The 72,089-nt window shown below is 37.9% G+C and overlaps 2 protein-coding genes and 1 long non-coding RNA gene across 3 annotated transcripts; 2 read left to right on the top strand and 1 right to left on the bottom strand.

The window, feature by feature from the left end:
- The first annotated feature begins 30,186 nt into the window (after positions 1–30,186).
- On the top strand, positions 30,187–32,191 carry LOC138347207 (uncharacterized). Its single transcript, XR_011219939.1, has 3 exons — positions 30,187–30,257; positions 30,887–30,956; positions 31,949–32,191. It is a non-coding gene; the product is annotated as an uncharacterized lncRNA (long non-coding RNA).
- Positions 32,192–34,208: 2,017 nt separating this feature from the next.
- Positions 34,209–44,801, bottom strand: LOC101261303 (uncharacterized). Its single transcript, XM_010319590.4, has 4 exons — positions 41,321–44,801; positions 40,608–40,867; positions 38,168–38,761; positions 34,209–36,733 (listed from the first exon to the last, which is right to left on the bottom strand). Exons 1-4 carry the CDS (start codon positions 44,618–44,620, stop codon positions 34,363–34,365), a joined length of 6,525 nt encoding a protein of 2,174 aa, XP_010317892.1. The 5' UTR covers positions 44,621–44,801; the 3' UTR covers positions 34,209–34,362.
- Positions 44,802–51,743: 6,942 nt separating this feature from the next.
- Positions 51,744–53,132, top strand: LOC138347521 (uncharacterized). The gene is made up of 3 exons (XM_069295815.1): positions 51,744–51,892; positions 52,031–52,407; positions 52,537–53,132. Exons 1-3 carry the CDS (start codon positions 51,744–51,746, stop codon positions 53,130–53,132), a joined length of 1,122 nt encoding a protein of 373 aa, XP_069151916.1.
- Positions 53,133–72,089: the final 18,957 nt, after the last annotated feature.

Consider the following 72,089-nt stretch of genomic DNA (forward strand, 5'->3'; position numbering starts at 1 on the left):
ATACGCCTCATTTACACGATTTTCGTATGCTATTACACACCATTTTTTGGGTGATCGGGATTCTGACGTCAAAAATACCAAATTTGTTTGTGGACATCCGTCAAGACGTTGTCTATGCATACGGTTGGTCATCACGGCTTTTCCGACCCATTTGGAAGGTCAAACGAGCCCCAAAGCGAGCATACGCCTCATTTTGACAATTTTCGTGTGCTATTACACACCATTTTTGGGTTGATCGGGATTCCGACGTCAAAAATGCCAAATTTGTTCGTGGACGTCCGTCAAGACGTTGCTATGCATACGGTTGGCCATCACGGCTTTTCCGACCCATTTGGAAGGTCAAACGAGCCCCGAAGCAAGCATACGCCTCATTTACACGATTTTCGTATGCTATTACACACCATTTTTTGGGTGATCGGGATTCCGACGTCAAAATGCCAAATTTGTTCGTGGACGTCCGTCAAGACGTTGTCTATGCATACGGTTGGCCATCACGGCTTTTCCGACCCATTTGGAAGGTCAAACGAGCCCCGAAGCGAGCATACGCCTCATTTTGACGATTTTCGTGTGCTATTGCAAACCATTTTTTGGTTGATCGGGATTCCGACGTCAAAAATGCCAACTTTGTTCGTGGAAATCCGTCAAGACGTTGTCTGTGCATACGGTTGGCCATCACAGCTTTTCCGACCCATTTGGAAGGTAAAACGAGCCCCGAAGCGAGCATACGCCTCATTTACACAATTTTCGTATGCTATTACACATCATTTTTTGGGTGATCGGGATTCCGACGTCAAAAATGCCAAATTTGTTCGTGGACATCCATCAAGACGTTGTCTATGCATACGGTTGGCCATCGCAGCTTTTCCGACCCATTTGGAAGGTAAAACGAGCCCCGAAGTGAGCATACGCCTCATTTACACAATTTTCGTATGCTATTACACACCATTTTTTGGGTGATCGGGTTTCCGACGTCAAAAATGCCAAATTTGTTCGTGGACATCCATCAAGACGTTGTCTATGCATACGGTTGGCCATCACAGCTTTTCCGACCCATTTGGAAGGTAAAACGAGCCCCGAAGCGAGCATAAGCCTCATTTACACGATTTTCGTGTGCTAATACACACCATTTTTTGGGTGATCGGGATTCCGACTCAAAAATGCCAAATTTGTTCGTGGACGTCCGTCAAGACGTTATCTATGCATACGGTTGGCCATCACGGCTTTTCCGACCCATTTGGAAGGTCAAACGAGCCCCGAAGCGAGCATACGCCTCATTTAAACAATTTTCGTGTACTATGACACATCATTTTTTGGGTGATCGGGATTCCAACGTCAAAAATGCCAAATTTGTTCGTGGACGTCCGTCAAGATGTTGTCTATGCATACGGTTGGCCATCACGGCTTTTCCGACCCATTTGGAAGGTCAAACGAGCCCCGAAGCGAGCATACGCCTCATTTTGACGATTTTCGTGTGCTATTGCACACCATTTTTTGGGTGATCGGGATTCCGACGTCAAAAATGCCAAATTTGTTCGTGGACGTCCGTCAAGACGTTGTCTATGCATACGGTTGGCCATCACGGCTTTTCCGACCCATTTGGAAGGTCAAACGAGCCACGAAGCGAGCATACGCCTCATTTTGACGATTTTCGTGTGCTATTGCACACCATTTTTTGGGTGATCGAGATTCCAACGTCAAAAATGCCAAATTTGTTCGTGGACGTCCGTCAAGACGTTGTCTATGCATACGGTTGGCCATCACGGCTTTTCCGACCCATTTGGAAGGTCAAACGAGCCCCGAAGCGAGCATACGCATCATTTACATGATTTTCGTGTGCAATTACACACCATTTTTTGGGTGATCGGGATTCCGACATCAAAAATGCCAAATTTGTTCGTGGACGTCCGTCAAGACGTTGTCTATGCATACGGTTGGCCATCACAGCTTTTCCGACCCATTTGGAAGGTCAAACGAGCCCCGAAGCGAGCATACGCCTCATTTACATGATTTTCGTGTGCTATTACACACCATTTTTTGGGTGATCGGGATTCCGACGTCAAAAATGCCAAATTTGTTCGTGGACGTCCGTCAAGACGTTGCTATGCATACGGTTGGCCATCACGGCTTTTCCGACCCATTTGGAAGGTCAAACGAGCCCCGAAGCAAGCATACGCCTCATTTACACGATTTTCGATGCTATTACACACAATTTTTTGGGTGATCGGGATTCCGACGTCAAAAATGCCAAATTTGTTCGTGGACATCCGTCAAGACGTTGTCTATGCATAAGGTTGGCCATCACGGCTTTTCCGACCCATTTGGAAGGTCAAACAAGCCCCGAAGCGAGCATACGCCTCATTTAAACAATTTTCATGTGCTATTACACACCATTATTTGGGTGATCGTGATTCCGACGTAAAAATGCCAAATTAGTTCATGGACGTCCGTCAAGACATTGTCTATGCATATGGTTGGCCATCACGGCTTTTCCGACCCATTTGGAAGGTCAAACGAGCCCCGAAGCGAGCATACGCCTCATTTAAACAATTTTCGTGTGCGATTACACACCATTATTTGGGTGATCGGGATTCCGACGTCAAAATGCCAAATTTGTTCATGGACGTCCGTCAAGACGTTGTCTATGCATACGGTTAGCCATCACGGCTTTTCCGACCCATTTGGAAGGTCAAACGAGCCCCGAAGAGAGCATACGCCTCATTTTGACAATTTTCGTGTGCTATTGCAAACCATTTTTTGGGTGATCGGGATTCCGACGTCAAAAATGCCAAATTTGTTCGCGGACGTCCGTCAAGACGTTTTCTATGCATACGATTGGCCATCACGGCTTTTCCGACCCATTTGGAAGGTCAAACGAGCCCCGAAGCGAGCATACGCCTCATTTACACGATTTTCGTGTGCTATTACACACCATTTTTTGGGTGATCGGGATTCCGACGTCAAAAATGCCAATTTTGTTCGTGGACGTCCGTCAAGACGTTGTCTATGCATACGGTTGGCCATCACGGCTTTTCCGACCCATTTGGAAGGTCAAACGAGCCCCGAAGCGAGCATACGCCTCATTTAAACAATTTTCGTGTGCGATTACACACCATTTTTTGGGTGATCGGGAATCCGACGTCAAAAATGCCAAATTTGTTCGCGGACGTCTGTCAAGACGTTGTCTATGCATACGGTTGGCCATCACGGCTTTTCCGACCCATTTGGAAGGTCAAACGAGCCCCGAAGCGAGCATACGCCTCATTTACATGATTTTCGTATGCTATTACACACCATTTTTTGGGTGATCGGGATTCCGACGTTAAAAATGCCAAATTTATTCGCGGACGTCTGTCAAGACGTTGTCTATGCATACGGTTGGCCATCACGGCTTTTCCAACCCTTTTGGAAGGTCAAACGAGCCCCAAAGCAAGCATACGCCTCATTTTGACGATTTTCGTGTGCTATTGCACACCATTTTTTGGGTGATCGGGATTCTGACGTCAAAAATGCCAAATTTGTTCGCGGACGTCCGTCAAGACGTTGTCTATGCATACGGTTGGCCATCACGGCTTTTCCGACCCATTTGGAAGGTCAAACGAACCCCGAAGCGAGAATACGCCTCATTTACACAATTTTCGTATGCTATTACACACCATTTTTTGGGTGATCGGGATTCCGACGTCAAAAATGCCAAATTTGTTCGTGGACATCCGTCAAGACGTTGTCTATGCATACGGTTGGCCATCACAGCTTTTCCGACCCATTTGGAAGGTAAAACGAGCCCGAAGCGAGCATACGCCTCATTTACACAATTTTCGTATGCTATTACACACCATTTTTTGGGTGATCGGGATTCCGACGTCAAAAATGCAAAATTTGTTCGTGGACATCCATCAAGACGTTGTCTATGCATACGGTTGGCCATCACGGCTTTTCCGACCCATTTGGAAGGTCAAACAAGCTCCGAAGCGAGCATACGCCTCATTTAAACAATTTTCGTGTGCTATTACACACCATTATTTGGGTGATCGGGATTCCGACGTCAAAATGCCAAATTTGTTCATGGACGTCCGTCAAGATGTTGTCTATGCATACGGTTGGCCATCACGGCTTTTCCGACCCATTTGGAAGGTCAAACGAGCCCCGAAGCGAGCATACGCCTCATTTAAACAATTTTCGTGTGCGATTACACACCATTTTTTGGGTGACCGGGATTTCGATGTCAAAAATGCCAAATTTGTTCGTGGACATCCGTCAAGACGTTGTCTATACATACGGTTGGCCATCACGGCATTTCCGACCCATTTGGAAGGTCAAACGAGCCCCGAAGCGAGCATACGCCTCATTTACATGATTTTCTTGTGCTATTACACACCATTTTTTGGGTGATCGGGATTCCAACGTCAAAAATGCCAAATTTGTTCGCGGACGTCTGTCAAGACGTTGTTTATGCATACGGTTGGCCATCACGGCTTTTCCGACCCATTTGGAAGGTCAAACGAACCCCGAAGCGAGCATACGCCTCATTTTGATGATTTTCGTGTGCTATTGCACACCATTTTTTGGGTGATTGGGATTCCGACGTCAAAAATGCCAAATTTGTTCGTGGACATCTGTCAAGACGTTGTCTATGCATACGGTTGGCCATCACGGATTTTCCGACCCATTTGGAAGGTCAAACAAGCCCCGAAGCGAGCATACGCCTCATTTAAACAATTTTCGTGTGCTATTACACACCATTATTTGGGTGATCGGGATTCTGACGTCAAAATGCCAAATTTGTTCATGGACGTCCGTCAAGACATTGTCTATGCATACGGTTGGCCATCACGGCTTTTCCGACCCATTTGGAAGGTCAAACGAGCCCCGAAGCGAGCATACGCCTCATTTTGACGATTTTCGTGTGCTATTGCAAACCATTTTTTGGGTGATCGGGATTCCGACGTCAAAAATGCCAATTTTGTTCGTGGACGTCCGTCAAGACGTTGTCTATGCATACGGTTGGCCATCACGGCTTTTCCGACCCATTTGGAAGGTCAAACAAGCCCCGAAGCGAGCATACGCCTCATTTAAACAATTTTCGTGTGCTATTACACACCATTATTTGGGTGATCGGGATTCCGACGTCAAAATGCCAAATTTGTTCATGGACGTCCGTCAAGACATTGTCTATGCATACGGTTTGCCATCACGGCTTTTCCGACCCATTTGGAAGGTCAAACGATCCCCGTAGCGAGCATACGCCTCATTTTGACGATTTTCGTGTGCTATTGCAAACCATTTTTTGGTTGATCGGGATTCCGACGTCAAAAATGCCAATTTTGTTCGTGGACGTCCGTCAAGACGTTGTCTATGCATACGGTTGGCCATCATAGCTTTTCCGACCCATTTGGAAGGTAAAACGAGCCCCGAAGCGAGCATACGCCTCATTTAAACAATTTTCGTGTGCTATTAAACACCATTTTTTGGGTGATCGGGATTCCGACGTCAAAAATGCCAAATTTGTTCGTGGACGTCCGTCAAGACGTTGTCTATGCATACGGTTGGCCATCCCGGCTTTTCCGACCCATTTGGAAGGTCAAACGAGCCCCGAAGCGAGTATACGCCTCATTTTGACGATTTTCGTGTGCTATTGCACACCATTTTTTGGGTGATCGAGATTTCGATGTCAAAAATGCCAAATTTGTTCGCGGACGTCCGTCAAGACGTTTTCTATGCATACGGTTGGCCATCACGGCTTTTCCGACCCATTTGGAAGGTCAAACGAGCCCCGAAGCGAGCATACGCCTCATTTACACGATTTTCGTGTGCTATTACACACCATTTTTTGGGTGATTGGGATTCCGACGTCAAAAATGCTAAATTTGTTCGTGGACGTCCGTCAAGACGTTGTCTATGCATACGGTTGGCCATCACGGCTTTTCTGACCCATTTGGAAGGTCAAACGAGCCCCGAAGCGAACATACGCCTCATTTTGACGATTTTCGTGTGCTATTGCACACCATTTTTTGGGTGATCGGGATTCCGATGTCAAAAATGCCAAATTTGTTCGCGGACGTCCGTCAAGACGTTTTCTATGCATACGATTGGCCATCACGGCTTTTCCGACCCATTTGGAAGGTCAAACGAGCCCCTAAGCGAGCATACGCCTCATTTACACGATTTTCGTGTGCTATTACACACCAATTTTGTTCGTGGACGTCCGTCAAGACGTTGTCTATGCATACGGTTGGCCATCACGGCTTTTCCGACCCATTTGGAAGGTCAAACGAGCCCCGAAGCGAGCATACGCCTTATTTAAACAATTTTCGTGTGCGATTACACACCATTTTTTGGGTGATCGGGATTTCGATGTCAAAAATGCCAAATTTGTTCGTGGACGTCCGTCAAGACGTTGTCTATGCATACGGTTTGCCATCACGGCATTTCCGACCCATTTCGAAGGTCAAACGAGCCCCGTAGCGAGCATACGCCTCATTTACATGATTTTCGTGTGCTATTACACACCATTTTTTGGGTGATCGGGATCCGATGTCAAAAATGCCAAATTTGTTCGCGTACGTCTGTCAAGACATTGTCTATGCATACGGTTGGCCATCACGGCTTTTTCGACCCATTTGGAAGGTCAAACGAGCCCCGAAGCGAGCATACGCCTCATTTACATGATTTTCGTGTGCTATTACACACCATTTTTTGGGTGATCGGGATTCCGACGTCAAAAATGCAAAATTTGTTCGCGTATGTCTGTCAAGACGTTGTCTATGCATACGGTTGGCCATCACGGCTTTTCCAACCCTTTTGGAAGGTCAAACGAGCCCCAAAGCGAGCATACGCCTCATTTTGACGATTTTCGTGTGCTATTGCACACCATTTTTTGGGTGATCGGGATTCCGACGTCAAAATGCCAAATTTGTTCATGGACGTCCGTCAAGACATTGTCTATGCATACGGTTGGCCATCACGGCTTTTCCGACCCATTTGGAAGGTCAAACGAGCCCCGAAGCGAGCATACGCCTCATTTTGACGATTTTCGTGTGCTATTGCAAACCATTTTTTGGGTGATCGGGATTCCGACGTCAAAAATGCCAATTTTGTTCGTGGACGTCCGTCAAGACGTTGTCTATGCATACGGTTGGCCATCACGGCTTTTCCGACCCATTTGGAAGGTCAAACAAGCCCCGAAGCGAGCATACGCCTCATTTAAACAATTTTCGTGTGCTATTACACACCATTATTTGGGTGATCGGGATTCCGACGTCAAAATGCCAAATTTGTTCATGGACGTCCGTCAAGACATTGTCTATGCATACGGTTGGCCATCACGGCTTTTCCGACCCATTTGGAAGGTCAAACGATCCCCGTAGCGAGCATACGCCTCATTTTGACGATTTTCGTGTGCTATTGCAAACCATTTTTTGGTTGATCGGGATTCCGACGTCAAAAATGCCAATTTTGTTCGTGGACGTCCGTCAAGACGTTGTCTATGCATACGGTTGGTCATCATAGCTTTTCCGACCCATTTGGAAGGTAAAACGAGCCCCGAAGCGAGCATATGCCTCATTTAAACAATTTTCGTGTGCTATTACACACCATTTTTTGGGTGATCGGGATTCCGACGTCAAAAATGCCAAATTTGTTCGTGGACGTCCGTCAAGACGTTGTCTATGCATACGGTTGGCCATCCCGGCTTTTCCGACCCATTTGGAAGGTCAAACGAGCCCCGAAGCGAGTATACGCCTCATTTTGACGATTTTCGTGTGCTATTGCACACCATTTTTTGGGTGATCGAGATTTCGATGTCAAAAATGCCAAATTTGTTCGCGGACGTCCGTCAAGACGTTTTCTATGCATACGGTTGGCCATCACGGCTTTTCCGACCCATTTGGAAGGTCAAACGAGCCCCGAAGCGAGCATACGCCTCATTTACACGATTTTCGTGTGCTATTACACACCATTTTTTGGGTGATTGGGATTCCGACGTCAAAAATGCCAAATTTGTTCGTGGACGTCCGTCAAGACGTTGTCTATGCATACGGTTGGCCATCACGGCTTTTCTGACCCATTTGGAAGGTCAAACGAGCCCCGAAGCGAACATACGCCTCATTTTGACGATTTTCGTGTGCTATTGCACACCATTTTTTGGGTGATCGGGATTCCGATGTCAAAAATGCCAAATTTGTTCGCGGACGTCCGTCAAGACGTTTTCTATGCATACGATTGGCCATCACGGCTTTTCCGACCCATTTGGAAGGTCAAACGAGCCCCTAAGCGAGCATACGCCTCATTTACATGATTTTCGTGTGCTATTACACACCAATTTTGTTCGTGGACGTCCGTCAAGACGTTGTCTATGCATACGGTTGGCCATCACGGCTTTTCCGACCCATTTGGAAGGTCAAACGAGCCCCGAAGCGAGCATACGCCTCATTTAAACAATTTTCGTGTGCGATTACACACCATTTTTTGGGTGATCGGGATTTCGATGTCAAAAATGCCAAATTTGTTCGTGGACGTCCGTCAAGACGTTGTCTATGCATACGGTTTGCCATCACGGCATTTCCGACCCATTTGGAAGGTCAAACGAGCCCCGTAGCGAGCATACGCCTCATTTACATGATTTTCGTGTGCTATTACACACCATTTTTTGGGTGATCGGGATCCGACGTCAAAAATGCCAAATTTGTTCGCGTACGTCTGTCAAGACATTGTCTATGCATACGGTTGGCCATCACGGCTTTTCCGACCCATTTGGAAGGTCAAACGAGCCCCGAAGCGAGCATACGCCTCATTTACATGATTTTCGTGTGCTATTACACACCATTTTTTGGGTGATCGGGATTCCGACGTCAAAAATGCCAAATTTGTTCGCGTACGTCTGTCAAGACGTTGTCTATGCATACGGTTGGCCATCACGGCTTTTCCAACCCTTTTGGAAGGTCAAACGAGCCCCAAAGCGAGCATACGCCTCATTTTGACGATTTTCGTGTGCTATTGCACACCATTTTTTGGGTGATCGGGATTCCGACGTCAAAAATGCCAAATTTGTTCGCGGACATCCGTCAAGACGTTGTCTATGCATACGGTTGGCCATCACGGCTTTTCCGACCCATTTGGAAGGTCAAACGAACCCCGAAGCGAGCATACGCCTCATTTACACGATTTTCGTATGCTATTACACCATTTTTTGGGTGATCGGGATTCCGACGTCAAAAATGCCAAATTTGTTCGTGGACATCCGTCAAGACGTTGTCTATGCATACGGTTGGTCATCACGGCTTTTCCGACCCATTTGGAAGGTCAAACGAGCCCCAAAGCGAGCATACGCCTCATTTTGACGATTTTCGTGTGCTATTACACACCATTTTTTGGTTGATCGGGATTCCGACGTCAAAAATGCCAAATTTGTTCGTGGACGTCCGTCAAGACGTTTCTATGCATACGGTTGGCCATCGCGGCTTTTCCGACCCATTTGGAAGGTCAAACGAGCCCCGAAGCAAGCATACGCCTCATTTACACGATTTTCGTATGCTATTACACACCATTTTTTGGGTGATCGGGATTCTGACGTCAAAATGCCAAATTTGTTCGTGGACGTCCGTCAATACGTTGTCTATGCATACGGTTGGCCATCACGGCTTTTCCGACCCATTTGGAAGGTCAAACGAGCCCCGAAGCGAGCATACGCCTCATTTACATGATTTTCTTGTGCTATTACACACCATTTTTTGGGTGATCGGGATTCCAACGTCAAAAATGCCAAATTTGTTCGCGGACGTCTGTCAAGACATTGTTTATGCATACAGTTGGCCATCACGGCTTTTCCGACCCATTTGGAAGGTCAAACGAACCCCGAAGCGAGCATACGCCTCATTTTGATGATTTTCGTGTGCTATTGCACACCATTTTTTGGGTGATTGGGATTCCGATGTCAAAAATGCCAAATTTGTTCGTGGACATCTGTCAAGACGTTGTCTATGCATACGGTTGGCCATCACGGATTTTCCGACCCATTTGGAAGGTCAAACAAGCCCCGAAGCGAGCATACGCCTCATTTAAACAATTTTCGTGTGCTATTACACACCATTATTTGGGTGATCGGGATTCCGACGTCAAAATGCAAAATTTGTTCATGGACGTCCGTCAAGACATTGTCTATGCATACGGTTGGCCATCACGGCTTTTCCGACCCATTTGGAAGGTCAAACGAGCCCCGAAGCGAGCATACGCCTCATTTTGATGATTTTCATGTGCTATTGCAAACCATTTTTTGGGTGATCGGGATTCCGACGTCAAAAATGCCAATTTTGTTCGTGGACGTCCGTCAAGACGTTGTCTATGCATACGGTTGGCCATCACGGCTTTTCCGACCCATTTGGAAGGTCAAACAAGCCCCGAAGCGAGCATACGCCTCATTTAAACAATTTTCGTGTGCTATTACACACCATTATTTGGGTGATCGGGATTCCGACGTCAAAATGCCAAATTTGTTCATGGACGTCCGTCAAGACATTGTCTATGCATACGGTTGGCCATCACGGCTTTTCCGACCCATTTGGAAGGTCAAACGATCCCCGTAGCGAGCATACGCCTCATTTTGACGATTTTCGTGTGCTATTGCAAACCATTTTTTGGTTGATCGGGATTCCGACGTCAAAAATGCCAATTTTGTTCGTGGACGTCCGTCAAGACGTTGTCTATGCATACGGTTGGCCATCATAGCTTTTCCGACCCATTTGGAAGGTAAAACGAGCCCCGAAGCGAGCATACGCCTCATTTAAACAATTTTCGTGTGCTATTACACACCATTTTTTGGGTGATCGGGATTCCGACGTCAAAAATGCCAAATTTGTTCGTGGACGTCCGTCAAGACGTTGTCTATGCATACGGTTGGACATCCCGGCTTTTCCGACCCATTTGGAAGGTCAAACGAGCCCCGAAGCGAGTATACGCCTCATTTTGACGATTTTCGTGTGCTATTGCACACCATTTTTTGGGTGATCGAGATTTCGACGTCAAAAATGCCAAATTTGTTCGCGGACGTCCGTCAAGACGTTTTCTATGCATACGGTTGGCCATCACGGCTTTTCCGACCCATTTGGAAGGTCAAACGAGCCCCGAAGCGAGCATACGCCTCATTTACACGATTTTCGTGTGCTATTACACACCATTTTTTGGGTGATTGGGATTCCGACGTCAAAAATGCCAAATTTGTTCGTGGACGTCCGTCAAGACGTTGTCTATGCATACGGTTGGCCATCACGGCTTTTCTGACCCATTTGGAAGGTCAAACGAGCCCCGAAGCGAGCATACGCCTCATTTTGACGATTTTCGTGTGCTATTGCACACCATTTTTTGGGTGATCGGGATTCCGACGTCAAAAATGCCAAATTTGTTCGCGGACGTCCGTCAAGACGTTTTCTATGCATACGATTGGCCATCACGGCTTTTCCGACCCATTTGGAAGGTCAAACGAGCCCCTAAGCGAGCATACGCCTCATTTACATGATTTTCGTGTGCTATTACACACCAATTTTGTTCGTGGACGTCCGTCAAGACGTTGTCTATGCATACGGTTGGCCATCACGGCTTTTCCGACCCATTTGGAAGGTCAAACGAGCCCCGAAGCGAGCATACGCCTCATTTAAACAATTTTCGTGTGCGATTACACACCATTTTTTGGGTGATCGGGATTTCGATGTCAAAAATGCCAAATTTGTTCGTGGACGTCCGTCAAGACGTTGTCTATGCATACGGTTTGCCATCACGGCATTTCCGACCCATTTGGAAGGTCAAACGAGCCCCGAAGCGAGCATACGCCTCATTTACATGATTTTCGTGTGCTATTACACACCATTTTTTGGGTGATCGGGATCCGACGTCAAAAATGCCAAATTTGTTCGCGTACGTCTGTCAAGACATTGTCTATGCATACGGTTGGCCATCACGGCTTTTCCGACCCATTTGGAAGGTCAAACGAGCCCCAAAGCGAGCATACGCCTCATTTACATGATTTTCGTGTGCTATTACACACCATTTTTTGGGTGATCGGGATTCCGACGTCAAAAATGCCAATTTTGTTCGTGGACATCCGTCAAGACGTTGTCTATGCATACGGTTGGCCATCACGGCTTTTCCAACCCATTTGGAAGGTCAAACGAGCCCCGAAGCGAGCATACGCCTCATTTTGACGATTTTCGTGTGCTATTGCACACCATTTTTTGGGTGATCGGGATTCCGACGTCAAAAATGCCAAATTTGTTCGGGGACGTCCGTCAAGACGTTGTCTATGCATACGGTTGGCCATCACGGCTTTTCTGACCCATTTGGAAGGTCAAACGAGCCCCGAAGTGAGCATACGCCTCATTTTGACGATTTTCGTGTGCTATTGCACACCATTTTTTTGGGTGATCGGGATTCCGACGTCAAAAATGCCAAATTTGTTCGTGGACATCCGTCAAGACGTTGTCTATGCATACGGTTGGCTATCACGGCTTTTCCGACCCATTTGGAAGGTCAAACGAGCCCCGAAGCGAGTATACGCCTCATTTTGACGATTTTCGTGTGCTATTGCACACCATTTTTTGGGTGATCGGGATTCCGACGTCAAAAATGCCAAATTTGTTCGTGGACGTCCGTCAAGACGTTGTCTATGCATACGGTTGGCCATCACGGCTTTTCCGACCCATTTGGAAGATCAAACGAGCCCCTAAGCGAGCATACGCCTCATTTACATGATTTTCGTGTGCTATTACACACCATTTTTTGGGTGATCGGGATTCCGACATCAAAAATGCCAAATTTGTTCGTGGACATCCGTGAAGACGTTGTCTATGCATACGGTTGGCCATCACAGCTTTTCCGACCCATTTGGAAGGTCAAACGAGCCCCGAAGCGAGCATACGCCTCATTTACACGATTTTCGTGTGCTATTGCACACCATTTTTTGGGTGATTGGGATTCCGACGTCAAAAATGCCAAATTTGTTCGCGGACGTCTGTCAAGACGTTTTCTGTGCATACGGTTGGCTATCACGGCTTTTCCGACCCATTTGGAAGGTCAAACGAGCCCCGAAGCGAGCATACGCCTCATTTTGACGATTTTCGTGTGCTATTGCACACCATTTTTTGGCTGATCGGGATTCCGACGTCAAAAATGCCAAATTTGTTCGTGGACGACCGTCAAGACGTTGTCTATGCATACGGTTGGCCATCACGGCTTTTCCGACCCATTTGGAAGATCAAACGAGCCCCTAAGCGAGCATACGCCTCATTTACACGATTTTCGTGTGCTATTACACACCATTTTTTGGATGATCGGGATTACAACGTCAAAAATGCCAATTTTGTTCGTGGACGTCCGTCAAGACGTTGTCTATGCAAACGGTTGGCCATCACGTCTTTTCCGACCCATTTGGAAGGTCAAACGAGCCCCGAAGCGAGCATACGCCTCATTTAAACAATTTTCGTGTGCTATTACACACCATTTTTTGGGTGATCGGGATTCCGACGTCAAAAATGCCAAATTTGTTCGTGGACGTCCGTCAAGACGTTGTCTATGCATACGGTTGGCCATCACGGCTTTTCCGACCCATTTGGAAGGTCAAACGAGCCCCGAAGCGAGCATATGCCTCATTTTGACGATTTTCGTGTGCTATTGCACACCATTTTTTGGGTGATCTAGATTTCAACGTCAAAAATACTAAATTTGTTCGTGGACATTCGTCAAGACGTTGTCTATGCATACGGTTGGCCATCACAGCTTTTCCGACCCATTTGGAAGGTCAAACGAGCCCCGAAGCGAGCATACGCCTCATTTAAACAATTTTCGTGTGCTATTACACACCATTTTTTGGGTGATCGGGATTCCGACGTCAAAAATGCAAAATTTGTTTGTGGACGTCCGTCAAGACGTTGTCTATGCATACGGTTGGCCATCACGGCTTTTCCGACCCATTTGGAAGGTCAAACGAGCCCCGAAGCGAGCATACGCCTCATTTAAACAATTTTCGTGTGCTATTACACAACTTTTTTTGGGTGATCGGGATTCCGACGTCAAAAATACCAAATTTGTTCGTGGACGTGCGTCAAGACGTTGTCTATGCATACGGTTGGCCATCACGGCTTTTCCGACCCATTTGGAAGGTCAAACGAGCCCCGAAGCGAGCATACGCCTCATTTAAACAATTTTCGTGTGCTATTACACAACATTTTTTGGGTGATCGGGATTCCGACGTCAAAAATACCAAATTTGTTCGTGGACGTGCGTCAAGACGTTGTCTATGCATACGGTTGGCCATCACGGCTTTTCCGACCCATTTGGAAGGTCAAACGAGCCCCGAAGCGAGCATACGCCTCATTTTGACGATTTTCGTGTGCTATTGCACACCATTTTTTGGGTGATCGGGATTCCGACGTCAAAAATGCTAAATTTGTTCATGGACGTCCGTCAAGACGTTGTCTATGCATACGGTTGGCCATCACGGCTTTTCCGACCCATTTGGAAGGTCAAACGAACCCCGAAGCGAGCATACGCCTCATTTACACGATTTTCGTATGCTATTACACCATTTTTTGGGTGATCGGGATTCCGACGTCAAAAATGCCAATTTTGTTCGTGGACGTCCGTCAAGACGTTGTCTATGCATACGGTTGGCCATCACGTCTTTTCCGACCCATTTGGAAGGTCAAACGAGCCCCGAAGCGAGCATACGCCTCATTTAAACAATTTTCGTGTGCTATTACACACCATTTTTTGGGTGATCGGGATTCCGACGTCAAAAATGCCAAATTTGTTCGTGGACGTCCGTCAAGACGTTGTCTATGCATACGGTTGGCAATCACGGCTTTTCCGACCCATTTGGAAGGTCAAACGAGCCCCGAAGCGAGCATACGCCTCATTTTGACGATTTTCGTGTGCTATTGCACACCATTTTTTGGGTGATCTAGATTTCAACGTCAAAAATACTAAATTTGTTCGTGGACATTCGTCAAGACGTTGTCTATGCATACGGTTGGCCACACGGCTTTTCCGACCCATTTGGAAGGTCAAACGAGTCCCGAAGCGAGCATACGCCTCATTTAAACAATTTTCGTGTGCTATTACACACCATTTTTTGGGTGATCGGGATTCCGACGTCAAAAATGCCAAATTTGTTTGTGGACGTCCGTCAAGACGTTGTCTATGCATACGGTTGGCCATCACGGCTTTTCCGACCCATTTGGAAGGTCAAACGAGCCCCGAAGCGAGCATACGCCTCATTTAAACAATTTTCGTGTGCTATTACACAACATTTTTTGGGTGATCGGGATTCCGACGTCAAAAATACCAAATTTGTTCGTGGACGTGCGTCAAGACGTTGTCTATGCATACGGTTGGCCATCACGGCTTTTCCGACCCATTTGGAAGGTCAAACGAGCCCCGAAGCGAGCATACGCCTCATTTAAACAATTTTCGTGTGCTATTACACACCATTTTTTGGGTGATCGGGATTCCGACGTCAAAAATACCAAATTTGTTCGTGGACGTGCGTCAAGACGTTGTCTATGCATACGGTTGGCCATCACGACTTTTCCAACCCATTTGGAAGGTCAAACGAGCCCCGAAGCGAGCATACGCCTCATTTTGACGATTTTCGTGTGCTATTGCACACCATTTTTTGGGTGATCGGGATTCCGACGTCAAAAATGCCAAATTTGTTCGGGGACGTCCGTCAAGACGTTGTCTATACATACGGTTGGCCATCACGGCTTTTCCGACCCATTTGGAAGGTCAAACGAGCCCCGAAGTGAGCATACGCCTCATTTTGACGATTTTCGTGTGCTATTGCACACCATTTTTTTGGGTGATCGGGATTCCGACGTCAAAAATGTCAAATTTGTTCGTGGACGTCCGTCAAGACGTTGTCTATGCATACGGTTGGCTATCACGGCTTTTCCGACCCATTTGGAAGGTCAAACGAGCCCCGAAGCGAGCATACGCCTCATTTTGACGATTTTCGTGTGCTATTGCACACCATTTTTTGGGTGATCGGGATTCCGACGTCAAAAATGCCAAATTTGTTCGTGGACGTCCGTCAAGACGTTGTCTATGCATACGGTTGGCCATCACGGCTTTTCCGACCCATTTGGAAGATCAAACGAGCCCCTAAGCGAGCATACGCCTCATTTACACGATTTTCGTGTGCTATTACACACCATTTTTTGGGTGATCGGGATTCCGACATCAAAAATGCCAAATTTGTTCGTGGACATCCGTCAAGACGTTGTCTATGCATACGGTTGGCCATCACAGCTTTTCCGACCCATTTGGAAGGTCAAACGAGGCCCGAAGCGAGCATACGCCTCATTTACACGATTTTCGTGTGCTATTGCACACCATTTTTTGGGTGATCGGGATTTCGACGTCAAAAATGCCAATTTTGTTCATGGACGTCCGTCAAGTTGTTGTCTATGCATACGGTTGGCCATCACGGCATTTCCGACCCATTTGGAAGGTCAAACGAGCCTCGAAGCGAGCATACGCCTCATTTACATGATTTTCGTGTGCTATTACACACCATTTTTTGGGTGATCGGGATTCCGACGTCAAAAATGCCAAATTTGTTCGCGGACGTCTGTCAAGACGTTTTCTGTGCATACGGTTGGCCATCACGGCATTTCCGACCCATTTGGAAGGTCAAACGAACCCCGAAGCGAGCATACGCCTCATTTTGACGATTTTCGTGTGCTATTGCACACCATTTTTTGGGTGATCGGGATTTCGACGTCAAAAATGCCAAATTTGTTCGTGGACATCCGTCAAGACGTTGTCTATGCATACGGTTGGCCATCACGGCTTTTCCGACCCATTTGGAAGGTCAAACAAGCCCCGTAGCGAGCATACGCCTCATTTAAAAAATTTTCGTGTGCTATTACACACCATTATTTGGGTGATCGGGATTCCGGCGTCAAAATGCCAAATTTGTTCATGGACGTCCGTCAAGACGTTGTCTATGCATACGGTTGGCCATCACGGCTTTTCCAACCCATTTGGAAGGTCAAACGAGCCCCGAAGCGAGCATACGCCTCATTTTGACGATTTTCATGTGCTATTGCAAACCATTTTTTGGGTGATCGGGATTCCGACGTCAAAAATGCCAATTTTGTTCGTGGACGTCCGTCAAGACGTTGTCTATGAATACGGTTGGCCATCACGGCCTTTTCGACCCATTTGGAAGGTAAAACGAGCCCCGAAGCGAGCATACGCCTCATTTAAACAATTTTCGTGTGCTATTACACACCATTTTTTGGGTGATCGGGATTCCAACGTCAAAAATGCCAAATTTGTTCGTGGACGTCCGTCAAGACGTTGTCTATGCATACGGTTGGCCATCACGGCTTTTCCGACCCATTTGGAAGGTCAAACGAGCCCCGAAGCGAGCATACGCCTCATTTTGACGATTTTCGTGTGCTATTGCACACCATTTTTTTGGGTGATCGGGATTCCGACGTCAAAAATGCCAAATTTGTTTGTGGACGTCCGTCAAGATGTTGTCTATGCATACGGTTGGCTATCACGGCTTTTCCGACCCATTTGGAAGGTCAAACAAGCCCCGAAGCGAGCATACGCCTCATTTTGACGATTTTCGTGTGCTATTGCACACCATTTTTTGGGTGATCGGGATTCCGACGTCAAAAATGCCAAATTTGTTCGTGGACGACCGTCAAGACGTTGTCTATGCATACGGTTGGCCATCACGGCTTTTCCGACCCATTTGGAAGATCAAACGAGCCCCTAAGCGAGCATACGCCTCATTTACACGATTTTCGTGTGCTATTACACACCATTTTTGGATGATCGGGATTACAACGTCAAAAATGCCAATTTTGTTCGTGGACGTCCGTCAAGACGTTGTCTATGCATACGGTTGGCCATCACGGCTTTTCCGACCCATTTGGAAGGTCAAACGAACCCCGAAGCGAGCATATGCCTCATTTTGATAAATTTCGTGTGCTATTGCACACCATTTTTTGGGTGATCGGGATTCCGACGTCAAAAATGCCAAATTTGTTCGTGGACATCCGTCAAGACGTTGTCTATGCATACGGTTGGCCATCACGGCTTTTCCGACCCATTTGGAAGGTCAAACAAGCCCCGAAGCGAGCATACGCCTCATTTAAATAATTTTCGTATGCTATTACACACCATTATATGGGTGATCGGGATTCCGACGTCAAAATGCCAAATTTGTTCATGGACGTCCGTCAAGACGTTGTCTATGCATACGGTTGGCCATCACAGCTTTTCCGACCCATTTGGAAGGTCAAACGAGCCCCGAAGCGAGCATACGCCTCATTTAAACAATTTTCGTGTGCTATTACACACCATTTTTTGGGTGATCGGGATTCCGACGTCAAAAATGCCAAATTTGTTTGTGGACGTGTGTCAAGACGTTGTCTATGCATACGGTTGGCCATCACGGCTTTTCCGACCCATTTGGAAGGTCAAAAGAGCCCCGAAGCGAGCATACGCCTTATTTAAACAATTTTCGTGTGCTATTACACAACATTTTTTGGGTGATCGGGATTCCGACGTCAAAAATACCAAATTTGTTCGTGGACGTGCGTCAAGACGTTGTCTATGCATACGGTTGGCCATCACGGCTTTTCCGACCCATTTGGAAGGTCAAACGAGCCCCGAAGCGAGCATACGCCTCATTTAAACAATTTTCGTGTGCTATTACACACCATTTTTTGGGTGATCGGGATTCCGACGTCAAAAATACCAAATTTGTTCGTGGACGTGCGTCAAGGCGTTGTCTATGCATACGGTTGGCCATTACGGCTTTTTCGACCCATTTGGAAGGTTAAACGAGCCCCGAAGCGAGCATACGCCTCATTTTGACGATTTTTATGTGCTATTGCACACCATTTTTTGGGGGATCGGGATTCCGACGTCAAAAATGCCAAATTTGTTCATGGACGTCCGTCAAGACGTTGTCTATGCATACGGTTGGCCATCACGGCTTTTCCGACCCATTTAGAAGGTCAAACAAGCCCCGAAGCGAGCATACGCCTCATTTACACGATTTTCGTGTGCTATTACACACCATTTTTTGGGTGATCGGGACTTCGACGTCAAAAATGCCAAATTTGTTCGTGGACGTCCGTCAAGACGTTGTCTATGCATACAGTTGGCCATCACGGCTTTTTCGACCCATTTGGAAGGTCAAACGAGCCCCGAAGCGAGGATACGCCTCATTTTGACGATTTTCGTGTGCTATTGCACACCATTTTTTGGGTGATCGGGATTCCGACGTCAAAAATGCCAAATTTATTCGTGGACGTCCGTCAAGACGTTGTATATGCATACAGTTTGCCATCACGGCTTTTCCGACCCATTTGGAAGGTCAAACGAGCCCCAAAGCGAGCATACGCCTCATTTACACGATTTTCGTGTGCTATTACATACCATTTTTGGGTGATCGGGATTCCGATGTCAAAAATGCCAAATTTGTTCGTGGACGTCCGTCAAGACGTTGTCTATGCATACGGTTGGCAATCACGGCTTTTCCGACCCATTTGGAAGGTCAAACGAGCCCCCAAGCGAGCATACGCCTCATTTACACGATTTTCGTGTGCTATTACACACCATTTTTTGGGTGATCGGGATTCTGACGTCAAAAATGCCAAATTTGTTCGTGGACGTCCGTCAAGACGTTGTCTATGCATACGGTTGGCCATCACGGCTTTTCCGGCCCATTTGGAAGGTCAAACGAGCCCCGAAGCGAGCATACGCCTCATTTTGACGATTTTCGTGTGCTATTGCACACCATTTTTTGGGTGATCAGGATTCCAATGTCAAAAATGCCAAATTTGTTCACGGACGTCCGTCAAGACGTTGTCTATGCATATGGTTGGCCATCACGGCTATTCCGACCCATTTGGAAGGTCAAACGAGCTCCGAAGCGAGCATACGTCTCATTTACATGATTTTCGTGTGCTATTACAGACCATTTTTTGGGTGATCGGGATTCTGACGTCAAAAATGTCAAACTTGTTCGTGGACGTCCGTCAAGACGTTGTCTATGCATACGATTTGCCATCACAGCTTTTCCGACCCATTTGGAAGGTCAAACGAGCCCCGAAGCGAGCATACGCCTCATTTAAACAATTTTCGTGTGGTATTACACACCATTTTTTGGATGATCGGGATTCCGACGTCAAAAATGCCAAATTTCTTCATGGACATCCGTCAAGATGTTGTATATGCATACGGTTGGCCATCACGGCTTTTCCGACCCATTTGGAAGGTCAAACGAGCCCCGAAGCGAGCATACGCCTCATTTTGACGATTTTCGTGTGATATTGCACACCATTTTTTGGGTGATCGGGACTCCGACGTCAAAAATGCCAAATTTGTTCGTGGACGTCCGTCAAGACGTTGTCTATGCACACGGTTGGCCATCACGGCTTTTCCGACCCATTTGGAAGGTCAAACGAGCCCCGAAGCGAGCATACGCCTCATTTACACGATTTTTGTGTGCTATTAAACACCATTTTTTGGGTGATCAGGATTCTGACGTCAAAAATGCCAAATTTATTCGTGGACGTCCGTCAAGACGTTGTCTATGCATACGGTTGGCCATCACGGCTTTTCCGACCCATTTGAAAGGTCAAACGAGCCCCGAAGCGAGCATACGCCTCATTTTGACGATTTTCGTGTGCTATTGCACACCATTTTTTGGGTGATCGGGATTCCGACGTCAAATATGCCAAATTTGTTCGTGGACGTCCGTCAAGATGTTGTCTATGCATACGGTTGGCCATCACAGCTTTTCCGACCCATTTGGAAGGTCAAACGAGCCCCGAAACGAGCATACACCTCATTTTGACGATTTTCGTGTGCTATTACACACCATTTTTTGGGTGATCGGGATTCCGACGTCAAAAATGCCAAATTTGTTCGTGGACGTCCGTCAAGACGTTGTCTATCCATACGGTTGGCCATCACGGCTTTTCCGACCCATTTGGAAGGTCAAACGAGCCCCGAAGCGAGCATACGCCTCATTTAAACAATTTTCGTGTGCTATTACACACCATTTTTTGGGTGATCGGGATTCCAACGTCAAAAATGCCAAATTTGTTTGTGGACGTCCGTCAAGACGTTGTCTATGCATACGGTTGGCCATCACGGCTTTTCCGAACCATTTGGAAGGTCAAACGAGCCCCGAAGCGAGCATACGCCTCATTTTGATGATTTTCGTGTGCTATTGCACACCATTTTTTGGGTGATCGGGATTTCGACATCAAAAATGCCAAATTTGTTCGTGGACGTCCGTCAAGACGTTGTCTATGCATACGGTTGGCCATCACGGCTTTTCCGACCCATTTGGAAGGTTAAACGAGCTCCGAAGCGAGGATACGCCTCATTTAGACGATTTTCGTGTGCTATTGCACACCATTTTTGGGTGATCGGGATTCCGACGTCAAAAATGCCAAATTTGTTCGTGGTAGTCCGTCAAGACGTTGTCTATGCATACGGTTGGCCATCACGGCTTTTCCGACCCATTTGGAAGGTCAAACGAGCCCCGAAGCGAGCATACGCCTCATTTTGACGATTTTCGTGTGCTATTGCACACCATTTTTTGGGTGATCGGGATTCCGACATCAAAAATGCCAAATTTGTTCGTGGACGTCCGTCAAGACGTTGTCTATCCATACGGTTGGCCATCACGGCTTTTCTGACCCATTTGGAAGGTCAAACGAGCCCCGAAGCGAGCATACGCCTCATTTAAACAATTTTCGTGTGCTATTACACACCATTTTTTGGGTGATCGGGATTCCGACGTCAAAAATGCCAAATTTGTTCGTGGACGTCCGTCAAGACGTTGTCTATGCATACGGTTGGCTATCACGGCTTTTCCGACCCATTTGGAAGGTCAAACGAGCCCCGAAGCGAGCATACGCCTCATTTAAACAATTTTCGTGTGCTATTACACACCATTTTTTGGGTGATCGGGATTCCGACGTCAAAAATGCCAAATTTGTTCGTGGACGTCCGTCAAGACGTTGTCTATGCATACGGTTGGCCATCACGGCTTTTCCAACCCATTTGGAAGGTCAAACGAGCCCCAAAGCGAGCATACGCCTCATTTTGACGATTTTCGTGTGCTATTGCACATTATTTTTTGGGTGATCGGGATTCCGACGTCAAAAATGCCAAATTTAATCGTGGACATCCGTCAAGATGTTGTCTATGCATACGGTTGGCCATCACGGCTTTTCCGACCCATTTGGAAGTTCAAACGAGCCCCGTAGCGAGGATACGCCTCATTTACACGATGTTCGTGTGCTATTACACACCATTTTTTGGGTGATCGGGATTCCGACGTCAAAAATGCCAAATTTGTTCGTAGACGTCCGACAAGATGTTGTCTATGCATACGGTTGGCCATCACGGCTTTTCCAACCCATTTGGAAGGTCAAACGAGCCCCGAAGCGAGCATACGCCTCATTTTGACGATTCTCGTTTGCTATTGCACACCATTTTTTGGGTGATCGGGATTCCGACGTCAAAATGCCAAATTTGTTCGTAGACGTCCGTCAAGATGTTGTCTATGCAAACGGTTGGCCATCACGGCTTTTCCGACCCATTTGGAAGGTCAAACGAGCCCCGAAGCGAGCTTACGCCTCATTTACACGATTTTCGTGTGCTATTACACACCATTTTTTGGGTGATCGGGATTCCGATGTCAAAAATACCAAATTTGTTCGTGGACGTCCGTCAAGATGTTGTCTATGCATACGGTTGGCCATCACGGCTTTTCCGACCCATTTGGAAGGTCAAACGAGCCCCGAAGCGAGCATACGCCTCATTTTGACGATTTTCGTGTGCTATTACACACAATTTTTTATGTGATCGTGATTCCGATGTCAAAAATGCCAAATTTATTCGTGGACGTCCGTCAAGACGTTGTCTATGCATATGGTTGGCCATCACGGCTTTTCCGACCCATTTGGAAGGTCAAACGAGCTCCGAAGCGAGCATACGCCTCCTTTAAACAATTTTCGTGTGCTATTGCACACCATTTTTTGGGTGATCGGGATTCCGATGTCAAAAATGCCAAATTTTTTCGTGGACGTCCGTCAAGATGTTGTCTATGCATACGGTTGGCCATCACGGCTTTTCTGACCCATTTGGAAGGTCAAACGAGGCATGAAGCGAGCATACGCCTCATTTTGACGATTTTCGTGTGCTATTGCAAACCATTTTTTGGGTGATCGGGATTTCGACGTCAAAAATTCCAAATTTGTTCGTGGACGTCCGTCATGACGTTGTCTATGCACACGGTTGGCCATCACGGCTTTTCCGACCCATTTGGAAGGTCAAACGAGCCCCGAAGCGAGGATACGCCTCATTTACACGATTTTCGTGTGCTATTACACACCATTTTTTGGGTGATCGGGATTCCGACGTCAAAAATGCCAAATTTATTCGTGGACGTCCGTCAAGACATTGTCTATGCATACGGTTGGCCATCACGGCTTTTCCGACCCATTTGGAAGGTCAAACGAGTCCCGAAGCGAGCATACGCCTCATTTAAACAATTTTCGTGTGCTATTACACACCATTTTTTGGGTGATCGGGATTCCAACGTCAAAAATGCCAAATTTGTTCGTGGACGTCCGTCAAGACGTTGTCTATGCATACGGTTGGCTATCACGGCTTTTCCGACCCATTTGGAAGGTCAAACGAGCCCCGAAGCGAGCATACGCCTCATTTAAACAATTTTCGTGTGCTATTACACACCATTTTTTGGGTGATCGGGATTCCGACGTCAAAAATGCCAAATTTGTTCGTGGACGTCCATCAAGACGTTGTCTATGCATACGGTTGGCCATCACGGCTTTTCCAACCCATTTTGAAGGTCAAACGAGCCCCAAAGCGAGCATACGCCTCATTTTGACGATTTTCGTGTGCTATTGCACATCATTTTTTGGGTGATCGGGATTCCGACGTCAAAAATGCCAAATTTAATCGTGGACATCTGTCAAGACGTTGTCTATGCATACGGTTGGCCATCATGGCTTTTCCGACCCATTTGGAAGTTCAAACGAGCCCCGAAGCGAGGATACGCCTCATTTACACGATTTTCGTGTGCTATTACACACCATTTTTTGGGTGATCGGGATTCCGACGTCAAAAATGCCAAATTTGTTCGTAGACGTCCGACAAGATGTTGTCTATGCATACGGTTGGCCATCACGGCTTTTCCAACCCATTTGGAAGGTCAAACGAGCCCCGAAGCGAGCATACGCCTCATTTTGACGATTTTCGTTTGCTATTGCACACCATTTTTTGGGAGATCGGGATTCCGACGTCAAAATGCAAAATTTGTTCGTGGACGTCCGTCAAGATGTTTTCTATGCAAACGGTTGGCCATCACGGCTTTTCCGACCCATTTGGAAGGTCAAACGAGCCCCGAAGCGAGCATACGCCTCATTTACACGATTTTTGTGTGCTATTACACACCATTTTTTGGGTGATCGGGATTCCGATGTCAAAAATACCAAATTTGTTCGTGGACGTCCGTCAAGACGTTGTCTATGCATACGGTTGATCATCACGACTTTTCCGACCCATTTGGAAGGTCAAACGAGCCCCGAAGCGAGCATACGCCTCATTTTGACGATTTTCGTGTGCTATTGCACACCATTTTTTGGGTGATCGGGATTCCGACGTCAAAAATGCCAAATTTGTTCGTGGACGTCCGTAAAGACGTTGTCTATGCATACGGTTGGCCATCACGGCTTTTCCAACCCATTTGGAAGGTCAAACGAGCCCCGAAGCGAGCATACGCCTCATTTTGACGATTTTCGTGTGCTATTGCACACCATTTTTTTGGGTGATCGTGATTCCGACGTCAAAAATGCCAAATTTGTTCGTGGACGTCCGTCAAGACGTTGTCTATGCATACGGTTGGCCATTACGGCTTTTCCGACCCATTTGGAAGGTCAAATGAGCCCCGAAGCGAGCATACGCCTCATTTACACGATTTTCGTGTGCTATTACACAACATTTTTTGGGTGATCGGGATTTCGATGTCAAAAATGCCAAATTTGTTCGTGGACATCCGTCAAGACGTTGTCTATGCATACGGTTGGCCATCACGGCTTTTCCGACCCATTTGGAAGGTCAAACGAGACCCGAAGCGAGCATACGCCTCATTTAAACAATTTTCGTGTACTATTACACACCATTATTTGGGTGATCGTGATTCCGACGTCAAAAATGCCAAATTTGTTCGTGGACGTCCGTCAAGACATTGCTTATGCATACAGTTGGCCATCACGGCTTTTCCGACCCATTTGGAAGGTCAAACGAGCCCCGAAGCAAGCATACGCCTCATTTTGACGATTTTCGTGTGCTATTGCACACCATTTTTTGGGTGATCGGGATTCCGACGTCAAAAATGCCAAATTTGTTCGTGGACGTCCGTCAAGACGTTGTCTATGCATACAACATGTTGAAGTAAAATTGTCATTTTGGTAAAATGTAAGAAAATGTTACTTCTTGAAGTTTATATTTGAAATTTTTTATTTTATTTTTATTGTGAATCTTAACATTAAAAAAAATACTAGTCAAAGTTTTTTAAGCGAGGACAACTTTTGATTCCACATTCTTTAATTTTTTAAAATTAAAATAAAATTACATTCACATTTTGTGACTTCGCAATTCTATCAATACTGTAAAAGAAAGAAAGAATGTGATAAAATGGATAAAAAAGAAAAGGATATGAAGAAGTGTTTAAAGTATTGTTGACCGTTAGAGAAGGAGAAAAGTCTTTGTACTTTAATGCATTTTATTGACATTTTTTTAAAAAAAATAAAAGAATGCAACTATTGAAATAATGAGATTCAAGAAGGGTAAATTAGGGATCATGTCATTAAATATTTATCTAATAAAAAAATGTAGAAAAGGGTCAAAAATATTCTTAAACTATCTGAAATAGCTCATATATACTCTTAAATTATATTTTGGCTCAAAACTATCTTCTCTTCAAACTATTAGGTCAAAATATTTTTCTAATTAACGAAAATTGTTAAATGTCATGTGGATGTCATATGAATGCCGCATGGCACCCCAATAGATTTTCACTGTCACATAGACTAAAAGGAAAAGGGTCAAAAGTAGCCTTAAACTATCTAAAATAGCTAATATATACTCTTAAACTATATTTCGGGTCAAAACTATACTTCCCGTCAAATTATTGGGTCAAAAGTGACCTTCTTATTAGTGAAAGTTGTTAAATTTCACATGTGCCACATTGACTAAATCTCAAAATCTTAATTACTCATTTTCCCTTACATTTCATTATTTTTCGAAAACGATTTCACCTCTTCTCCCTCTGTCTGTGAACATCTTTCGAGCAGAGAATTATACATTCTCAAGTTCTCATGAACTTGGAGATGATCAATCATGCCGGTCATTCTAAGCTTATCTGCTTCGGAAAGTGAATCCAAATCTCCAATCATACTCTTATCCATCTAGATTCTTCAATTTGATTCATCGCAGTATGCAACTTTGAAATAAGGTTAATGGGTCTTCATTTTAGTTGGGTTAGATTTTACTAAATGAATGGGATAGAATACTAAATAGAAAAGTAAAATTTTAATTATAATAAAAATGAATACAAATGGAGCCACGTATGTGTCATGTAGATGTCACATAGACTAATAAAAATGGTGACACAATATTTAACTCTACATGAATAAATATGTGCCCAAAGTTGGATGATAAGCGCAAATATATAAAAAAAAAAGTATGACGAAAAATAAACATGACCCTTTTCTAAGAGGATAAAGACAAATATTATCCTTTTTCTTTAGTATAAATATAATTTCTTATTTTCAACAACATAGTTTCAAATTTATTGAAGTTGTCATTTTAAACTAGAGTTAATTTTCTAAATTGATGTACAAGTTTTGAGAATTTCTTTAGAATGCCATTTTTATCTCTTTTAGGACAATAATATCATTCAACTTTATTTAATTCATCAAACTTAATCAAAATTATAATCTTCCTTTTACAAAAAATGCTTTAAATTATTCTTCATGTTTAGAAATATTTAGCACTTTAAAAATAATATTTGAAGGAATTTTTCAACACTTAATGACTATTTAAATAATCAACTTCTCTAAAATTATGATAGTGCTTTGTGAATTGTCGTTTACTTCACACTAAAAAAGTTAAAACTTTATTTATTAGAATTTTTTCTCCTCTTCGTCCCTACTCCCTATCATTCTCCAACAGCCATACAGATCTCAAATACTCATATTTCCTTCTTCACCACTACACAACATGCAATCTAATCTAATCTGTTATATAAATTTCACAGTGGTATATATACAGCTTAAATAAAGAAGGAAAAAAAATACTATTATTTAATTAGACAGAATAAAATAGAAAAATGACCAAAAAAAAAGTAATGAAACTATTTCCAATGTTGGGGTTTCCTCCCATCCTTTTCTTGGTTGGGTTGCCTTCACAGATTCAAATCAAACAATTAATTTCTTGGTGAAATTTCACAAAGTATAAGATCGTTTTCTTTATCATAGTTTTTACAATATAAAAATAAATTGCATAAGAAAAAGCTTGTAATATATCGTTATCATTACCAACACCTACAATATTCAATTCAATTTTCAATATTACATATACACATGCACCCTTAAATAGAGAAGAAAAAAATAATTGGTCATTTCCCATATTATGATTTCCGGTTGGTTTAGGGAAATATCCAAGTGATATCCTTCACAAATTTAAATCAAATGCAAATGGTATTCTATACTCAATCATCACAAATTTCTTGTTAAAATCCAACAAAGTAGAAGACGTTCTTGATCAAAAAAATTTACCATATAAAAGAAAATACTTGTAATATATGATTGTCATTACCAGCATTTATGATTATGTACAACAAACACACACACAAAAACAAAATAATAAAAGCGACATCAAAGTTATATATGAACCATAAGTTAAAAGGATAAAGTTAAATGTCTAGAAAATTTGATCAGAAACTTAAAATTTTAATAATATTTTTTATAATTTTAAAACAAATTGATCTTTTTTATTTTTAAATTAAAATATATTAAAATTAAAAGAATAAAAATATTTAAAAAGATAAAAATAACATAGATACTAAAATCAATTGTTCAAAATTCTGATCACATTTTCTGGTGAAAGGCTTTTTCCATAAGTTAATACGAAATTAATATTTAAGCTTGCAAAAATTTCTCTGCAAACTTGCGAAACATTTGTTGAAGCATTTGATATTTTTATTGGAAACGTCAAAAAAACAAACAAGAAGATCGGTTACTAACAATTCATACACATAATTGAATAATTACTTCCATTAATGATAAGAAAAAAGAGATAATTCCAAAGACATTCATTTAGGTTTTGCTCTATAATATTGTCTTTTGCTCTTTTCTGTGTTTATTATATTACGCTTACCTTCCTTACTTTCATTTCTTGTAACCATTATTTAAATTTATTTAAAATAAATATAAATTAATTTAGATTTGACATTTCTACCCTTCTATATATTAATTTTTTCATATTAACAAATATGATATAAAAATAACTCATTTAACAAATACTTTAAAAAATAAATAATCACGAATACATACATATATATACATATATATATATGTATGTGTATATATATATATACACACACACACATATATATATATTATATATATATATACATATATATATATATATATATACACACATATATATATACACACACACACATATATATATATACACATATATATATATACATACATATATATATATGTATATATATATATATATATCTGTATATATATATGTATATATACACACACTCCCTCCGTTTAAAAAAAGAAAGGTCATTCTTTTTTAAACAAAGATTAAAAATTTCATTTAAGCTGGCCCACTATTTTCATCAAATATTAACTCTTCATCTCTATTTTACCTTTATCAATTCACTGATGATTTTTTCCCACAATAACTCATCATTTTTCGGCAACAATTTCTTCAAAGATCGAAGATAAAAATGAACTCCTTAAGAAAGAAATTCGATAAGAACGATCAGATTTGTTCTAGTTAAACATTTTCACAAGCTAAGAAGAAAAGTGATCCTAGAAATAGAGAGAAACCATTTTTGAAAATTAACTCTAAGCTTGCATGAGTAGTCAATAATGAAGGAACTGTTAATTTCTCAAACCAATTGAATTTGTAATTTTGAAAGTAACATATAATTGTTGATTGCAGCAGTAATGTGTTTTGTTTAGATTTTTCAATGTCAGATTATTTTAAGAAATATTTTCTGGGTGTATATACCTAATTTGCTTGCTTTTGCAAGGAAGACGACTGACTCTCGAAAAGAAGAATGGAGAAAAATTGAACAAGACTAAGACAGTGAAAGTTTGAAGAGAAGAGAACTTTTAATTCTTAAGAAAAATTGTTTATGCTGATTTATATTTAAAGTATTTGTTAAATGAGTTATTTTATATTTATATAATATCTATCAATATGAAGAAATTAATCAATAGAAGGATAAAATTGTCAAATTTAAATCACTTTGTATTTATTTTAAACATATTTAAAAAATGCTTACAAGAAAATAAAAATAAATGAGGTACAACTAATATTATAAATCACATGAAAGATGAGTGTTATAGAATAAAACCTGAAGAGAAGTCTCCTAAGAAAAATGATATAATAAAGAAGATAAATTCACGAAATGGTAGACATAAGCTTTTAATGAAGAATTTATATTTTTAAAAACCGTGAAATATCTAGAAAACTTTGGATAGAAAAAATGTCCTAAAAAGAAAAGAAAAAAGATAAAAATGAATGTAGAGAATCCAAGACTTGGCCCAACTAAGCCAGTCTATCCTTTCAAAGGAAAAACGTAATAGGAAAACTTTGTTTGAAACAGATTTTTTTTAAAAAAGGATTAATTACGTGAAATGATTCCTGTAATGACCCAAAAAAGTAATTTGAATAATTTTGAGCTATTTGATAATTTTGATTATTTAATTGATGAATAATTTATTTAATTGATAATATTGGACTAGATCTGAAATTTAATTAAAACCCTATATATTTGGCCATATATAATAAAATAGGTTAGTACATAATTATTTTAGAAAAGTAAAGAGAGTAAGGAACATACCTGCATCGACGAACTGTAAAGGAGGGAGTCATTTCTCTAGGTAAGCCGCACAAAAAAATTGAGAAGTTAAATTGTAGAATATTTAACAATTCATTATTTCAATATATATTTAGAAAGGAAGTATCAATTTCTATATTGTTGCGAGGACTGAATTTTTTCAGCCTAAAGGAAGCAAATAGATTACTGTAATGCAGCGTGGCCCTTTTAATTATTTTTTTTTAAATTTAGTGATAGTATGTTAATGGTAATGAATTTTAGTTGTGAAATTTTATAGTAATATAATGATACTGCCAGGGATTTAATTATAAAATTAGTTTTAGTGTCATTAGGTTTGGATAAATCATCGAGTTCAGATCTTTGGTATCGTGTTCAATAATTAAGGATGCTAATCACCACTTTATGATTCAAGTTGACATATTATTATACCTAATTAAATAATATATGTATTATTTTGTATTATATGAATATCATTAGATTATGATATTGAAGGAGTCAGGACTAAATCTTAAGCGTAAAATTTAAAGAAAAATGAAAGAGTTGATATATTGATTGACACAAAAATTAAGAACTAAAATATAAATTAAGTGAGTTTTTGGATCTAGGCTAGACCTATAGTAATATGATTATCTATTAGTCCGAAAGTCTTATTGTAATTACTTATTTGAATAGATTGCACTTATTTGGAAGTTGAATAAAAGGTAAAGACTCAAGTCCCAGAATGATTGTTCGACAATTTGAGGCAAGTGGATTTCTAAACTCTTGTTAAATGTATGAAATGTGTGTATTTCCTTGTGGTATATGTTTGGGAGTAACGGGATTGGTGATGGGTTGACTTGTCCACATTGATTAATTCTAATGATGAAAAAAGAAAGGGATAACAAAAGGCAATGTGATCAATTGTTTATGTATGATGTGTTGAGAAAGGGTTGAAGGCTTGTTGAATCATTGTTGATGTGACTTCATGTTTGTGTGGTTGTGAAGTGTACGATGTTATGAAAGTGGTCATCTCCTCATTATTTGTGTGAACTTGTCATCTGCATTATTCTGACGCATTGGTTGTGATAAGTGTTATGTGCATTGAAAAATAATGGGTACTTAAGAGGATGTACCATTTCGAGGGACGTATCGCGCGCCGCGATAGATACTATATTTCGAGGGACGTATCGCGCGCCGCGATGGTTACTATATCGAGGGTCGTGTCGTGCGCCGCGACAGATGCATGGACAGATATGTCCCCTATAGGTCCCGTACTGAGAGACAGCGGGTGTGTATCACTAGGTCAGACATGCATCATTATACTTGACATTTCATTTCATTGCATTGCATTGCACATACTTATCATTATTGAACTTGATATTGTGATTTGCTGATCTTGTAATTGCCTCTTTGCGGAACATGTAATTTGTTGAAGTGTTGTTATTGAGGATATGTAATTTATTGAAGTGGTGTTGAGGATATGTAATTTGCTGAAGTGTTGTTATTGAGGATATATATAATTTGGTAAAGTGTTGTTGCGTAGGATATATATGTAATTTGTCTATGTGTTGTTGTAGAGTTACGTGCTATTTAAATGTGAACTGTTAGGATAGACTGAATTTTATCTAAGAGGAGGTTCGGTTGGGGTAGTAGGAGTACCCGTATTTTATCCCCTTAGCTTGTGTTAAGACGTTTTACTTGCTGGGTACCGTGTGGTTTGATACTCAACCCTTGCTTCTACAAATTTTTTTGTAGGTTACTAGCCCGGACTTTGTGATATTTCTCTTCTCCTTGTCTGAGATTTCTTGGAAATTTGAGAGGTAGCTGTTTGTCGCCTCAGCGTACTTTCTTTCTCCTTAGTTATGACCTTATTCTATTCTAGAAACAAGTTCATTTGAGACTAGCGTTGCTTTTGAATTAGTTGTAATACTTTAGAGGCTTGTACACGTGACAACCAGGTTTTGGGGTATAATGTAAGTTGATAGTAAATTTTCCGCACTTTTATTGTAATAGTTGAACTTTAAGCTTACTTGTCTTGGTGGGATAAGACGAGTGCCATCACGTCCATTTTTGGGTCGTGACAATTCCTTTTTTAAAATAATTACTTGTTGCAATTTTTTAATTTTTTTCCTTTTTTTTGTCTCGATGTTTCTTTCTTTCTCTGTCTCGCTTTTTCTTTCTTCTTTACTGTGTCTCGCTTTCTTTTTCTTTCTTGTTTCTTTCTTTCTTTCTCCCTTTCTTTCTTTTATTTCTTTCTTTTGTCTTTTCTTTCTTGTTTTTTCTTTTTGCTCTTTCTCCCTCTCGTACTATTGCTTTTTTTTCCCTTTTTTTAGAATAGTCAATAATTCTAAATTAAATAAAACTTGTATCAATAGATAATTAGACGAGTAATATAATCGTAACAAATGAAGATGCATAAAAATTGTAAAAATAAATTAAACTTTAATTAAAATGTATTACAAACATATTAAAGTTGAATTATTAAAAGAGAAATAATATAATCGTAACAAATGAAGAGGCATAAGAAACTGCAAAATGAATTAAACTTGAATTAAAAATGTATTACAGACAAATTAAAGTTTGAATTATTATAAGAGAATTAAATATGAATGCAGAATGCAGAAAACAAAAGAGATTCTTTGATCTGTATGTAAACTGAATAAAACTTGTATCAATAATCGTAACAAAACAATTGATTAATCGCAAAGTGAATTTAAAATACAAAAGTGTATTACACAAGTATTAAAGTTAAGGTAGAAAAGAGAATTAAGCATGAATAAAAAAATATAATAAATAAAATATTAGACAATAATTTATAGAGTGAATTAAACTTATATTTATAATGAATTAAACAAGTATCCAATAGGAACAAATAAATGAATAAAAAATTAAAAATGAATTAAATTTGTATTAAAATTGTATTAAACGGTATTAAATTTGAATATGAAGAGAGAATTAAGAATGAATGAAAAATGTAACTATGACTGACAAGACAATGATTTGTAGAGTGAATTAAACTTGTATCAATAATGAATTAAAAAAGTATCAAATAGTAACAAATAAATCAAAAGACCGTGAAATGAATTAAGTTTGCATTAAAATAGTATTACACAATATTTAAAGTTGAATTAGAAAAGAGAATTAAGAATTAATGAAAAACGTAACTAACAAAAGATATGACAATGATCAATAAATTGATAATTATATTAATAGTGGATTAAACAAGTATCCAATAATGACAAATCAATCAAAAAACTTCAAACTGAATTAAATTTGCATTAAAATTGTATTATCTAATTCAACTTTAATACATTTGCAAGACCATTTCAATGTTATATTTAATTCATTACAATCTAATATTTCTCCTAAAATCAATTTTAAACTTAACCAAACCCTCTTAAAATTGAGATATAAACTCCAAATGACATTTTTAATCATTTGTATGAACTACCTATTCAAACTTATTACAAATTTATGAAATTCAAATAATGAATTCAAAATTTAAAGCTTTATAATGACCATCAATGGTGAACTCCTACTTCTGTAATTTTTAATATTTTAAATTTCTGCTTAAAAACGTAATTTTATACAAATTTGCCGTCTTTTTGTTCCTCTTTTCATCTTGTTTTTGAATAAAAATAATGACATGAAAAAAATTGATTTGTGCAATATAATTATTTAGTCAAAAAGTTCAAAGAAAAGAACAAGAATTAAAAAACAAAAGAAGAGGAGAATGATATATAACACCAGTGAAAGAGACAAAAAATTAAAAGAGTAAAAAAAGAAGAAGAAAGAGGCGAAGAAGCAGAAGAGTAAAAAGCAAGAAAGAAAGAGTAAGAGAAGCAGAAGAATAGGAAAAGGGTTGAGAAAGAGGCGAAGACCGTACAACTTTCTTAATTCCAAAAAAATGTTATATTTAGTTAGAAAAATTATGTTGACACAAATGGTAAATATTTTTATAATATAGCATATCTATGTGATTTACCCAGAAAAAAAAAGTACTAATGCCTAGCAATTCAAGCAAAACACACCATACATCAATAGTGGAACTTCAAGGGAGAATGTCTGCCAAAATAGGGGCTCCAATTGGAGTAAAATAAACACAAAAAATATCCCGAAAAGAATCACAACAGTTTTACACATCAATTAGCAGTATACAATTGAGTCTCTCACCTTAAAAGAAAATAAGGATCAAAAGCATCCCACGCTGATTCATCAGTAGTCTTTTTGATCAAATCTTGGCTGATCATTTTGTTGTGCAACGTAACTACTAATAACAACAAATTAGAGATTAATGGGTTTGTAAGGAATGGTTGTATGGCCTCACCAATTTCTTCAACTTCACGGAGCATAGACTTTCTGTCTTCTGCTTTCCCATTAAAAATACAGTTTGACAATGAATAAAAGGCAAGTAAATTTGCATAAAGAGGTAAGAATGCATCTTTGTGGTTACCAACCCCACCAATCCAATCAAGTCCTCCCTGTGCAGCAACATAATCTTTGGCAAATAATACTAACTTCTGCCCAAACTGCCTCCTCCACTTCTGCAAAATGTCCCTCACATCACCACCTTCACCAGAGGTTGGAAGCTTCTCCAAATGATAACAACATATCTGGCATATCAAAAGTTTTTCTTCATGATGGTTGTCAATCTCCTTGTCAAAGACACGTTTGATAAGATCTCCTTCAGAAATAACACAAGCATGGCTAGCAGAATCAACAACCCTGCGGCAAAGGAAATCAAGGTAGTCAAGACAGCGACCAAAGATTGATGAAAGATGATTGAAGCTCTTCTCAATCACTTGCTCTACTTGGCTTGGGACCGCTCCTGTCCTTTCAGAACTTTTACATCTAAAACAATTCTGGACATCCAGGGCAAGTTTCTTCCTAAGACTCTCATCTTCATCCTCAAGAAGCCTAATGCATGAAAACCATAAATCCAGGACTTTATGGGCATATATATTAACCACCATTTCATGCTTGAAATAGGAACACAAATTGCCATCAGGAATTTGGTTATTGTAGACAAAAGGGGCAATAACCTCAGCTTGGTCCAATAAGCCAGATGCTATCATAGACTCTGCTGCCGCCCTACGCATGTTTACAGGCTCTGATGCATCACTGTGTTGTTCAATCAGGTCAACATAGTAGCTGATGCACTCGTAAAAGGCAGATAATTTAGACATATCAGATGGATCATGGTGGCTGACTTCACCAACTTTGACGTCTTGCAAGCTTACAACTGAACTACTTAGTGAACCAGCAAATTGTTTAATACAAACCCCCATGCAACAAAGAAGCATCTCTCGAGTCTTCGATTGCCTAGTGACCTTGTACAAGGAAACCACCTTGTTCCAAAACTGGAGCACGGACTCAATATCCATATCACCAAAAAATTTAGGATAATATTCTTCTCCATTATTCTGATATTCCTGCAAACTCCAGCTGTAGATAATCTTCAGAATGTAGTTCAAACATTTATGGTTATTGTCCAAAGTTAAAAGTTTCACCATAGTGGTCTGGAGATCCATGCTGGTCAAGCAACTTCTCTTTATCTCACTATATTCTGGTGTCTTGAGAAATAAAAGAAACCACTTCAATGTTGCAATCCGAACTTCATATGAAGTGTCAGAGAAAGAACGTATTAGCCTTTCCTTGAATCTGCTGAAAGAAATTTCATTTACAGATATCATTGATAAGTTCGAACCAGGAAGGCCTTTGGATGGTACTAACAGATACTCTTCAGCAGCTTCTTTAGATGTTTGGTAAACACAATTGAAATATGAGCATGCAGCTTGTTTCCGAAGATTTGAGGTAGTCGGATCAAAATATGCTGGTGCACAAACCACTCCTAAATCTAAACATACTGAAGATGACCTCCAAAGGAGTTCCCAAATGACATAAATATTTTTGCTCGTTTGACATGTTCTGGCAACACCCAGCATGTTATCTAACACCTTCAAAAAGCAGCTGTTGATAATTGAGCATGGACATCGCTCAGGACTCCCAATCCATGAGCGTGAAGCAAGAATACGAATTAGTTCAGCAAGAATTTTATCTTTTTGGGAAACATCAGCTAGATCTCTGCAGTTCGTCTCAAGAAGAGAGCTCAACTGCGATAACATCCCATGAAGTGAATTGAAAGAACTATTAACTCTATTGGATGGCATAGACAATTCAGAATTCACAAAGCGCTCCCCAGTGCCAGGTAACTCAGAGGCAATATTTAGGAGAACTAGCGGAAGTTTTTCATTAGACACTAGACCTGTTAGAGCTCTGGATGCGAGAACACGAATACGCAAATTGCTCTGGACTGAGCATTTCCTGATGAATGGCATGAAAAGGAAAGGGTCCAGGGGATCACCAGCTTCACTTGCAATTGGAGAAGGCTTGAGTCGAGATAAGAGAATCAGGACTGGACATAAGCTGGGATGAACAACTTTCGCAAGGTTGGACCTTAGATGTTCAGATGATCCATCTAAAAGTGACTCCGTTGCAATTTTTAGCTCATTAAATAAGAATGAATGCAAGGGAGGGTACCTACAAGACGAGCAGTCAGGAAAATGAATAGAGAATGTCTTTTCTGGTAACAAGCAAATAAAATTGTTTTCCATAAAACAAGATAATGTTTCATTAATAACTCCAAATACAACACAGTGGACGTAAGAACAGAATCTCCAGTTAGTTCAATAAATAAGAGAAAATGCAAGTGAGGGTACCTACAAGATGAACAGTCAGGAAATGATTAGAGCATCTGTTTCGGAACAAGCAAATAAATGTGGTTTCCTTAAAACAAGACATTGCATCAAATCCTAACAATCAACATAACAACTAGTGGACATACTCATTTCTACAGATTCAGTTTTTCAATCAAAAGTTAGGTCCACACTTCCGAACGATGCAAGATACATGAAAAATGCAATCAACTAAGTATTGGTTCAGATATACACGTCAAGCCAAAAAAAAAAGTAGAAAATTCAATCCCCAAATTTAAAGCCCAACACGGAATTAAAAAAGAAGCAAACAAGTTTTAGACAGCGATGGGGATTAACTTGAGAGTATTTCAGGGGGAGGGGGGTGAGCATCTTCGAACTTCAATGTATGAATGATTCCTCGAAGTAAAAAAGCAAAGCCTTCCAATTTATCAACAAATGAGATATTCAAAGTTGTGCGAACAATTGCGGCATTTCAAGTCAAGAGTCGTACAAACGACAAGAGTGGCGATAAAACTATTGGGAATTTATTGCGAAAAGGAATGAGGATCTACACATGGTATTCATTGACCTAGAGAAAGCATATGATGAGTACCACAAAAAGTTCTTTTGTGGCCAATTATTATTTATATTATATTCAATTTATTTAACTTTAATTTTTATTTTTTCTATAATGATGACATTGAGTTGATGTCAAATGGAAAAACATGTTCAAATGATACACATATAGTCAGCCTTAGCTTACTAGAGACTGAAGCATAGTTGTTAACATCATATATATACAAGGGACAAAAGAAACTAGTTAACTGATACGAGTTACATCCACTTCATTCTACTGTGCTGTCAAGCAACAAGAAAATCAATGAGGGCATGGGCAAGCAATCAAGTGATAAGCCATAATTTGAGAAAGTCTCGATGAGCATGATTGCTCCAAGTGATAAGACTTTGATAGTCTCAAAGAGCATGATTGCACCAAGTGAGAAGGTTTAGATGAGCAAGAAGATATTTATCTGATCTTCAAATTTGAAAAGCAACCTTCTCCTACAATAGTAAGGGACAATACAACCATCCAATGAATATAAAAACCATAACTTAGCAGAAGCATGTGATCCAAGGTCCAACGAAATTAAGATAGCATATAGATAACTATAGATGGTCAAATAGAGGCACAAAACACTAAGCATAGAAATTCTTTTTTGAAATAGACAAAGCATAGAAAATTATGATATATAAAAATCATAAAAGACCCATCGTGTTATACCTATGAAAGAATTCAATCCCAGTTATAGCACGCCTAGCTGATGCCCGCTTGTGCACGTTTAGAAATCCAATCATGCGACGAACCAAGGCAGTATAAGCAAGACAAGCACTATTCCGTACTTCCCAGTGTGGAGAAGAGAAACAACGTATCGAGATAATCATAGCCTCAGCAGAAAAACCTGATATATCAGTTGCTAGGTTGGTATCATTAAAAGCAGCTTTAAGAACATTGAAAGCATGCACAGTAGGAACGACACCCTCATCTCGAATCTTTGAGATCCTTTCAGCATCATAAACATCAGATGCAATTATAGAAAAAGTAGCTGGACCAGTCTCCACAAAACCATTGCTGGTATCAGCACTGAAACTATTTGCTTCAGTATGATCTGTTAAATACTTATTAGCCACATCTACTAACCACCGTAATGCCCTTGGCAAAAGCTTTTTTGGTGTGCCCTGTGGCTCTGAAAGGAAAAAAGCAATAAATGCTGCAGGAATACCAGCACTTCTCCTTAGGAGATCATCCACAGTCTGTCCCTTGGCTATTGTCCGTTCCATAAGTTGCTCCATCCAAGACTCGGTCAACTTACAAAATCTGGAAAAAAGAAAAGCAACCTTAGCAAATGGATTCAGAATGCATATCTATTATCTTTGTTGTGAACTTCTCTGCTATGATCCTAACAATGGAAGTCCAACATCATCAAGTGCAATATTTGTACTGATTCAAATCCATCAATTTCCCACAAAAGAATCAGCAGTTATCTGCTAGAAGCTACTTTCAACAGACGCAAAATCAGTAGCCAGCTCTCGAATAGAAGGTTAGCATGCTGGAGAAATGGTGCCAAAAAGAAAGTATTACTTTTTCCTACGATCAAAGAGGAGAGCGGTAGTGTTATAGTTATACTGTTACTCCACCTATAAAACCTGTTACAATTTCTGTTTACAATGTTGTGCTTCTGCAATATTCTTTTTCTTTAAATTAGTTTTTTCCTTGAAAGGGACAGGTGAGGGATGAAGTTGGAAAAAAAAAATAGCCATGAATTGGTATAGCCAAAGAAACAGTAAATCGAAAGAAAAGAATAAATGATAAACCTAAATAAAAATAACAAAGTAGCAAATGTGTTATCAAGAATGTTTTATCTACTGAGTGCATGTCAGTACCTCAGTCACAGAGCAAACAAGAGATAAATTTACTCCACAGTACATATTGAGATATTTCCTTTTTCCTGTGAGTTGCTCAGGATTGCATGAAAATGAGTTCTAAAAGAATCAAATTATGATAAGTCTTGCGTATGACCTCACTAAACACTTGTGTGAAATTAGGTCTTAAGGCCTAACTCACACCCCAAAGCTAACTCAAAGCTAACTCAAAGGGAGGAGGATTCCACAAGCCTTATAAGGAGTCCACTCATCTCATTAACCACCGATATGGAACTTTTGTCATTCTTTAACATCTCACCTCACGCCCAGTGCTTAGCATCTGGTGCGATTTCGGGGGCCCAACATTGGGTGAGACGGGCCCTGGTCTGATACCATGTGAAATTAGGTGTAAGGCCTAACTCACACCCCAAAAGCTAGCTCAAAGGGAGGAGGATTGCTCAAGCCTTATAAGGAGTCCACCTATCTCATTAACCATCGATATGGGACTTTTGTCATTGTTTAACAACTTGTTGCAACATGAAACTTATAACAACCAAAGATAAAGTTCAATTCCAACCTTCACTAAGCGGTAGCATTATAAAAGGAATCAAACACCTTTAAGATGTCACCAACCGCATCTACCCGAAGCAAGCTTAGAAGTGTAAATTTTTTGGCTCTCTTTTTCCTTTAGATGTTTGCTTTTTTCACTTTACAACATACAAGATACTCAGCCTCACAAATTTTTATGTTGCTCAAGAAGGGAAACAAGTTGAGCTCAATCTTATTAATTTTAAGCTCACTAATGTCATGAGCAGAATTTAATCTCTCTGATACCAAGCTCTCTAGTTCGCAAACCCAATCGACTGGAGAATTTCCTTTCCAATTTATTGTTTGTTTTTTCCCCTTTCCACATCGGGAAAACCCAAAATACAAAGAAATATAACCCTAGAAGGGGTTGCAGCTCTGATGGCTTTGCTGATCACTGCTACTAGATTCTCCCACTTTATTGGCGTCTGCATCCCTGCCTGTCTGCACCAGCCATCTACCCAAGCTTCCTCCCGTAGTATTTGGTCATTCTTAGTTAAACAATGAGAATTTTCCATTTTCAGATAATTAACAAGATGATAGATGAAAAGGAAACGTCCACTGTGAAACAACAGCTTCTTTCAGTTTTCTGACTACAGAGAGATTTCTAAAATTATTTTAAGCTAAACCATGGTAACAATACCGCTTACAGCTTCGGCACTGAAACTCCTGCAAAGAAAAACAAGCATGTAGAAAGTATGACTAAGTACACATACCTAGCATCATTTGAACAAAGCAATCGATTGCAAAGCGCAGTAAATCCAGCCCTTGTCTTATCAATAGCTCCGTTATGCTTCATTTTCAAAAGGACTTCCAAGAAATGGTTGCCAATTACCTCGAGTTGTTTCAGATCAAGCATTGTGCCAGATGTCATATTGGATAAGACAGTTTCATGAACATCTTGGGAACCTGATTCTGAAACATCTGAAGTAGGCAAAGGAACCTTTCTTATTATTGTTCCCAAAAGAAGGCTCACCTGAAGCAATGTAGATGAGAAGAAATTAATTCTTCTGGAAGTTTTAAGCAGATAAACTTCATATAGTTGACTTAAATTTATGATTCCTTCTGTATTTATATAATAGTGGTTTTCAGGACAACTTGCACACACTTCCATTCCATCAAGTACCTACTACCTGCCACCCGCGTTCATCAAGGTTTAACCAAAATGGGAAAAAATCACCTAGTATTTATCATTCCTTCTTTAGCCACACAAAGGTTGCAATAGAAGGGGAAGGGTAGAATATGCGGTCTATTGCAATTAGTTGAACTGAGAACTACAAAGTTTACTAGGCCTGAGTACAAAACAGCAAGGAAAAGAATGATGATGGCACAAGAACTAGTGATGACATAATTTAACCATTGACATAAGAAATGTTTCATTAAATAGTTAGCTACTTTGACAAAAGGGATAATTAGTCATTCTTAATACCTCTTTCATAGCAAGCCAACAACCAACCATAACTATCTGCTCAGTTTGCCTGCCCTCCTGCACCTCTGTTGTATTTTGTTCCTTGTCTGCCTCATCCATCTTATGAGGAACCTCCTCTAACAAAAGAGCCTCATCACCCATTTCATCCATATCATCAGGTAAGTACCAAGCATCAGCTGATACCACCCAAAGGGCCACCGAAGTAATTCGCCTGACCAACTCCAAAATCTTCTCCAATACCCCTTTCATTTCAGATATACTGCAGACTATTGCATCAGAATCCCAGTCAAGTTCCTCAAATGTGTATCGAAGCGTAAGCAGAACACCATGAACAAAGCTGTTCTTACATGCTTCTGAAAGATCCTTCTCTCCATCCTGAACTACTGCATCCAGCCAATCAATCAGTGATCTTAGATATTCTATTGCTGGAGGGGCAAACTTACACGCCTTATTCTCCTTGCTTGGCAGCTTGGACAGTGGTTGAGCAGATACATCATTAGATGAGGCATTTACAACCCAACCAAGTTCCAAAACATACTTTCTGAATATGAGTCGTAGAGTCAGAGCTCCAGCATCACTTTCTCTGACACGTGGACTATAGACTAGCTTCTTAGCCCAAACAATTGTTTCACTAACCATGTCCTCGCTATGAATTCCAGGAAGAGGAGAAGGAAAATGCAGCAGAATACGAAAAGAACTCACTCTAAGCCGGTCCCAACTATCAACAATTGATCCAACCAGCAATAGAGTTGATTCAGGTAAAAGAAGCCCCTTACTGTAGGGATAAAGAGAGAACTGAGGAGAAACAGCATCAACCGTTCCTTCTGAAGGAAACACAATAGACCAAACATTTAGCATTATTAATAAAAGTTCCATTGCCATTATCTTTCTCTCATATGGAGCAGAGGGGTAGCATGAAAAGAACAAAAAGCAACTTAGCCACTTCATAAAGTTAAAAAGTTCATCTGCCCTGTCTTCAAACATATCCCCTGTTCTTTTAGCAACAGAATTTCTACTTGTGTCATTCCGTGCAAGAGGTTGCCAACTTCCCTGCTTAACCTGCCTCTCCAATGCTGTTCGAACCCGAGAAAAGAACTTCCTAAATAAGCTTGTCCACTTCATCTGGAAAGAAGTTGAGCAACATCTCATGTTCAAAGGAACTGCTACCTTCATCAGACTGAGTTCCAATGATGAAGGCAAACTTGCGGTCTTTGGATTTATGAACAGAGATTCTGCTGCATCAATCCGAAGTGTCTCATCAATATGGGTAAGTGCCAAAACCAGATATTTCTCTGGGACTTTTATTTCAATCCCCTTGATGCAGACAGTAGCATCTTTTTTTTCCAAGTTCTGCTTCACGTCTTCCGGAGACAACAAAGAATCTTTGCACCAATCAATATCCCCTTCCAGCAAAGCAAGAAAACGAGAAACCTTAAACAATGAAACTAAAACAGCCACTCGTTCTTCAAGCACAGGAGACACACCCCTAAAATCCAGCTCAGTAAGAAATACTTCACCATTGTCCAAACCACATCTGATGCCAATAAAAGCGAGCATCAGAAATATAGCATCAACATCCAATTCAAGTAATACTGGAAGTGCATAGGTGTTAAGATTAGAGCGGAGTCTTGAATGTCCAGAAGCTAGGCCCGACAAAAGTGGAGGCAGGCAATGACCCCTAAATCTGTTGTACCCGTTTTCAATACCATCACTACTCCAATACTCATCACGTAAACACTGAAGGAAGCACTTAAGAAATGTCGTTGAAGCACAGCACACATCATCATCAATGTATGCCTTTATTGTTTCAAACAATAGATCTGGGCTCATACTTAAAAGTGTCCTTGCGCCCAGCCTCTTGGTGAGGGATGCCAAAGGAATGTATCTTCCTTTACAGCGTGGTCCCAGGCGAAGAAGATCAAAGGCAACCTTTCTCGTGAACAAATTGAATGTATCACTACCCTCTGCCCAGTGTAGATTGGCCTGAATGTCTAAGAAGAGATCAAATATAAGCTGTACTTGTTTGACTGTTTGGTTCAGAGGATCTTCCAAATTATTCCACACTATTTGCAATAATCGTGTCCCAATGTCCTCAGAAATGAGATCATAATTTACTTCCAGACTTCCATTCTTATCTAGCATTGATGTTTTTACTTGCTGCAGGCAAATCTGCATTACCGTAAGAGCATGAAAACTGAAGTGACTGTCAATTGGATTCTCACAAAAATTACAAAGCTCAGGCAAAATTGCATCATAAAGGATCATTTTGATTGATTTCTTGTTATCTCCAGAGTCCCTAACACTACCAAAGCTATCATTTGATACAACAAACCCGGTATTCAATACTGTCCTTGAGACTGCAGTTAAAATACCTCTAACCAAGCAAAGTCTGCTCAACGATGAAAATTTACTTAACTCATCAACCAAATTGCCCTTAAATGGGATTTTCTCAAGTACACCCTTAAATACAAGCTTAGAACACACAACGGAACTTTCATTGAAAATTCCTCCCATGATAAACAGTCCAATCTCTTGAGGGCTAAGACAAACCTGCAGAGCCACACAAAAACTCACCCCTGCTGCCACTAGACAATCTCTAGAAAACGATTCCGATTTCAAAATGCTCAAAACAGTAACCAGAATTCTCTCTAAAACATTAGAACCTGCATTAACAAACTTGGACGGAAATCGCTGAAGCAAGTAATACATACAAGAAAGAGCTTCCTGGCACTGTTCCATAACAACTGGTGACGGTCTAGACCAATCATTGATCTCTGCCAACACAGAGCTTAAACCCAGAACCACATTCAAACCAACCAAAACTGCACACTCGTCAACAATTTCGACCAAGTAACCCAACTTGGGGGTGCTCATCATAGATAGTGCAGCTCTAGAAACACAGAATCTCTTCCCATTTTCACCATATTCCTCACAAATTTGACGGAAACAGTTTTGAATCAGGGTATGAAAGTTGTTGCACTTAACAAGCACGGATAGTAAAGTTCTATGCAGAGGCTGCGAATTCTCCAGCAAAAGAATCTCCAGGTAAAATCTGGAAGCTGTAGAAATTGACTCGTCATCGGCTTTGACATTTGAGAGTAACTCAGAGAAAGATGAAGCGAGTTTCTTGGCATGATTGAGCTGAGAGTATGTAGAGTTTAAGGAGACAAACTGTTGTAGTTCGGAGTAGAAGTGAACTGAAGGTGTTTGTTGAAGTGCTTCAATGAAACTTTTGGGGAATATTACGGCACTGTATGTATAACGATGACGATGCTGTAAAGCTCTCCATTTAGCTGACATAATTGCAAAAGGAGGTTTTTCTTGCCGGAGAGGCGGAGGCGGTGGTCGTTGCAGAGATCCTTAGGGGTTCAAAAAGGGTTTTAAGAAGAATTGAAGAGTTGAGAAACCAATTCACCAAACTAGAGAACAAACTACAGAAATTATAAGAAATGTGTCAATTAAGTCTTTAGCTTAGTAACATTTTAAAATTTTTCTAAATCTTTTATAAAATACAAAAAGTACTTTTGAACTTTTATAATTCAATACAAATTATTTTTAAAAAAATAAAAAATTATTTTCTTCTTGTTTCAATGTTCTCTCTTTTCTTCTTCCTTAGAAGTTTGAAAATTCAACTATTTACATTATCATTGTTTTCGACTATCTTCGTTATTTTCTTTCTTATCTTCGATCGTGATTTTCTACTTTTTCTGAAATGAAGTTGTATTCGACTTAAAATTGATAAGTTATTTATTTTGAAAATTTTTACAAATTTTCAAATAATACTAAATTTTCTTCTTGGATTAATCAACAATATATTGTTTTATACATGTGAAAATTGAATAATGAAGTAATGATACCTTTTATTTATTGTTTTTTAAAGAAAATCAACCAACCTAAAAAAAATCTAATTTTGAGAAAATGTAAATGTTTTGTTAACATTAAGTGAGAAGTTACTTTTTATTACTTTTGTAATTCTTTTTGTGGTCATTTTGTTGATATAATTTTAGAAATATATCTTGTTTAGGGGTGTGTTTGGTATGAAGGAAAGTGTTTCCTGGAAAACAAGTAGATTTTAGACTTATTTTCTCATGTTTGGTTGGTGAGTAGAAATATTTTTCGGAAATGATTTTTAGTGTTTGATTTATGAAAGAAAAATATTTTTGAGAGACATCTTTTATTTTTAATAGAGTAAAAAATAATTTATGAAATTGAAAATATTTTTTAAAAATAATTCTATTTGGGGTGTTGGTGGAGGGTGGTGGATGAGAGACATCTTTTATTCTTATTAGAGTAGAAAATAATTTATAAAATTGAAAATGCTTTTTAAAAACAATTTTTTATTTGGGGTGTTGGTGGGGGTGGGGTGGGAGAGGGGGCAGGGGGAGGGGATAGGAGTGAAAAAATAAAAATTTGAACTTTATAGTATTTTTAAAAAACATAATTTTTAGGGGGGGGAGGGGGGCTGGCCGGGGGGAGAGGGGAAGAGTTTAAAAATAAAAATTTGAAGTTGAATTTTTTTTAAAAAAAGCAAAAATAATTTTTTTGGAGGGAGGGGGGCTGGCCGGTGGTGGGTGGGTAGAGGTCAGGGATCGGGTAAAAAATAATTTTTAAAATTGAATTTATTTTTTTTAATTGTTGTTTTTCCAAAAAAAAAATGTAATTTAGAATTGGAGGAGAGTTCTGGAAAATATTTTACTTAATTTTTTAAAGGAAGTCATTTTCCTTAATTTTGAGAAAAATGAGTTGATTTGGAAAACATTTTCCAAAACTTTTGTCCCAACCAAACATAAGCAAATTGAAAAAAACATTTTCCAGAAAATATTTTCCTTCATACCAAACACACTCTAGTTGTTCAATTTATATTTCATTTGTTGAAAAATGTATCCTATATTGTCAAATTTTAGTGATATGTTGGTGCATATTCCAATAAAGGCAACAAAAAATGGTAATATGTGGCAACATAAGATCCATCTATGACAACAGAAAATTCATTTGTGGCAACAATAGGTACATCTGTGGCAACATAAGATTTATATGAGGCCACAGAAAATTCATTTGTGGCAACAATAGGTACATCTTGGCAACATAAAATTTATATGTGACAACAGAAAACTCATTTATGGCAACAATAGGTACATCTATGCATACATACTGTTAATTTGTGACAACAGATTATCCATCTGTGAAAACATAATGTCATTATTATTTTATAATGAATTGTAAGCTCTCAACCTTTTTTATTTACCTTGTAGATGAAATGATACAAGAAGTTTCATTCATAACAACAGCTCAATCCCTTATTGGTGTTGCTTCCTCTTCTAACATCAAATGCTCTTTTTATCTATGTGAAGAATGTGAGCAGCAAAAGGTACATCTGTGACAACATAAGATTTATATGAGGTTATACAGAAAATTCATTTGTGGCAACAGTAGGTACATCTTGGCAACAAATTTATATGTGACAACAGAAAACTCATTTATGGCAACAATAAGTACATCTGTGGCAACATAATGCTAATTTGTGACAACAGATTATCCATCTGCGGAAATATAATGTTGTTATTATTTTATAATGAATTGTAAGCTCTCAACCTTTTTTATTTACCTTGTAGATGAAATGATACAAGAATTTTAACTCACAACAACAGCTCAATCCCTTATTGGTGTTGCTTCCTCTTCTAACACCAAATGCTCTTTTTATCTATGTGAAGAATGTGAGCAGCAACATGATTATTTTATTAGTTGTGTAAAAGAACTTAAAGAACTCACTAATATTTTTTAGGAAATTACTTATAATATTAATGTTCATACATCCAAGAAGATTTCACAACCTTTGAAATGTAGTAGGTTAAAAAAAAAGTATTTCTCAATCACTATCGATAATTAGTGAAAGAAAAATTCAATGAATACTGCTCCAGCATCACACATAATCCAAAAGGCAAGGATAAGGAGAAGGAGGCAAATGAGAAGGAGAAGGAGGAGAAAGAGGAGGAGGAGAAGGAGAACATATATTTTCTGGCATTTGCACATTAGGTACGAGGCATCCGTGTGTCAAGCCTAGGCACCATAGCACATGACCAATTAAAATGGGCATGTAGATTAACCAGTGCCCAAGGAGATAGTGAGGATCCTTGGGACAATAAGTAAACATTCCAAATGAACCATCAATAATAGTTAGTTAGGAAAGTACAAGCAACACATGTGCAAGCACATGTGAAGAAACGGCCAAGGGAGGGGACTACCCTAACCAAATTCGGTTAGGGTAGTTAGGGTGCAACCCGCACAAGGGTCCAACCATGTGGGGCCTAACTCTCTAACCAACTCTAGACTCTAACTAACAGACCTAACCAGATAACTAACCTAGGAAAAATAAAAATAAACTATCTAGTGCACCCGACAAGCTAAGAATTAATTGGGTGACACTAACCTAGTAACTAGTTCAAGAGACAACCTAGTACCTAACATAGGATGGCCCAAAGGGGTTGGTTACGGTCCTAATGACTTAGGGGTACTTTAGTAATTATTCTAGGTCCCTTAATTAATTAAATTGACAATTTAGTTAATAAATTTAAAAATCATTATGATGGCCGAAACTCTTAGGAAAAATTTCAAATTTGCCTAAGTCAAATGTTTTCCTATTTTTAGTCAACTTAGGAGGCGTGTTTTAGTAATTAACTAATTAATTTATTTAATTAACTTAATTAGACTAAGTTGAATTAGTCAAGATCAGTTTCTAAGACTTAGACTCACGTTGAAGCACTAAAAAATTTATGACTCAAAACACTGAGCAAAACGTAGAAAAATAGAAAAGTTCTCTTAGGCAATTTCAAGGTATTCTTCAAGGGTTTCGTGCAAGGTGATCTTCATAGATTCAATTCCACATAAGGTATGGATTTTATCTCTTGGATTCCTTTATCCCAGAGGTTTTTCAAACGTTTTATGAATCAAGAATATCGAAACTAGGGTTGTTCCCAATGACATTATTGAACGTCCATGTCCCAAGTTATCCTTGTTTTCGATCCTAATAGTATGTAGATGTAATCTCCAACATGTTGTTGGTATTTGGTGCTACCTGATCATTATGTGTAGGTTCTTGATTTGTTAATGTCTAATGAGGCCTATAGATTTGATTCATATGATTAGGTTATTAGTTACACGAGATAGAGGATATTGTTAACATCTAATTCTGTTCGAGAATGTGAAGTTTGCTATAAGTCATTTGTGAAGTTGATTTTAATGTTATAAGTTCTTCATTGAATTATTCTTATAAGCTAATTAAATGTTAAGAGATTGGCTTGATTAAAATGAATGTTTAGATTACCACAATATGTGAAAGATTGACTTATGCCAACAAATTGTCTAGCAATATATTGTCCAAAAAGTTGAATAAAATTAGCTTACTATGTTATTACATAAAAAATTGGCTAATGACATTCTTATGGCCATTGTCTAGTGAAAGTTTGGCTTATGTCAATAAATTGGCTAACAATATTCTAGATTACCATAATATGTGAAAAATTAGTCTATGCCAATAAATTGGCTTACAATGTATTTCCAAAATATAATACAAAATTGATTAATGACCAAGTTATACCAACTTAAGCATGACCAATTTAACTTAATGAATTCATAACCAAAGGTATGACAATCATTGGGACAAGTCCCAACATACTCTATTCAAATGAACCATAAATAAAAGTAAGAACATTGAATAAGTTTATAACGTTCATAAAGAGTGGTATAAAGTTACCAAATGTCATTGAACAAGATAAGGTGAGTAATAACATAATCAAAAGCTTAAGAATAATGAAAGTGACCAAAATGAGGTGATAAAATAAGTGAGACAAGTCTCACTCACCCCTAGACAATTATGTTAAAGATACTCACATAAAAGGGTGTTAATAATCGTGAGACAAGTCTCATTAACACCAAGATGATAATGTAAGGTTAAACTCACATTTCATCAAGTAAAGAAAGGTATGACCGGTTACCCAAAGAGTTAAGTAAATCTCATAACTAGAAACAAACTTCCATAACATTTGAGTCAAACTCTAAGAGATAAGAAAGTAAAGTAAATATGAGTTTAGCATCGATAAACTAGCAATGATCTTGTGCCAGCTTATGTAAGTCTCATGATACGAGGCTATAACCAAGGTGGACAAGTAGTCTCCATATGTCTTTTGTCTTTGAACTATGTTGTCAGCATAGGAACTAGTCAGTGGATTCCACCTATGAGAGATAGGTATGATGCGATTTCACTTTGGCCGGTGATTCCACATCTTTTCAGTGTGGGAAAGACACCAGATTTCATATTTAGTTCACATGATCTATGTCGGTTATAGCTCAGAAAAGTATCTGGTTCACTTCAGCCGTGAACCCCTCTTTTCGGTGTGGGGAAGACACTGATTTGGTTGCACTTTATCCGGTGAACCCCCCTTTTCGGTATTGTGTAGACACAAAACTTGGTTCAACTTAACCACTGAATCACCTCTTTTCGGTGTGAAGAAGACACTGGATTTCATATTTGCTTGCATGATCTACTTCCGTTAATGCTAAATAATTCTTCGAAGAAAGTAAGAAAGAATGAAAGTAGCATGTTCACAATGATAAACAGATCAAAGAAGTAGAAACGTAAGTTCAAAGTGAACTAAGAAAGTAAGAGCTTAAGAATATCAATCACCAATTTTGATAAGAATGAGGTTTTAACAAATTATGGGCATAGACAACAAAGATTGGATTAAAATGACTTCTTATATTAGCCAATATATATATGCCAATAAAGAGAGCAAAACATAATGACTCAATCATTTGAGGGTGAATATATGCCCAACATCTTTTTGTTATGCAAATGATCAATAAATGGGCATAGCCAATAAAGATTGACTTATAAAATTTTCATGCCCAATCTAATAAGAATGGAAAGAGTAACTTGTAGCAAGGCTAGCCAAATCATTTACTTAGTCTTTTGGGTTACTTACTCGATTCATTGTAGGTATGGGACTACAATGAATCATTGAACTTGTAAGTAAAACATAAGATTAAAGAGATCTTTGAGCTACACAACAACAAGAAGAAAAAGACTGAAAAATAAACTTAAGTATAAAAAGAAGAACTCTCTGGTTTGGAGGAGCAAATTTCAAAATTTTTGCTCGAGTTATTCTAAAATTATGTTCATGGTTCTAAGGTCTTATGTTTACATAGAAAATGAGTTGTGTGCTTTGAATGCATTAAAATATGTAATATTCATACCATAATTCACAAATAACGAATTAAGAAAGTCTAGTGACTTCACTTTCCAAAAATGACATGTTGTTATAGGAAGAATTTTCGTTGATCATGCACAATCTTTATGTGTATATGTGCATGTACAAGCATATACTATTACTATTTTACAGGCACGGGTCAGAGAATAAATTGAAGACTCATTGAAGCGGTTTGGATCAGAGATCTCCAAACTTTGGTAGGTCCTCTTGAGTTCCATGATGCTACACCTATCATTCTAGCTTAGTACTTTAGACATAGCTAGTGGATGTTGTCCCTAACATTTAATTTAAGACTTTTGTTCAAAGCTTTGTATTAAGGCGTTTGGCAAACTATTAAGATATATATTGATTACTTCGTTGAATGCTTAATCAATTGTACATTGTTGTTTAATTTGAGCTCATTAGAATATTATTCTATATAGTAATCATATGAAGTCTATGTATACTTCTTTATGTTTTAAAAGTTTTAAATTTTCCGCAAATTTAACTATATTATTGTGATGAAAGCTAAGAAGAGGCTTGTCTGCGACCTCTGAGGGGTTAATGACATCGGCTGCATTCGGATTCCAGAATTCAGGTGTGACAAACTTGGTATCAGAGCATGAGGTTAAATTACCTAGGAACTAAAGCTCAAAACAACCACGTTACGTAGTTTCTAACTTATGGTTGTGAATCATGCCGCAATCATGACTTAGAGACTAGATGATAAGAATCTTCCCTTCTTTTACTCTTTATCGTGTCGTGTAGAGATTTGACATTTTGTGTCATTCTAGCATCTAATTTCCTTCTTGTGTATACATGTAGAAAATGAACACAAGGAGAACGCAGGCAGAAGAGTCAAAGAAGCAGTTGCTGGAGGCAACCAAGTTCCTCCTCAAGCCCCAGCTGCTGGAGTGCAAGTGCATATCAACTCAACTGCATTGACGAATGGAGATTTAAGAGAAGCACTTGTTCAGATGGCCCAAGCCATCACTACTTAGGCACAGGTTATCACAACCCAAGCCATTAGAGAGGGTGCTCCTAGGGAGAACCCACATGCTAGCACCATGGCTAACAGACTGAGGGATTTCACCAGAATGAATCCTCCAGTTTACTTTGGGTCCAAAACCAATGCGGATCCCTAAGAGTTCGTGTATGAAGTCTACGAGATTCTTTCTGCCATGGGGGTGAATGAAAAGGAGAAGGTTGAGTTGGCTGCATATCAACTCAAAGATGTGGCTCAGGTGTGGTACAAAATGTGGGCAGATGGCCGAGCACCAGAAGCAGTCCCCATCACTTGGGACATTCTCAAGACTGCATTCTTAGAGAGGTTCTTTTCCAGAGACAAGAGAGAGGATAGGGTTGAGGATTTCATCAACCTATGACAGGGAGGTAAGTCAGTCAAGGAGTATTCCTTAAAATTTGTTAAGCTCTCGAAATATTATTCTTCTCTGATGTCCAATAGTAGGGATGAGATGAGCAGGTTTGTGGCTGGTGTGTCGGAGGATCTGGAGGAGGAATATCGGGCAGTCATGTTGCATGATAACATGGACCTTGGTAGATTGATGGTTCATTCACAACAGGTGCAGGAGAGTCGTCGGAGAAAGAGAGGTCCAGAAGGAAAAAATCCTAGACCCTCAGATCAGGTTGGTTCTAGCTCTGGTATGAGTTCTTTTGGAGTTCAAGACAGGACCAAGTTCAAGAAGGGATACCAGCGCTCAGGTAATCCAACTACTTCCAAGAAATCGAACGCCAAAGTGGAAAAGTCTGGCCCCAAAAAGGGCAATGATAGAAATGCCCAGCATAGCAGCAAGCCGTGTGGTAAATGGGGCCGTTTGCATGGAGGTGAGTGCCTGGTAGGTACTAATAGCTGCTATGGGTGTGGCAAGAGTGGGAATATGGTCAGGGACTGCCCATAAAAGAGGAATTAGTCTAGGACAGATGCTCAGCCTCAGCGTAATCCTACTGCTGCAGCCGAACCTCCCAAGAGGAATGAATTCTATGCTTTAAAAGGTAGAGAGGAGCAAGAGAAGTCAGCTGATGTGGTCACTGGTACGTTGCATGTGTTCTCTTTTCCTGTGTATGCATTTTTAGATCAAGGATCCACTTTGTCATTTGTTACTCTTTTAGTAGCTAGTATGTTTGACTTACTTCCTGAGATCTTACATGAGCCTTTTCTAGTTAGTACTCCCACAGGAGATGGCATTAGAGCTGAAAGAGTATATAAAGAATGCCCAGTTAAGATTCTTGATAGAGTCACCTATGCTGACCTAATAGAATTAATCATGCTTGACTTTGATATAATTTTAGGTATAGATTGGCTCCATAGGTGTTATGCTACCATAAGCTATCGAAACAGGGTAGTAAGGTTTCAGTTTCCTAATAAGTTACAACTGGAATGGGAAGGGCGTAGTTCAAATCCAACAGGCCAAATAGTTTCCCATCTCAAAGCCAATAAGATGCTATCTGAGGGGTTTTTATACCACTTAATTAGAGTCGATGACTTAGAATATGAAGTTCCTTCCATAGACTCTGTGTCCTTAGTGAATGAGTTTCAAGATGTATCATGATCTCAAGGAGATCTATTGGTGGGAAGGTATGAAGCGAGATGTTTCTAAGTTGTGGAGGAGTACCCAAATTGCCAACAGTTTAAGGCCGAACACCTTACGCCTAGAGGTCTTACCCAGTCGATTGAGATCCCGTTACCATCACTTGTTCAGTTCTTATGGTTAGATATACACTTCCTAAGTCTGATTTTGTTTATGAAACTCTAAATTTTAGTGCATTAGTCAGTTTTTGTGTTTTAAGTCCATAAATATAACACTTGCACTATATGAGTTAAAATGAGTTCATGCTTGCATTCATGTTGCTGTTTTTGTATAGCATAGACATGATCTTTGTGTTGCATGAGTTGTGATGTGCATTAATTTAAGTATGATTGAGAAAGAAGTTCCTCAATCTCAAATATGAAGCTTCAGATAAGCTTGAATAATATACATCAGGCAGAGTAAGTGTGAATCAGAAATTCACAAAGAGTAGAGTTTCAAGTATGTTAATGTATTTTTGAAATTACGTCTTTAATTTAAAATGATATGTAGTTTCATTCAGGGACAAATGTTCTTAAGGGGGGGATGATGTAACACTTCAGAAAATGTACTCGTCTAGTGAAGAGCATATTAAGTTTTAAGAGTAGGTATTGGGGGTACATAGGCATCCCAATGCCAAATATTTAGAAATATTGGTCATATTAGAAAATATTGACTTAAAGGGCGTTAGCCAAATTTGTATGTATTAACAAGATTGTCCAAGGAATGTACCTGAAATGAAGTCCCTAATCTAAAAACATATATTTTTAGCATTTAAACATTAGGTACGAGGCATCCATGTGTCAAGCCTAGGAACCATAACACATTTGGTTATCCAACCAGGAAATGGGTAATGGACTCACTCTACAAATAATTGTGTAAATTTCAAGAATCTGATTCAAGATTACTTGGACAAAGGTTTGTTCCTAATAGCATACCGACCAATGGGAATCGATACATCACCATTTGCGGGAGCAGTAGAGAGATCAATATGATGTTTGCTCACTTAAGAAAGTTTTCTGATCCAAAATTCCAATGGCTTTGGCTACTCTAACCTTCCCGACCACGATTTTTTTAGGTATTTCACTGTGAAATAAGACAGAACTAAGAATTGTATTTTCCTAGGTATCAAAACTATAGTAAATAAAAGAAAAAAAAATAAATAGTGGGTTCCTTCTATTAAAATGAGCATGTAGATTAAGCAGTGCATAAAGACATAGTGAGGATCCTTGGGAACATCAATAATAGTCAGTTAGGAAAGTACAAGCAACACATGTGTAAGCACATATGAAGAAATAACCAAGGAAGGGGACCATCCTAACCAAATTCGGTTAGGGTAGTTAGGAGGAAGGCGTGAACAAGGGTCCAACCATGTGGGGCCTAACTCTCTAACCAACTCTAGACTCTAACTAACTGACCTAACTAGCTAACTAACCTAGGAAAAACAAAAAACAATCTAGTGCACCCGACAACCTAAGACTAAATTGGGTGACACTAACCTAGTAACTAGTTCAAGAGACAACATAGTACCTAACCTATGATGGTCCAAAAGGGTTAGTTACGATCCTAATGACTTAAGGTAATTTGGTAATTATCATAGGTCCCTTAATTAATTAAATTGACAATTTAGTTAATTAATTTAAAAATCATTATGATTGTCGAAACTCTTAGGAAAAATTTCAGATTTGACTAAGTCAAATGCTCTCCTATTTTTAGTCAACTTAGGAGGGGTAGTTTTGTAATTAACTAATTTAATTATTTAATTAAATTAATTATCCTAAGTTGAATTAGTCAAGATCAGTTCCTAAGACTTAGACTCATGTTAAAACAATAGAAAATTCACAACTCAAAATAGTACGCAATCATGAGAAAAACAGTGAGCAAAATGTAGGAAAACAGAAAAGTTCTCTTAGGCGATTTCAAGGTATTATTCAAGGTTTTCGTGCAAGGTGATCTTCGTAGATTCAATTCTACATAAGGTATGGATTTTCACTATTGGATTCCTTTCTCCAAGAGGGTTTTCAAACGTTTTATGAATTCAAGAATATTGAAACTAGGGTTGTTCCCAATGAAATTGTTCAACGTCCATCTCCCTAGTTATCCTTGTTTTCAATCCTAATAGTATGTAGATGTAATCTCGAAACATGTTATTGGTATATGGTGTTAACTGATCATTATGTGTAGGTTCTTCATTTGTTAATGTCTAATGAGGCCTATAGATTTGATTCACATGATTAGGGTATTAGTTACACGAGATAAAGAATATTGTAACACCTAATTATGTTCGAGAATGTGATGTTTCCTATAAGTTAGTAATGAAGTTGATTTTACCGTTATAAGTTCTTCATTGAATTGTTCTTATAAGATAATTAAATGTTAAGAGGTTGGCTTGCTTAAAATGAATGTTTAGATTACCAAAATATGTGAAAGTTTTGTTTATGCCAACAAATTGGTTAGCAATATATTGTCCAAAAAGTTGAATAAAATTGGCTTACTATGTTATTTGATAAAAAAAAATTGTCTAATGACATTGTCATGACCGTTGTCTAGTAAAAATTTGGCTTATGCTAACAAATTGGCTAACAATATTCTAGATTACTATAATATGTGAAAAATTAGTCTATGCCAATAAATTGGCTTACAATGTATTTCCAAAATATATTACAAAATTGGCTAATGACCAAGTTATACCAACTTAAGCATGACCAATGTAACTCAATGAATTCATAAACAAAGTTATGTTAATAATGCACCATGAATATAAGTAAGTACATTAAACAAGTTTATAACATTCATAAAGAGTGGTATAAAGTTACCAAATGTCATTGAACAAGATAACATGAGTGATAACATAATCAAAAGCTTAATAATAATGAAAGTGACCAGAATGAGGTGATAAAAGAAGTGTGACAAGTCTCACTCACCCCTAGACAAACTAGACAATTATGTTAAAGATACTCACATAAAAGGGCGTTAATAATCGTGAGACAAGTCTCATTGACACCAATATGATAATGTAAGGTTAAATTCACATTTCATCAAGTAAAGAAAGGGATGATCGGTTATTCAAAGAGTTACATAAAACTCATAACTAGAAGCAAGCTTTCATAATGTTTCAGTCAAACTCTAAGAGATAAGAAAGTAAATTAAATCTGAGCTTAGCACCGATAGACTAGCAAGAGCCTGTGCCAGCACATGTAAGTCTCATGAGACGAGGCTACCATCAAGGTGGACAAGTAGTCTCCGTATGTCTCCTAGTCTTTGAACTATGTTTCCAACATAGGAACTAGTTAGTAGATTCCACCTAAGAGATCTAGGTATTGATGCGTATTCACTTTTGCGGGTGATTTCACCTCTTTTCGGTGTGGGGAAGACAATAGATTTCATGTTTAGTTCACATGATCTATGTCGGCTATAGCTCATAAAAGTATTCGTTTTACTTCAGCCGTAAACCTCTCTTTTAGGTGTTTGGAAGACACTGACTTGGTTGCACTTTAGCCGGTGAACCCCTTTTTTTCGGTGTGGGTTAGACAAAGAACTTGATTCACCTTAACCGGTGAATCACCTCTTTTTGGTGTGGGGGAGACACTGATTTCATGTTAGCTCGCATGATCTATTTTCGTTAATGCTAAAGAATGCTTTAAAGAAAGTAAGAAAGAATGAAAGTAGCATGTTCACAGTGAACAACAGATCAAAGTAGTAGAAACGTAAGTTCAAAGTGAACTAAGAAAGTAATATCTCAAGATATCAATCACCAAGTTTTGATAAGAATGAAGTTTTAACAAAATAAGGGCATTAGCCAATAAAGATTTACTTATAATTACTTCTTATATTAGCAAATATTTATATGCCAATAAAGAGAGCAAAATATAATGACTCAATCATTTGGAGGATGCATATATGCCCCCAATATCTTTATATTATACAAATTATCAATAAATGGGCATAGCCAATAAAGATTGGCCTATAAATATTTCATGCCCAATCTAATAAGAATGAAAAGAGTAACTTGTAGTAAGGGTAGCTAAATCATTTCCTTAGTCTTTTGGATTACTTATTTGATTCATTGTAGGTATGAGACTAAAATGAATCATTCCACTTGTAAGTAAAACATAAGATTAAAGATATCTTTGAACTACACAACGACCGGAAGAAAAAGACTGAAAAATAAACTAAGTATAAAAAAAAAGAGCTCTCGAATTTGGAGGAGCAAATTTTAAAATTTTCGCTCAAGTTGTTCTAAAATTATGTTCATGATTCTTAAGGTCTTATGTTCATATAGAAAATAATTTATGTGCTTCGAATGCATTGAAATATGACATATTCATACCATAATTCACTAATAACGTATTAAAAAAGTCTAGTGACTTCACTTTCCAGAAATGACATGTTGTTATAGGAAGAGCTTTCTTTGATCATGCATAGTCCTTATGTGTATATGTGCATATATCCATACTTAGTATAAGTGTGTACTAACCCTATACTATTACTATTTTATAGGCGCAGGTCGAGAGCAGATTGAAGACTCATTGAAGCGGTTTGAATTAGCGATCTCGAGACTTTGGCAGGTTCTCTAGAGTTCGAGGATGCTAAACCTATCATTCTAGCTTAGTACTTTACACATAGCTAGTGGATGTTGTCCCTAACGTTTCATTTCAGACTTCTATTCAAAGCTTTGTATTAAGGCCGTTAGGCGAACTATTAAGATATGTATTGATTTCTTCATTGAATTGTTTAATCAATTGTAGATGGTTGTTTAATTTGAGCTTATTAGAATATTATTCTATATAGTAATCATATCAAGTCTATATATACTTCACTATGTTTTAAAAGTTTTAAATTTTTCGCAAATTTAGCTATATGATTGTGATGAAAGCTAATATGAGGCTTATCTGTGACCTCTGAAAGTTAACGACGCCGGTTTCATTCGGATTCCATAATCTGGGTGTGACACTACAAGTACTATCTTATGGAATTAGTTTTGAAGCCATTCACATGAGATATGTTTCATCCTATGGAATTATGAGATTTTCAAGGTTCGAAGTGGCTATGTTAGTAACAATGAAGACTCATAGAGACCTAGACCTAAAAAAGCAAAGTTCGATGAAAATATTGTGCTACCATCATTGATTAGATTGATGGTTATGTATACCATTGTGAATTATTTTTTTGTTGATAAGTAGTATAAAACAATTCATGAAAAGTGTTCATTTTCGCTGATAATATTAATATTAATGATTCTTATTTTGTTGGAACAAATGTCAATTATGAGGAAACGAAAAAAATGTGGTGTTTGTGACAATATATATAACCTATGTTATAAAAAATATCACATGATTATCTGCATGTGCCCCAAAAAAAAATAATATATGTGGCAACAATATGTCACAGAAAAAAAGTATGTGGTAACATATGTCTCAAAAAAAAGATATGTGGCAATATTATATCGTCAACAATTGTTCATTTTGTTGATAATATTAATATTAATGATTATTATTATTATTATTATTATTATTATTATTTTGTTTGAATAAATGTCAATTATGACGGAAAAGAAGAAATGTGGTGTTTGTGGCAACATATATAGCCTCTACTCTAAAAACACCACAAAATTATATGCATGTGCCACAGAATGGATACATGTTGCAACATATTACATGTATGTTGCAATATTTTCAATAGAATGTGCATATGTTGCAACAAATAATGCTTTAATGATGGGTTAATCGATAAATTAAGCGATTTAAGAATGGAAAATGTCAAATTTTACCAAATTTTAGTACATTGAATCATAATTAAGCAATAAAATATGATATAACACTTGAAACAACGATTTACAGGGGTGTTATATAACTATCATATAGAGTTACTTAGTCATTGTAAAATGAATTAAAGGTATGATAGTTTTTGTAAAAATAATTAATAGAATTGATGAATGTTGTTGTTTAAGACCATAATTTTGTACTTAGACATGTTGTAGGACTATATATAAGTGTTACATATTGAATTAGGTGACAATTTAATTGAACTAACCCCAAAAGACACATTTTAGGATATACATATATTGCCACAAATGACATATCTGTTGCAATTTTTCCAATTGAACGTACATTTGTTGTCACATATGTCATTTCAATGATGGTTTAATCGATAAATTGATCAATTTAGAATTGAAAATACCAAATATGACCAAATTTTAGTACTTGGGCCATAATTAAATAATAAAAATATGCTATAACACTTGGAACAACGATTTACAAGGGTGTTACATAACTATCATATGGAGTTACTTGGTCATTGTATGATGAACTAGTGATATGATAATCTTTGTAAAAAATAATTGATAGAATTGATGATGGTCGTTGTATAAGACTATGATTTTGCACTTAGACATATTGTAGGACTATATATCAGTGTTATATGTTAAATTAGGTGACAATTTAATTGAATTAATCCTCAAAGACCATTTTATGATATACATATGTTGTCATATATGACATGTCTGTTGCATTTTTTGCAACCAAACGTGCATATGTTGCCACATATGTCATTTAAATGATGATTTAATCAATAAATCGAGCAATTTAGAATTGAAAAAATATCAAATTGGACCAAATTTTAGTACTTTGGACCACAATTATGCTATAAAAATATGTTATAACACTTGGAACAACAATTTACAAGGGTTGTTATATAAATATCATATAGAGTTACTTGGTCATTGTATGATGAACTAGTGGTATGATAGTCTTTGTAAAAATAATTGATAGAATTGATGAAAGTTGTTGTATTAACAATAATTTTTTACTTAGACATGTTGTAGGAATATATATTATATTAGTATTACATGTTAAATTAGGTGACAATTTAATTGAACTAACCTAAAAGATCATTTTATGATATTTATATGTTGCCACATATTACATATCAGTTGAAATTTTTCTAATAGAACGTGCATACGTTGCCACATAAGTCACTTCTAGGATGACTTAGTCAATAAATTGAGCAATTTAGGAATGAAAAAAATATCAAATTGAACCAAATTTTAGTACTTTGAACCTTAATTAAGCAATAAAAATATGCTATAGCACTTGACACAATGATTTATGCGGTATTATATAACTATCATGTCAGTTGGACATGTAAGTCATATGTTGCTGCATGTCTAATTTATATATTGCAACTTGTGTAAGTAATATGTTGCAACATATGGCTATTCTGTTGCTATTGAACTAACCTTTCTGTTGCTACATATGACTATAATTTGTTTCAACAGTCAATTTTTGCAACATATAGCCATATGTTGAAAACGCTAATGCAAATTATTAAAAAAATTGTAGGTACCCAAATAAAGATGAATGATTTTAAAAAAACTAATTATTTTACTTATCAAAATAGTGGTGTGTGACCCTAACCACTTATGAAGTAAACGAAATTTGGTCCACTGATTAAATTAGTTAAATCTGATTCAATAAGAAGAAAGTTCAAGGACAAGCAGATGTACGAAAATAAGAAGATAAAGAGAATAGGAAGAAAGACAACCAAGCAAGAACGAAGAAGAAGGAGAAGAGGAGGAGAAGAAGGAGGGGCACGAGGAGGAGGACTAGGGTGAGAGGTGAGGGGAGGGCGAATATTTTATTTCCCCTTTTGATACAGCTAGCTGGTGGCTTCAACCCAGTTTTGTTCCCACCAAAATTGGTTAAATAAGGTTTTAGGTTTTAAGATTCAACAGCCTCATCATGCTAATTTATCATCATGAATCCAGTTCATCAAGCCTTCTTTTATACCAAGGCATCATCATTAACAAGGAGGTTTTAAGGTTTAAGATTCAACAGCCTCATCATGCTAATTCATCACAATTACATAATCATATCATGCAAGCACACAATTAAGCATGTAGAAGACTTTAAAAAATTACCCAATACATATCAATCGCTATTTAGAGTTTACTACGGAATAGCATAAACCATAACCTACCTCCACCGAAGAATTCGTGATCAAGCAAGCTATTCCCCAAACCTTTGCTTTCCTCTGCGTTCTTCTCTTTATCTCGCTCGTTTCTCCCTTCTTTTCTGTTCTTTCTATTTTTCCTTATTCAAACTCTTTTCTTTTACCCTAATTATCATCTAATCAAGTATAAAAGATGGTAAAAGTAACCCACTAATAAATTCAAGGTTATCTCCTTTAACCCCCAAGTAATTGAATTATTAACATTAAACCACTAACTTTATAATCATAAGCAGGAATAGTCCAAAGCGCCCCTTAAAACTTTTAACAGAAATCCGACCCAGTCAGGGTTACGCAGCCTGTGATAGTCCGTCGTGCCTGCACGGTCCGTCCTGCTAAGTCGTCACAGAGTTCAGAGACTCAATTTTATTAAAGAGTCTATGACGGTCTGTCGTGCCTACGACGGTCCGTCGTGCTCTTCCGTCGCGAAGTTCAGAGAGTTTTTCTTAGTACCCAATTTTTTCAGAGTCTAAGTGTTTTGGAACGAGACCCCCTCGACGGTCCATCATGCCCATGACGGTCCGTCGTGGGATCCGTCGACCCAGACATCTATTACTAGAATAAACTCTACTGCTCAAAACGACTAAACAGGTCGTTACAACCAAACTGTCAACTTATAAATTCGAAGGCAACTCCACAATCCTTAATTAGTAGTCAAATAATTGTCACCTACACTCCATAATTAAGACATATGTCATTGCCCCTTTATTTTGATACCTTAATGTCACCTTTAATTCAAAGCCCCACTGATCCCTTTCCACCTTCTTCTTCTTCTTCTTCTTCTTCTTCTTCTTCTTATTATTATTATTATTATTATTATTATTATTATTGTTATTACTATTCTTCTTCTTCTTCTTCTTCTTCTTCTTCTTCTTATTATTATTATTATTATTATTATTATTATTATTATTATTATTATTATCATTTTTATTATTATTGTTCTTATTCTTATTCTTATTACTGTTATTATTGTTATTATTATTATTATTATTATTATCATTTTTATTATTATTGTTCTTATTCTTATTATTGTTATTATTATTATTATTATTATTATTATTATTATTATTATTATTATTATTATTGTTCTTATTCTTCTTCTTCTTCTTCTTCTTCTTATTATTATTATTATTATTATTATTATTATTATTATTATTATCATTATTATTATTATTATTATTATTAGTATTAGTATTATTTTTGTTCTATTATTATTACTATTGTTATTTATTATTATTATTATTATTATTATTATTAAATCATCACTAAGTAATTTCAACTAAGATTCAAATGAAGTATTAACGCATCCATGCATACACTTCATTTGAAAAAGACGGACTATAAAAGAGAGTTTTCACTCTTGCTGGGAAAACCATGATATATATCATGCAACATTTCATGAATTGGAGCATCATCATTTGCTAAACTTGAATCTTCACTAAGATTTGTTTCATCATCTGAAGATAAATCTAGCTCGCCATGATGAATCCACTTTTTATATGTTTGATTCATTCCAAACCTACAAAAATATATTCTCACTTCATCTCGCGTTTTCCAAAGAAAATTATTGCATTTTATGCACGGACATTGAATTCTTACACCAACCTCAAGATTAGAAAATGCAAAATTCAAAAATAGCTCCACACCATTTAAATATTGTGGTAACGCTCTATTTTCAATAAGTATCCAACTTTTATGCATTATATACTTACCTACAACAATTTTAAAATCAATTAAAATGAAGTTATATGATTTTTTATTTAAAAAATAAAGAAAATGTTAGAGAAAAGGTCAATATAAAAATCCGAAAGTCCTTGTAAGAATAGTAATTCTTTTTTTTGTATATGTACATCTACAAACATCTTCAGAAATAATTCGTATATCTGCAACCTCTCATACAAAATAGCATAAAATAGATAAGATTAGTATAACTAAACAATTTAAATTCAAATCTACATGTGATATTTCAATATAATATAAAACACTTAAAGGAGTTAGAAATATATCTCTCCATATTGTTTGAGATGTTTCATTTCCATAGTACTAGGACATATCACATGTATCTTTACCATATAGCAGAAACAACATGAATAAAAGTATGGTAAAGATGGTTATGCGGGCAAGTTATATGTCATATCTTAAGTGAGAATATAACAAGTTCATATGCACAAATGGCAACAAGTTGGTCAACTGAATCTTCAGAGAAGCATACACATGACCAAACTGTATTACATCAACATTATTACAAAATGTAAGGAAGAATTGAAATAAAAAAAATGAATTGTGATCTCACCCGTTTACCACTGGAAATCGGTCATAGTATTGCTCCAACACCAACAACCTTGCTTTAGCCGTATCAATAGATGGAGGATGAGACCCTGTAGAACAATAATCCATGCTAACAATATTAGTATAATTAATCTAAATTTATTGTTTTTGGATTGTGATATGGATTGCAGTTTTGGGAGAGGCCTTTGGAAGGGGAGTTTTCTTGGATTTTGTGGTAATGTGCTTGCTACGCCTATCCCTACGATTTATAAGATCACCATAAAAAATAGGAGGGGATTGGAGTAGATCGCAAGCAGAATAACGAGTTCTTTTTTGAGCTGCCTAGGTGGAAAGTGTACCATCGTTCTCTTAACGACTTTTTTGCCTGGTAAGAAGGACCCTGACAGTGAAGGGGTAAGGACATCTGTGTGTGAAGATAGTGCAGACTTAAGAGTTTGAGGAAGATTTTTTGCAAACAATTTTGAGACGACCCAAAGGAACTTCATCACTAGTATCAACACGTAAAGGGACAGGAACAACAGTATGGGGCATTGTAGAAGAATTAGACTAGATGAACTTCGCTCAACTCATATTCATACTTAATCACCGTGATCATACACAATTGAAAATTACAATTCAATCATAATATTACCCTTAAACAGTAGCTACAAGAACCACACCATAGTCGAAATCCACTCTTTAACAAATCAAGGACCCACATTACAGTGATCATAATGAAGACTAGGCTAGGCATGTTCAAACCTTCATACATTGATCCACATGGATTATTAATCATCAAACATCAATTCACGTAAATAACAGCAGATATAATCACTTCAACGTAATAGAATCACAATTCAATCGAAAAACAAGTCAATATCACAAAGCCCATGCAAGGACTAAATAGATTTAGGGAAAGAACATGAGTTCATCATGCAATTGGATTAAAATAACTTTAAAACCAATAAATTAACATCAATTAATCATGATTTAACCATTAAAAACGTTTTTAGGAAGAACCCATGGATATATTGAAGAAGAAGAGGTTTGATCATGAAACTTTCTGTGAAAACATTGAGATTAACTCTCCAAGTGAAAGGTTACTTAGAGATGAAGGATAACCATAACTTTTAATACATAAAAACCTTTAAAACTTTGTGATTCATCCATGGAAATCCAATCTCCAAGTTGTTCTTGATCTTCACCAACAATGGTGGTTTGTAGGGAGAATATTATTGGAGTGAAAGGTTAAAATTTGTGTAGAGGGATTGGGAATGAGTTATTCACATTTTAGATGACTTATGTACACCAAAATTATCTAAATAAACCTATTAGATTGAGTTTAGGACGTGGGGTGAATTTCTTATTCACCCTTTAAATAAAACGGACGCAAGGCAGCAGTTACAGGCCACCATCGACGGACCCAATCGACTGGCCATCCTTTGGCTTCCGTAGATTGGTCCTTGGCCAATTTTTGGGTTGAGACCTGCCCAAGATAATTTTCCATCAACGATACTTCACCAATGGGCCGTTGGTCAACCAACTGTCCGTCGATTGACATTGCCAAGGCAGTGACTCGACCAACCTTGGGTTCTTCTTGTGGGGACTTTTTGCGGGGCCCTTTAGAAGTCGTACCCGTATGTTTCCAACGTAAATACAAACCTTAACAATTTCTATACCTCCCACATGAATTTCATTCGAAACAAATACATGTAACTCATCCAAACAGGCTAGGCCCCATCAAGACACACATTGAGCGTCTTAAGGGCTATCTTTCAAACGCCTTGGACGTTCTTGGTCGTTTGACCTCCAAAATTTTCGAAACTCCATATACCATATTTAAACATAATAAATAATTTTAAAACTTCATAATCTCATGACATAAAATATATAACACGCATGGACACATGAGACACATAGGTGACTAGCCGTCAAACATCTTGGTCGTCCCTTGACGTTTGACTTCCAAATCACCTCAAACTTTACACGCTTCCTATAAACCATATTATAATTCATTTTAGGACCTTATAATATTAATAGAAACATTTTAGGCTCTACACACCCTAACTCATTTTGGGGTCTTCCAATTATTGTGTGAATTACTATCCTATGTTGGTATTATGCTAATTATAAGTATATTTTGATACATTGTAATCCAATTATGCTAGTTCTTGAGTAATTGAACTAGATTATGAAGTAGAGTATGAACTTGATTTAAGTATCTAATTCTAGGCTATGAACTAGTGAGGGATTGTTGTATAATGATTCAATTGGCCTTGTTATTATGTTGGTTACTATTATGTGATGCTATTATACCATTGTTGGGTTGAGTTGAGGGTTGATGTTAAGACCTTGATGATGGCATTATGAAGGAGATTAAGTAAGTCTTGTGATCTCTATTCTTTACTTCAATTATGGTTACTTGTGATTAAGTGATGATGTTTTATTCAAGTATACCTTATATTAAGATTTTGATAGGGTTGGTATGATATTGAATTGAAATGTCTTGAACTATGGGTTGTGAGTTGTTGACTAAGACGTAAATGTTATAAGGATGGTGATAACTTACCAATGTGCCTTATGATGTTGTGATTATGTAAATGTGCTAACCTCACTTTTATGAATTATAATGAAAGTACAATACTCATGCAATTCTTATTGAGGTATGATGATGACGATTATATAAAGGATAGACCCTATGACCTACATTAAGCTATGATGATTAATAAAGACATTGAAGACATTTCAAAAGGAACGTTAGCTTAGAACCGAGAGAACTTGATAACAGGTGGTGTTGACTTTCCATAGAGAAAGATTCACCTTATAGTTCCACATGAGGTGTTGACTCCCCTATGAGGGATACTCACCCTATGTATTCTCATGAGATGAGACTTCGATTGACAAATGACATGTAGAGAGTACATATATATCTCCTAGTTCCTTAACTATGTTGCACCCATATGAAGACTAGCTAGTGGATCCACCTAGAAACATATGTTTATGCTTGGTCTTACTTTGGCCGGTAGACCACCTTCCATCGGTGTAAGATTTTACAGCACTGAATTTCACACTTAGCTCTTGTGGTCTATGTCGGTTAAGGAAAGTGTTTCGTAAAATATGAAGTAATGAAGTACAAACCAACTAGGGTGACTTAAGAGGTTTGACTTAGCTTAGGTAGGGTATAAGAATCTACTTATGCCTTGCACTAGTTTTCCTTGAGTGAAGCCTTAGGATGATGTTCTTGTGTATGTATAAGTTTATAAGTGTAAATAAGATGTATATGATGATATTATATATTGATACTATCTTATGATATTGAACTCACTTAGAATACATGTTTGGTCTATATTGCTAAAGTATGATGTTTGACACTCTTAATGTCATTATATGTGAAATTGGCCATTGGTTATGGTTCTTGTTAGGTTTACTTGATTGGATAGGGTTATGGGGTTTTGCTTAGTCATTGCACTAGTTGACTTAATGTGGGTTCATGAGTAATGGTCTTGCTTTGGTTATGTTGTAATGAACTCTTATTCATGCTTGTTGATATTCTAGCTTGATGGTAGAGTGTTCTTGACTATGTGTTCAAATTATGTGGATATGCATGTTGGCTTGACTAGACATAGTATTGTCGGTCTTGTGATATTCATGCTCTTGAGTTAATGAGTATGTCTTATTGATTGGTATGGTCTTCTTGGATATGCATAAGGCTAAAAAAAGTAAATTGAATACTTTATTGAAATGTCCCCCTTTAGCATGATTTTATGATGTGTGTGCATATGGTTTCATACTTAGTACAAGTGGTGTACTAACCCCATTTTCTCCCTTTTCCCCAAAAGGGCTTTGAGACGACTTTGAAGGAAGATTTGGAATTCTCACTCATCCAAGTTGGGTAGGTCCTCACTTTCCGAGGGCAATCCCAGTATCAAGTTTAGGAAGTTGTTCTAGTTTTAATACTTCTATGTTCTTTCCTTTTCATTTGAGTACTAAACGTTGTATAGCCTATATGTGACTTTATTACTTTGATGTATGGGATATTCCCAATTGTTATACTCTTGTTTAGATGGTTTATGAGATGAGACATCCAATTAAGACTATTTTATATCATATATATCTATGTGAAATAAAAATAGAAGACTAAGTAATCTTCATATAAGAAGGGTCTATGTATACTCGATATGACTATATTATGTGTACGGTAGAGGTCTATGTAAACCTCAAGGTAGATGTTGAAATGTTTTTAAAATTTCCGCATTTTAACCTATGAATATAATGATGTAAGCTAAGAGCCTAGTCTTATTCCTCAAAGAGGATGACGACGCCGGTTACGTCTAGGGGGTGCTCCCCGGATGTGACACCTATACTATTCTTCCCTCATCAAATTCCCATCTCTTTATCCTCTTTCACATTTTCATATTCTTTAATATGACGGGGCAAAAAAATTTCAAAAATCCTTCTCTGAAGGTAATTGCTTCAGTATTTTTGTTTTTGTGAGATAAAATATATGAAGAGTAATTATTGGGAAACAGGGAGGGGTAGTTTATCGGCGGCGAGGTGATAAATTTGATTATTTTGGAGAGTGAAGTGTGATTGTTATGCATCTTTGTAAAATTAAGTGAAATGAAATTTGTGTATATAGCATATTAAGATATTTTAGTGTGATTCATTGGCAATGAAAGAAACATGTTTACATTGATTTAAGCGATGGACAGAGACATTGATAAACAAAATATGGTGAAAATTTGTGAACAATGAAAACTTGAAAAGGAATGATGTTTTTCATTAGCTTATTTAGGACAGTAGTCACCGATATGATGTAAGATTACAATAATGTATTTGGTGTAAAAAATATAGGTAGGTGGTAAAAATTTTAAGAAGGTAAAGGTACAACCAACAATAATTATGTACAATTTCATTCCATATTTGACATTTGAATTTGTGAGTCTATTTACACTATTTTTAGAGGCGAATCCAGGATTTGAATATGGGGGGGGGGGGGGGGCAGTACTAAGAGTGACTCAAGGGTAAGGTTAAGAGTGACACAAAGGTGATGTTAGCAAAGCCTGCTTAGACCTCCAAAAGTTTGAGGCCCCAATAAATTTTAATAGTGAATTTATTGTTTTATAATTTAAAAAAAAGGACAATCTATTTTTTTTATCAAGAACACTACTAAAAAACTGCATTTAGCGATGAACGTTGTTGCTAGTCTGTTGTTATTTTGCTCGTTGCTAACAAAAACAGTCGCTAAGTGGGTTTAGCAACGAAATATTGTTGTTTAGCTATAAAAATTTTCTTGTCGCTAAATTTATTTTTTTTAGTAGTGAAATATTAGTATATAAAATTGACACATTTCATACCGAATCTACTTTGAGGATATTCATTATCATCAATATTCAGTTGACAAGGACCTTGTTGAATATAGTGTTTTCTCACTTCTTCTCATATTCTAGGGCTATATTTATCAATGGATATTCTTTCTTCAGAATCCGTTTAAGTGACTGCAAATCAAACTCATCTATAAAACATAAAGATTTGTCTCTAAAACTAGCACTTGGTTGAGAAGAATTATTTTTCGTCAAAAATCTATTCATCTTAAATCAGAAGAATCAACAACAAATAATTGCAAAAAATAATACACATATAAAGAAGAACTTACAAATTACGCAGAGATAATAAGACTAGGATTTCAATTAAGAAGCAAAAAAATAAGAAGAATTTCTAAATTTTCTAGTAGTATATATTTTATTTAGAATTGTTGGTTGAGAAGAATTATTTTTCGTCAAAAATCTATTCATCTCAAATCACAAGAATCAACAACAAATTATTGCAAAAAACAATACCCATATAAAGAAGAACTTACAAATTTACGCAGAAATAATAAGAGTAGAATTTCAATTATGAAGCAAAAAAATAAGAATACTTGTAAATTTTAAATTTTCTAGTAGTATATATTTTATTTAGAATTGTGCTGAAATTTGTTTTAAAGCTTGATTAGAATTGTGCGAGGACTTTTATTTGTTTCTCTAGTAGTCTTATAAAGCTTCTGCCTGTACTAGGAATCGATCTCAAGCGCTCATGCAATGAGTTGGAGCGTTTGACCAGTGCACCCACAACGACTTTTGATTGTTAGGGTGCACAATTAAATATATGTTCCTTTTATCAACTGTCTTTATATACATACACAATTTTTTTTAAAAAAATTACTGGATGCACGTGCACCCTCACGGATACATGTGAGTCCGCCCCTGACTATTTTACCTCCTATTCACCAACCCCACCATGTTCCTTTATCCACCCAGGCACCCACCTCTCTTTTTTTTTCTTTTTCATTTTTCTATCTAATAATAAAAATAATACAATTACATTATAGAAAACTTCCAAATACAATTTTAAAAAATCAAATTTGGATTGAATTCATGGTATAAATACTTCATTTTATTTGATAGATTTGTACAAAATAAAATGAAAACAGAAAGGTACAAAATGTCTTCTTTTTCTTATTTTATTTATGAGTTTCCTTGTTATTTTTGAATAGGTAGAAATGGAGAATATTTTTTTTAGTCAAATTGTTAATTATTGCGTGCTATTTAGATAAATAGTTTATATTAATTGAAATAGTTTCATCTAATTATTATATATTTTAAAGTGAATAAAACACAATCAATTTGAATTTTGACATAGTTTAATACTTTTATTTGATACTATTAAAAATATTGGATAATAAATTTAATGTTAACAATTTTAAAGACATATTAGTGACTCCAACAAATAAATTATTTATAATATTCTTTTTAATTAAATATATTATATCTACTTCAAGCATTTTTATCTTTTTGTAAATTCAACTTAATCACAAGTGTTTTTAAGTACATACACTTAAATTACTCCATCTGTCTCATTTTATGTGACATTTTTTTTTATCGAGAGTCAAACAATTAAACTATGACCGGACATTTGCACATTGAATCTTTAAATTGTTTGAATTGAAATTTATATATTTGTAAACTACGTAAAGAGTACTATAAGTTACAATAATTGATAATTCAAAATGTTAAAAGAATTTATGAAAAATTTACGATCAAAAATAGATTTATTTGAATCTCGAAATGCAAAAAATACCACATACTATGAGACAGAATGAGTACTTAAATTTAGCCGAATCATCTCTAATTTGAGTATATTCATTAATATTTAGTCATGATTAATTATTTTTCTGAAACTTGGTGAATAAAAAATAGTCAAATAAAATAAATGAACTATTATACCACATCAATATCATTTATTGTCACGACCCAAAAAATGGGTGTGATGGCACTCGTCTTATCCCACCAAGACAAGTCAGCCTAAAACCCAATATCTAACAAAGTGCGGAAGTAAATGACAATCCAACAACAATTCCTATTATGAAACCAAGTCATATTAATCCAATCCCCAAAACCAGGTTATCACGTGCACAAGCCTCTAATGTAAATATTAGAATTGGAACAAAATAGAAGTCTAAAATGAAGTTGTCTTTCAAGTAAAAACAAAGTCATAAACTGGAGTAGGAAAGTTCGCTAAGATGACAAGCAACTACCTCACAATCCTCCACAAGATGCCTCGGAAACGAAGAGAATGGAAGGTATCACAAAAATCTGGGCTCGTAACCTACAAAAAAATTTGTAGAAGCAAGGGATGAGTACCAAACCACGCGGTACCCAACAAGCAAACCTCTAAACATAAGTTAAGGGAACAAAATACGGGTATTCCTTACGCCCTATCTAAGCCTCAACGCTACAGCCTAACAGTTTACCAAACACACCACTCAATAACCACACTCTATCAGTTTACACATTCTCAATAACAACTCAACATCCAACAGTCACAAGCTTCACAGAGAAACAATCACAAGATCAGCAAAACACATGTTCAAGTTCATCAATAATAAAAATGTGCAATGCCATGAGATGCAATGTCAAATATCGTGATGCATGTCTTTCTTAACGATACACATCCGCTGTCTCTTAGTCCGGAACCCATGGGGGACATATCTGTCTATGCATCTGTCGCGGCGCATGACACGACCCTCGATAATAGTAACCATCGCGGCGCGCGATACGTCCCTTGAAATATAATATCCATCGCAGCGCGCGATACGATCCTCGAAATGGTACATCCTCTTATCACATAACTCTTATCACAACCATGTTTCAAATGCAGTTTGAATTACATACTAAAATAACAATGAGGAGATAGCCATTTTGATATCAAAGCACAATTTGCAACAAGGAATACAACACCAACAAATAAGCAACAAGTCTCCAGATCATTCTCAACATCACACAAGGAAATACACTAATTTCGTACGCTTAACAAGAGTTTAGAAATCCACTTGCCTTAGCCAATCGAATAATTATTCTTGGACTTGAGCCTTCCCTTTCCGTTGAGCTTCTAAACCAATGGAATCTATTCAAGTATATATTCACAATAAGGTTTCAGAACTAATAACACTCACACTTTTATGTGTTTAACCTTGAACTAAAAATACACCCCAAATTTATAATCAAGTTTATAATTCTTGATGTTAATTAAAATTTTCACTATCATAGTTTTCAAGTTTTAAATATAGGATTGCATCCCAAATTTTTCCAACGTCATAATTTAAATGGTACTCACAAAATCTTATTC

This window comes from Solanum lycopersicum, chromosome 3, assembly GCF_036512215.1.
Source record: "Solanum lycopersicum chromosome 3, SLM_r2.1".
Classification (NCBI taxonomy): Eukaryota; Viridiplantae; Streptophyta; class Magnoliopsida; order Solanales; family Solanaceae; genus Solanum; species Solanum lycopersicum.

Bases quoted from the DNA above. Each gene is read 5' to 3' on its own strand.
- LOC101261303 (XM_010319590.4), bottom strand. From the start codon at position 44,620: ATGTCAGCTAAATGGAGAGCTTTACAGCATCGTCATCGTTATACATAC. The intron at 40,868-41,320 runs GTATTAAGAATG...ACATTGCTTCAG, and splicing joins GTTGGCTTGCTATGAAAGAG to GTGAGCCTTCTTTTGGGAAC. The intron at 36,734-38,167 runs GTATAACACGAT...CTCGTCTTGTAG, and splicing joins GGGATTGAATTCTTTCATAG to GTACCCTCCCTTGCATTCAT.
- LOC138347521 (XM_069295815.1), top strand. From the start codon at position 51,744: ATGGGGGTGAATGAAAAGGAGAAGGTTGAGTTGGCTGCATATCAACTC. The intron at 51,893-52,030 runs GTTCTTTTCCAG...GTCCAATAGTAG, and splicing joins AAGACTGCATTCTTAGAGAG to GGATGAGATGAGCAGGTTTG. The intron at 52,408-52,536 runs GTGAGTGCCTGG...CTACTGCTGCAG, and splicing joins ATGGGGCCGTTTGCATGGAG to CCGAACCTCCCAAGAGGAAT.